Source organism: Loxodonta africana, chromosome 4, assembly GCF_030014295.1.
Source record: "Loxodonta africana isolate mLoxAfr1 chromosome 4, mLoxAfr1.hap2, whole genome shotgun sequence".
Lineage (NCBI taxonomy): Eukaryota > Metazoa > Chordata > Mammalia > Proboscidea > Elephantidae > Loxodonta > Loxodonta africana.
In genome coordinates, this window is record NC_087345.1 from 94,046,568 (window position 1) to 94,118,656 (window position 72,089).

Sequence of the window (72,089 nt, forward strand, 5' to 3'; positions counted from 1 at the left end):
AGGACAAATACTAATTTAGATGTTTCAACAAACGTATGCAGCTCCAGAAGTGCTCACTCATCTATGCCAAGAAATTTCGAAGACAGCTACCTGGCCAACCAACTGGAAGAAATTCATATTTGTACCCATTCCAAAGAAAGGTGATCCAACAGAAGGCGGAAATTATTGAACAATATTATTAACAATACACTCAAGTAAAATTTTGCTGAAGTAATTTAAAAATGGTGCAGCAGTACATCGACAGGGAATTGCCAGAAATTCTAGCCAGATTCAGAAGAGGACATGGAATAAGGGGTATCCTTGTTGATGTAAGATAGATCTTGGCTGAAAGCAGAGAATACCAGAAAGGTGTTTACATTGTTTTATCGACTACACAAAAGCATAGTCAGTGGACTATGTGGGTCACAACAAATTATGGATAACATTACAAGTAATAGGAATTCCAAAACATTTCATTGTGCTCATGGGAAACATGTACATAGACCAAGAGGCAGTTCGAACAGAACAAGGGAATACTGTGTGGTTCAAAATCAGGAAAGATACGTATCAGGGTTGTACCCTTTCACCATACTTATTCAATCTGTATGCTGAGCAAATAATTCAAGAAGGTGGACTGCATGAGGTTGGAAACTCTGGTGGCGTAGTGGTTAAGTGCTACAGCTGCTAACCAAAATGTTGGCAGTTCAAATCCACCAGGCGCTCCTTGGAAACTCTATGGGGCAGTTCTACTCTGTCCTGTACGGTGAGTCAGAATCGACTCGACGGCAGTGGGTTTGGTTTTTGGTTTGGACTGCATGAAGAAGAATGTGGCATCAGGATTGGTGAAAGACTCATTAACAATCTGTGATATGCAAATGACACAACCTTACTTGCTGAAAGCGAAGAGGTCTTGAAGCACTTACTGATGAAGATTAAAGACCGTATGGGTTACACCTCAACATATTTGAACAAAAACAAAACAAAAACCCTTAATAGCCATTCCCACACATATTCCCCAGAATTTTTGTTTGTATTTTGTTAGAAAAATAAAGCATTTCTTTGGAGTGTAGTGTACCTCCTCCTGGGTCACACTTTGTACTTTACCTCTTGGGGCTCACTGGAACTTAAGTGTAGCTATAGGTCTAGAAGTAAAATTGGCGGGGCGGGGGGGTCCTGGCGACATTCAGTAATGTCTTCTAAAGCATCTGTCTCAGGCAATGCCCCAGGCAATGCCCCAGGAGCCACCCCAGGCAATAACTCAAAGACTCTTCAAGCAAAGATGGGTTAATCTCATCATATGGAGTGGAAATGATAAAGATCTTACTGGGGAGGCTGGTTTAGCAGACAAACTTGGAGTAATCTGTTCAGATGGGAGTAAGAGAACTAGTTCTGTTGGCAGGAATGATTGGACAGAATTTAGAGGCTCAATGTCCCCAGCTTCCTGATTATCTGCCCATATATCCCCATCCCAAGTTTCAGGGTCCCGTTTCTTCCCAATCAATACCATCGCTTTAACTTCAGACACCATTTAAGGTTGGACATCCAATTGTATTGTAATTTAGCCACTCTTATCATAAAACTCTGGATTTCATTTTTGGCAATATCAGCTCTGCTACTACAAGAAATAAGGCTTCCTTTCAGGGCACAAGTGGCAACCTTCAGGTCTTGTATGTGGCATCTGTGTTTTGACCCTCAAGCCCTGGCCTCATCTCTTTCTTTCACCACTTTGTCTAGTGAAAGTATGACCAACCAGCTTTCTTATACTTTTCTTTCTGACAAAATTGTAGAAAAGTATCATATATGCACGACTTGTCTCTTAGTTTGTCATACTGTGGTATCTCATGTTGCTGTGATGCTAGATGATATGCCACTGGTATTTCAAATACCAGCAGAGTCATCCATGGTAGACAGGTTTCAGTAAATTTTCCAGACCAAGACAGACTAGGAAGAAGGACCTAGTGATCTACTTCTTTAAAAGACTGTCCATTGAAAACCTTATGAATAGCAGCAGAGCATGGGCTCAAATGTAGCAACGATTGTAAGTATGTCAAAGGACCAGGCAGTTTTTCATTCTGTTGTACATAGCTTTGGTGTAAGTCAAAACTGACTCTGTGACACCTAACAACAACAACAACTGTGCAATCGCCCAGAGCCTTGTTTCTCACAAATATTTGATCCATTGGTGGTAATCTTTTGTGTATTTCTATTTCCATTTCATGTTATGCCCTCACTACTACTGGAGGTAGAGTTTTCAGCACCTGTAAGACTACCCAGACTTGAGAACCAGTTGAAAAAAGTCATCCTGAAGACTTTGTTCCCCTAGAACCGCTTTTAGTACCATATGTCTTAGGTTGGGTTTTCTAGAGGAACAAAACTAGTGAAATGTATATGTATAAATGTATATAGAGAGATTTAATTCAATGAAATGGCTCACACAGTTGTGGAAGCTGGAAAGTCCCAAATCCGTGGGTCAGGCATCAAGCTAGAGGCTTCTCCTAACTCATGTGGTTGCAGGGTCTGAAAAATCCAAAATCATCAGGACAGATGGTAGGCTGCCAACTCACAGGGCTGCAGGAGCTGGTGAATCCCAAAATCTGCAGGTCAGGTGGCAAGCTGCTGGCTCACATCCCAAGAACCAGAGGTCAGATGATGACAGGTTGCATGCAGGATCCAGAGCAAGAGTGAGCCTTGCTGGAACATCCATTTGCATACTGGAGGCAGGCCACACCCCCAAGAAAACTCCCCTTTTGATAGATTGACTGCTTATAGCCAATCTCATTGTAGAGGTGATTACATTATATCAGATCTTATTGTGGAAGTGATTCAATTATATTACATTATGGAACAGCAATCTGTCCAATGTCTACCAAACCAGTAAGAATCATAGCCTAAGTAGACACATAGCATTAACCATCACAAATGGCAAAAAAAAAAATAGGAAGGAAGAATTGGAAATAAACTAAGTAAAGTATTTTAACGAAATGTGCAAAGACCTGGAGTTAGAAAACCAAAAGGGATGACACACTTTGCATTTTTCAAACTGAAAGAACTGAAGAGAAAATTCAAGCCTCAAGCTGCAATTTTGAAGAATTCTAAGGGAAAAAAATGAAAAAACCACGAAGCACCAAAAGAAGACGGAAGGAATACACAGTTCGTGTACCAAAAAGAATTGGTCGATGTTCAACCATTTCAGGGGGTAGCACATGATCAAGAACTGATGGTATCAAAGGAGGAAGTCCAAGCTGCACTGAAGGCATTGGTGAAAAATAAGGCTCCAGGAATTGACGGAATACCAGCTGAGATGTTTCAACAAACGGACGCAGCACTGGAGGTGCTCACTCTTATATGACAAGAAATTTGGAAGACAGCTACTTGTACCAACCAACTGGAAGACATCCATATTTGTATCCATTCCAAAGAAAGGTGATCAAACAGAAGGCAGAAATTATCAAACAATATCATTAACAATATACACAGGTAAAATTTTGCTGATGATTCAAAAACAGTTGCCATGGTACATTCATGTGGAACTGCCAGAAATTCTAGCCAGATTCAGAAGAGGTTGTGGAACCAGGGATATCGTTGCTGATGTCAGATGGATCCTGACTGAAAGCACAGGATACCAGAAAGAGGTTTACCTGTGTTTTATTGACTATGTAAAGGTATTCAACTGTGTGGATCATAACAAATCATGGATAACACTGTGAAGAATGGGAATTTCAGGACACTTAATTGTGCCCATGCAGAATCTGTACATAGACCAAGAGGCAGTCATTCGAACAGAATAAGGGGATACTCTGTGGGTTAAAATCAGGGAAGATGTGTGTCAGAGTTGTATCTTTTCACCATACTTATTCAGTTTGTATGCTAAGCAAATACTCTGAGAAGCTGGACTCTGTAAAGAAGAACAGGGTATTAGGATTTGCCAAAGACTCATTTACAACCTGCGATATGCAGATGACACAACCTTGCTTGCTGAAAGTGAAGAGGACTTGAAGCACTTACTGATGAAGACCCAAGACTACAGCCTTCAATATGGATTACACTTTAACGTAAAGAAAACAGAAATCCTCACAAATGGACCAATAAGCAACATCATGATAAATGGAGAAAATATTGACGTGAAGGGTTTCATTTTACTTGGATCCACAATCAACACTCATGGAAGCAGTAGTCAAAAAAGCAAATGACATATTGCATTGGACAAATCTGCTGCAAAACACCACCTTAAACACCTCTTTAAAGTGTTGATAAGCAAAGATGTCACTTTGAGGACTAAGGTACACCTGACTCATATGTGTGCAAAAACTGGACAATGAATAAGGAAGACCAAAGAAGAATTGAGACATTTGAATTATGGTGTTGGTGAAGAATATTAAATATGCCATGAACTGCCAGAAAAGTGAAAAAATCTATTTTGGAAGAAGTACAGCCAGAGTGCTCCATGGAAGCAAGAAGGGCAAGACCTCATCTCATGTACTTGGACATGTTATCAGGAGGGACCAGTCCCTGGAGAAGGACATCACACTTGGTATGGTAGAGTGTTAGCAAAAAAGAGGAAGACCCTCAATGAGATGGGTTGACACAGTGGCTGCAACAATGGGTTCAAACATAGGAATGGTTGTGAGGATGATGCAGGACTGGGAAATGTTTCCTTCTGTTGCACATAGTATCGCTATGAGTTGGATCCAACTCGACAGCACCTAACAACAACAGGTCCTTACAGTACATGTGAAGTAGCACTCAGATTATTTGAAAATGTGTATTGAGAATTCTAGGGTAACCACTAAAAAAAGCTTTAAAATGAGATGTAAGTTACAAGTCCAATTAAAGATATAAAGAAATCTTAAAAATACTCAATTAAACCAAGAGAAGAAAACAATAGAAGTACCCAAAAAGAGCTAACTAGATGGTAGATTATAATTCACTATATTAATAATCATTTTAAATGTAAATAGTCCAAACACGCTAGTTAAAACACAGGTGTTGTCCGATTGCATTAAAACGCAAGCACTCACTACATGCTATCTGCAAGAAACTAACACGACACAGGTCAAAGAAAAGTGGAGAAAGATATACCATGAAAGACTAACCACAGGAAACCTGGAGTAGCTATATTAATTTCAAAATACACTTCAGAACAAAAAGAATTGTCAGGGGAAAGAGGGACATTATATGGTGATAAAGAGGTGAAATCTTCAAAAAGACATGACTTCTTACATGTGTATTAATCTAAAATTAAAATTTCAAAAATACACAACACAAAACTGATAGATCTGAAAGTAGAAGTAGAAAAATCCACAATTATAGTTGAAGACTTAAACACTCCTTTACAGTAATCAATATGACAAGTAAACAGAAAATTAGTATATGGAGATACTCAATAACACTATCAACATGATCTAATGACATTTATAAAACACTGCACTGAACAACAGCAGAAAATATATTTTTCTCAAGTGCACATAAAGCATTCAACAAGATAGGCCATATTACAGGACATAAAGCAAGTATTATGCAATTTGAAGAAATAGGAACCATACAAATTATGTTCTTCAATGTAATGAAATTAAACTTCTGATCAATAACAAAAATTTTTCTGGAAAATTCCCAAATATTTTTAAATTAAGCAACAGACTTATAAGTGGCCCATGAGTAAAAGAGAAAGTGTCATAAAATATTAAATATTTCTTGAATTGAATGAAGAGGACAACACAGCATATAAGAACTTGGGATGCAGTTACCACAACTGTTATTTTTAGGTGCCATCAAGTTCTTTTCAACTGATAGTAAGCCTATGTATAACAGAACGAAATGTTGTCCAGTCCTCTGCCTTCCTCACAATAGTAGGTATGTTTGAGCCCGTTGTTGCAGCCATTCTGTTAAGTCATCTCGTTGAAGGTCTTCCTCTTTTTTGCTGATGCTCTTCTTTACCAAGCATGATGTCCTCCTCTGATAAAATGCCCAAAGCAAGTGAGATGAAGTCTTGCCATCCTCGCTTGTAAGGAACATTCTGGCTGTACTTCTTCAAGACAGATGTGTTCATTCTTCTGGCAGTTCATGGTATATTCAATATTCTTAGCAAATGCCATAATTCAAATGCATCAATTCTTCTTTGGTCTTTGTTTTTCATTGTCCAGTTTTCACATGCATATAATAAAAAATATACATATTTTTTAATGCATATAAGGCAATTGAAAAGATCATGGTTTGGATCAAGCACACTTTAGTCATCAGTGTGATGTCTTTACCTTTTAAGATTTTAACACAGATCTTAGAGGGAAATTAAATATATATATACATATTAGAAAAGAAAAAAAATATAAAATCAGTAACCTAACCTCATGCCTTAAGAAACTATACTAAATTAAATCTAAAGCAAGCAGAAGAGTAAAAAGTAATAAAGATTACAGCAAAAAAGAAAAAAAATCAATGAAATTGAAAACAAAATCAAATGAAACAAAAAGCTGATCCTTTGAAAAGTTTATCAATATGGATAAACCTTTAGCCAGAATGACCAAGAAGAAAAGAGTGAAGATTCAAATTATCAGAATCAGAAATGAAATAGGGGACATTATTACTGATTCCACAATCATCAAAATGATAAATAGAAAATACTACAAACAGCTCTATGCTCTTAAATTTTGATTACCTGAAAGAGCCAAACTACCAAAACTGGCTAAAGAAAAAACAGATAGCATAAATAGTCCTGTATATATTTTAAATTGAGGTAAAATTCACATAACATAAAATTAGCCATGTGAAAGTGTACCGTTCAGTGGCATTCAGTACATTCACAATGCTGGGCAACCACCATCTCTGTCAAGTTCCCAAACATGTTCATCACCTCCCCCTGCCAGAAAAAAAAAAAAACCCATTAAGCAGTTGTCCTCCAGTCCACCACTCCCCAGCCCCTGACAATCATAAATCTGCTTTCTGTCTCCATATATTTACCTATTCTGGATAGTTCATTAAATGAAATCGTACAATATGTGATATTTTGAGTATGTCTTCTTTCATTTATAATGCTTTTGAGGTTTATCTATGCTGTGGTATGTATCAGTACCTAATTACTTTCTATGGCTGAATATTATTCCATTATATAGGAGCCCTGGTAGCATGGTAGTTAAGAGTTATGGCTGCTAACAAAAAGGTCAGCAATTTGAATCCACCAGCCCTTCCTTGGAAACCCTGTGAGGCTCTGTCCTATAGAGTTGCTGTGAGTCCGAAGAGACTGGATGGCGATGGGTTTTTTATGTATATAAGCACATTTTGTTTATCTATGTGTCTGTTGATGAACATTTGAGTTTGTACATTTTGGCTATTGTGAGTAGTGCTGCTATGATTATTTGTGTTTAAGTATTTGAGTACACATTTTCAATTCTTTTTGGTATATACCTAGGACTGGAATTGGTGTGCCATATGGTAATTCTATGTTTGACTTATTGAGGAACTGCAAAACGGTTTACCTCAATGGCTGAACAATTTTACATTCCCACCAACAACATACAAGAGTTCCAATTTCTCCATATCCTCACCAATGCTTGTTATTTTCCATTATTTTGATTATAACTATCCTAGTGAGTGTGAAGTGGTATCTCTGTGGTTTTGATTTACATTTCCCTAATGACCAATGATGCAGAGTATCTTTTCATGAGCTTGTTGGTCATTTTTTGTTTTGTCCCTTGCTCATTTTTAAATTGGTTGTCTTTTTGTTATTGAGTTGTAAGATATATGCATATCTATACATACACTAGATGCTAGGTCTTTATCAGGGATATGATTTGCAACTTATTCATTTATTTTGCATTCTGTAGGTGCTCTTTTCGTCTTCTTGATAATGTTAGTTGATGCACAAAAGATTTTAATTATAATGAGGTCCAATTTATCTATTTTTTCTCTTGTTGCTTGTGCTTTTGGTGTCCCATGGTCACAAACATTTACACCTATGTTTTCTTCTAAGGGCTTTTATGGCTTTAGCTCTTGCATTTAGGTTATTGACCGATTTTGAATTAACCTTTTATATGGTGTTTGGTAGGGGTCCAAGTTTGTGCCTTTGCATGTGGATATTCAATTGTCCCGGTACCATTTGTTGGAGAGACTCTTATTTCCCCATTGAATGGTCTTAGCATTTTTGTCAAACATCAGTTAACCCTAGACGTACAAGTTTATTTCTTCATTATCGATTCTATTCCATTCTATTCTAATATATATATATGTTTGTACATATATTGCCATTGAGTATATATATGCCTATCCTTATGCCAGTACCAAACAGTTTTGATTACTGTAGCTTAGTACTAAGATTTGAAATTAGGAAGTGTGAGTCCTCCATCTTTGTTCTTCTTTGAGATTTTGTTTTACTATTCTGGGTCTCTCAAAATTTCATATGTATTTTAGGATCAGCTATTCCATTTCTGCAAAAAGGCCACTGACAATTTGACACAGGTTGCATTGAATATGTAGATTGCTTTGGGTAGCTTTGCCATCCTAACAATATTAAGTCTTCCAATCCACGAGCATGAGATACATTTCCTTTTATTTAGGTCTTCTTTAATTTCTTTCACTGTGAGTCGGAATTGACTCAATGGCAATGGGTTTTGGGGTTTTTAATTTCTTTCAACAATGTTTTGTAGTTTTCAGTGTATAAGTCTTAGATCTCCGTGGTTAAATTTATTTCTAGGTATTTTATTCTTTTGGATTCAGTTGTAAATGGAATTGTTTTCTTGATTTCTTTTTGGATTGTTCACTGCTAGTGTATAGGAATACAGTTGATTTTTGTGTGTTCATGTTGTACTCTGCAACTTTCCTGAATTCATTTATTACCTCTAATAGTTTCTTGGGAATTCTTAAGAATTTTTTATATATAAGAAGTAGGACTTCCTTTCCAAACTGGATGCATCTTATTTCTTTTTCTTATCTAATTGCTTAGGGTAGAACCTCCCGTACAATGTTGCATAGAAGTATAGAAAGTAGACATCCTTTTCTTGTTTAGCTTAGGAGGAAGACGTTGAGTTTTTCACCACTAAGTATGATATTAGCCATAAGCTTTCATAAATGCCCTTTAGCGTGTTGAGGAATTTCCCTTCTATTCCTAGTCTGTTAAGGTTTTTTTAGCATGAAAGGGTGTTGGATTACCCCATATCTATTGAATAAATTGAATTTGTAGTTAAAACCCTTACAAAATAGAAAACTCCAGGTCCAGAGTATTTCATGGTAAATTCTATCAGACATTTGAGGAAGAAGGGTCAGTCCTCCACATTCTCTTTCAGAAGATAGAAGAGAAAGATATACTTCCCAACTCTTTTTATGAGGCCAGCATAATCTTAACACCTAACATGGAAAAAGATATTACAAGACAATAAAACTACAGATTATGTTCAGACCTCATGAAAATGCCCTGAACAAAATATTAGCAAATAAAATACATAAATTTTTTTTTAAAAAAAAAGCATAATGCAGCCTGACCAAAATGGATTTATCCCAGAAATGCAGGGCTAGATAAATTTCAATCAATGTAATTCAGTATATTAACAGACTAAATAAGAAAAACCATACAATAATCTCAATAGATGCATAAAAAACATGCAACAAAATTAAACATCTGTTCATGATAAAAAGGTAGGGGATGTAGTGTCTAATGATGTGGCACAAAATTCACTTATGTGCTGTTTGATTTACAATTTCTTGTATAATAAAAAGTAATAATCCTCAACCCTGTTGTATTTACAAGCCTATTCATATACACATGCGGAAATGATGAAAAGGTAAACTCCAGGTCACTTCTCAGCTTCCATAGTAAATCCCAGAACATTCATCCACCTTGTATTTGGCCCATGGGAGATTCCTACACAGGGACCAAATTTCCTGCTCTCTCCTTATTTTCATCAGAATAGGAAGATTTCTCATTCAATAGTTCAAAGTTATTGCTTCAACCCAGGATTTCCAAAGATTATGTATAATAAAGTCCCATGTTACTCTAAGAAAAAGGTTCTTCTTTTTAGTTAATGAGTCCAAAGTCAAGCTTCTTTGTGTGACTCCAGGGACTACCTGGCATTGAGCCAGCTGCCTCTTAGACTCCTAAACTCAACCTGACAACCCATTGGCTACCTAAACTCAACTGCCTTCCTCTGGTTGGTTACACTCAAAAATTCTTTATTTGGCTAATGGTAACGGCAAAATATTAGTCACAGAGGAAATTACATGGACAAATGATTGTGTAACCAGGATTAAGAAACTGGTCAAAAACTTGAATTTTTCTAGATGATTCTTGGCAGAAATTAGAAAAACATTTTGAAGATTTATCTACAGAGACTTTTGGAGCCTGGGTAAACATACTTCTTTCTTCTCACCTAGTTTCCTATGATAGAAAACTATACCCATTCCCAGAGTTCAATAGTTGTGGTACATCCTCTTGATAGGAATCACCTGAGCCAAGATGTGTTCACCTGTTGACTCTGAGTTCTAGGATATTGTCCTCCCTAAATTATCTGATGTTTTTGTCACTTCTGACCAGTTCTTAGTCTACTTCTTTCTCCCCTTCTCTCCCTCTTTTACTGACTTTCTAAGACACTCACTTATCTCTCATCTCATCTCACCTCTCTTTTCCTGTACTAGAGCTCTCCTGCAGTCCAACCTCCTCCAGATTGACTAGTTTTTAATCTGGTCCCTAAAATGTCCTTATCAGCTTCTCAGGTGTACCTCTCTTCCTTTGTAATATTGAGCATTTAAAAATAAATAGTAAACTGAGTTTATTAAAGCTCTTAATTTACGTAAATTATGCAATTAAATTCTCACAACACTGCCAAGTAGGTATTGTTAGCCCACTATGTTGGTGGGAAACTTGAAATTAAAAGATGACTTTTTGTTTTCAAAGCTTGCATAGCTAGAAAGTAAAATATCTAGAGGATAAGACCTACTGGGGAAATATAATTAAAAACAAAATCTCCTGCCAACTCAGAAACCCTCTTCACAAAGGTAGAAGAGAAAGAAAACTTTTATTACTGAATAAAACATTAAACCAGAATGTAATGCTCATCACAGACAATACACTAAAGTGGTTGCAAAGACAGAAGGAAATCTGACCCTTTTGTATAGCCAAGCAGATGCAACCCATTTCATTCAGGTTCCTTCTCAAGACAAATGACAACTAACCCTCAAGAGGACTTAGCGGCACCATTTGTCACACATAGTTCATCCTAAATTTGCCTGGTAATTGGGTAGCCACTTGTGTTTGCTCATTGCCTTTATCCAGTAGAAAAATTAATTTCTCCTATCTTTATGACAGCAGGTAGTTTTGTTTGACTTAGAGCCAGGCGTCTGCTGCAGTTGGGCTCCTACCCGCCCAGAGAAGCTAGGAGACTGGGGTGCTGTCTTCCTTAATGATGACATTTCAAAGGGATGGCTCCAGACCCTTGAGAAAAAAATTCCTGGGTTATAAAACTGGCAAGAGGCTTGTCTAGCTTTTACAAAGATTTACATATATCTCAAAGAAGCAGAAAGAGAATTTACAATGACAAGTTTTCAGAAGTAAATGTTCTAAGGTGTGAGGGTGGAAAGGGAGTGGTTTCTTTCTTTCTTTTTTTTTTTTTTTTGCACCAGGGAGAACTATTTTTTTTTAAGTATTTTATTTACCCTTACAGATCTCACATATGTGTGTCTCCAAGGAGCTCTGCTACACCTCTACTGTTTTTCTGACCCTTTGGCATGCAGCCTCCATTTCTTCAGAAGCTAAGAAGGTTGGGGAAGGTGAGACTACCATCTGAGTGGTAAGAACATTAAGTGCAGAGTTCTAATCTTTTTATAAGTCAGACATTCCTCTATTTGATGAACTCTAGAGAGTTTTTTTTTTTTGTAACTAAAGTCAATAAATCACTAAGTTTGAGTAAGTTGTATAAGTTATAGACTTATTTTATGTAATTTTATGAGTTGGCAGTATTTTTTTTTAAACTTCAATATCAAATAATATCTTTAAGAAATGCATGCAGTGCAACAAGAAGTATATTGAAACTGGGCTTGTTTTTATAAGGGCAAATCTTACCGCCCTGTCTACATATGCATTTATAAAGCAAGAATGTAAATAAAATGAAAAATGAGTATATAGCATATAGTACATTTGCATTGAAAGATTTCGAATTCCATCACAACAGGAGTTGGAATCTTTGTCAGTATAAACATATCCATTGATGGCAACACGCACACCATGATTTCTGACGTCAGCTAACACAGTAAACAAAAGGGTACTTTTGCATCACAATACTGTAAAACTCCACTTCTAATCTATGTTTGTGGAACAAATGCACAATTATTTGCTTATATGTTTCTAGATCAACATTTGTTTTATTCCGTGAATCTGCAGCGAGTTATACTTAAAAATTAAATTATTTGAATTGAGTTAGTTTGGAGTGTGTGCATTGCTGGTGATGGAGAGTGAGTTTTAATCAAGCATAAAGTTTTATTATCAAGTGTCTTAGTCATGTAGTGCTGTTATAGCAGAAATACTACAAGTGAATGGCTTTAAGAAAGAGACATTTATTTTCTCACAGTCTGTTAGGCTAGAAGTCCAAATTCAGGGCATCAGCTCCAGGGGAAGGCTTTATTTCTCTGTCGGCTCTGGAGGGAGGTCCTTCTTGTCAATCTTCCCCTGGACTAGAAACTTGTTCATGCGGGAACCCCAGGTCCAACCTCTGCTCCCAGTTCTCCTTTCTTGGTGGTATGAGGTCTCCCTGTCCCTCTGCTCACTTCTGTCTTTGATATCTCAAGAAATTGCGTTAAGACACAATCCAATCTAGTAGATTGAGTCCTGCCTCACTAACACAACTGCCACCCATCCTTCCTCATTAACATCATAGAGGCAGGATTTACAACATGTAGGAAAGTCACAGAATAACAGGAATCATGGACCAGCCAAATTGATACACATATTTGGCGGGGGGTGGGGGGCCATAATTCAATCTATGATGTCAAGTTTGTATTGCAAACACTATGGTCTGTAGCCCATGGGGCAATACTTCATAAAAGAAAATCCACGGTAATTGTTATCTGTAACTTAACTGTGTTTTTAATAGTTTTAATGTCATTTTAGTTTGATCTTCCATAGTGGACAGTCTGTTATTTAAATAAAACTTACTGATTAAATTTGTGTTTAAATGGATGAGATTTGAAGCCTTTTTAAACATAGGTCTTTGTCCTCTAAGGTAGTGTCTCAGCTCTAAAGAACTCTTGTGGCATAATTCTTTTTGCACTGTACAATGCCTCATCATGTTTTCCTTGCTTCCAGGGCAAATTTGCCTGCTGTAGGATGCTGTGTATGTAAGGTAGAGTGCCTTGTTGTTCAGTGCACTTCCTGGAGAGCTGCAACTGGGACCTCTACAAGTGATCTCAGCTGTGTAGTGTTTACAGCATGTCCTTACTCATGTGGAGAAGTACTGTTCAAAATCTTGTCAATTGATTGTACAATGAAATCACTACGATTTATATAAACCCTAGAGAGATTTATGTAGTAATACTATTGATTTCCAGGCTTGTTTAGAAAAATTTTGCATTAAAAAACTCCCCAAATTTCCCTTACCCACCCAAAAACATATGAGGTATCTAATTGGGTAAGGAGGCAGAAGTTAGAGCACAATTAGGACACGTTTAGAAAATGGGTTATGACTATCTTTGGTGCCTCTCACTTTTTTCCCCTCATGCCAAGTGCCCTTTCTTAAATTCAGAAACTTCAAGCTAATATAGACTGTCCAGAAGTCCCCATCTTAGACACACAGATAGGTTTTTTTTTTTTTTTTTACTATCACATTCTGAGCAACTCCCTTTACCTATTTATTATGGTGCCCTTCGTCTGTCTGATTCTGAAATGAAAAGTTCACATAGTTCCTTTGGGCAGGAGTCAATTAATTTCTTCCGTATAACGGTGTTAATATCTAGAAACAAACCCATTATGTTATGTTCCCACGGCTCTTTATTTTAAATTTTGAAACATGTTATTGTGTCGGTAGGTGCCATTGAGTCAGTTCTGACTCATAGCGACCCTGTGTACAACAGAACGAAACACTGCCCAGCCCTGCACCACTCTCACAGTAGCTGTTATGCTTAAGACCATTGTTGCAGCCACTGTGTCAATCCATCTCATTGAGGGTCTTTCGCTTTTTCACAGACCCTCTATTTTACCAAGCGTCCTGTCTTTCTCCAGGGACTGGTCCCTCCTGATGTAGTCTCTCCATCTTTGCTTCTAAGGAACATTCCAGTTGTACTTCTAAGACAGATTTACTCATTCTTTTGGCAGTCCATAGTATATTCATATTCTTCTTCAACACTGCAATTCAAAGGTGTCAATTCTTCTTCAGTCTTCTTTATTCTTCGTCTAGTTTTCACATGCATAGGAGACAATTGAAAACACCATGGCTTGGGTTAGGTGCGCCTTAGTCTTCAAGGTGACATCTTTGCTTATCAAGACTTTAAAGAGGTCCTTTGCAGTCGATTTGCCCAATGCAATGTATCTTTTGATTTCTTGACTGCTGCTTCCATAGGTGTTGGTTGTGGATCCAAGTAAAATGAAATCCTTGACAACTTCAATCTTTTTTCCATTTACCATGATGCTGCTTATTAGTCCAGTTGTGAGGATTTTTGTTTTCTTTATGTTGTGTAATTCATACTGAAGGTCTTTGATCTTCATCAGCGAGTGCCTCAAGTCCTCTTCACTTTCAGCAAGCAAGGTTGTGTCATCTGCATAACGCAGGTTGTTAATGAGTCTTCCTCCAATCCTGATGCCCCATTCTTCTTCATATAGTCCAGCTTCTCGGATTATTTGCTCAGCATACGGATTGAATAAGTACTGTGAAAGGATACAACCCTGACGCACACCTTTTCTGACTTTAAACCAATCAGTACCCACTTGTTCTCTCCAAACAACTGCCTCTCGATCTATGTAAAGGTTCCTCATGAGCACAATTAAGTGTTCTGAAATTCCTGTTCTTTGCAACATTATCCATAATTTGTTATGATCCACACAGTCAAATGCCTTTGCATAGTCAATTAAACACAGATAAATATCTTTCTGATATTCTCTGCTTTCAGCCAGGATCCATCTGACATCAGCAGTGATATCCCTGGTTCTACATCCTCGTCTGAATCTAGCTTGAATTTCTGGCAGTTCCCTGTTGATATACTATTGCAGACACTTTTCCATGATCTTCAGCAAAATTTTGTTTGCATGTGGTATTAATGATGTTGTTTGATAATTTCTGCATTCAGTGGAATCACTTTTCTTGGGAATAGGCATAAATATAATCTCTTCCAATTGGTTGGCCAGGTAGCTGTCTTCCAAATTTCTTAACATAGATAAGTGTACTTCCAGCTCTGCATCTGTTTGTTGAAACATCTCGGTCAATGTTCCATCAATTCCTGGAGCCTTGTTTTTTGCCAGTACCTTCAGTGCAGCTTGGACTTCTTCCTTCAGTACCATTGGTTCCTGCTCATATGGTACCTCCTGAAATGGCTGAATGTCGACTAATTCTTTTTTGGTATAGTGACTCTGTGTATTCCTTTTCATCTTCTTTTGATTCTTTCTGAGTCATTTAATATTTTCCCCATAGACTCCAACATTGCAACTCGAGGCTTCATTTTTTTCTTCAGTTCTTTCAGCTTGAGAAATGCATAGTGCGCTTTTGGCTTTCTAACTCCTGGTCTTTGCACATGGCATTATAATACTTTACTTTGTCTTCTCAAGCCACCCTTGAAATCTTTTGTTCAACTCTTTTACCTCATCATTTCTTCCTTTCGCTTTAGCTATTGGACATTCAAGAGCAAGTTTCAGAGTCTATTCTCACATCCATTTTGGTCTTTTCTTTCTTTCCTGCCTTTTTAATGACGTCTTGCTTTCTTCTTGTATGATGTCCTCAATGTCATTCCACAACTTGTCTGGTCTTCAGTCATTAGTGTTCAATGCATCATATCTATTCTCGATGGTCTCTAAACTCAAGTGGGATATACTCAAGGTCATACTTTGGTTCTCGTCGACTTGTTCCAATTTTCTTTAGTTTCAACTTGAACTTGCATATGAGCAATAGGTGGTCTGTTCCACAGTTGGCCCCTAGTCTTGTTCTGACTGATGATATTGAGTTTTTCAATAGTCTTTTCCCACAGATGCAGTTGATTTGATTCTTGTGTATTCCACCTGGCAAGGTCCATGAGTATAGTCGCCATTTATGTTGGTGAAAAAAAGTTTCAGCTCAGCTTTCAGACTAGAAAGAAGGACTCAGCAGTCTATTTCTGAAAAGAATTAGCCAGTGAAAACCTTATGAATAGCAGCAGAACATTGTCTGATATAGTGCCGGAAGATGAGTCCCTCAGTTTGGAAGGCACTCAAAATACGACTAGGGAAGAGTTGCCTCCTCAGAGAGAGTCAACCTTAATGATGTGGATGGAGTCAAACTTTCAGGACCTTCATTTGCTGATGTGGCATGACTCAAAATAAGAAGAAACAGCTGCAAACATCCATTAATAATCAAAACTTAGAATGTATGAAGTAAGTATCTAGGAAAATCGGAAGTCATCAAAAATGAAATGGAATGCATAAACATTGATATCCTAGGCATTAGTGAGCTGAAATGGGCTGGTATTGGCCATTTTCAATCAGACAATCCTGTGGTCTACTATCCTGGGAATGACAACTTGAAGAGGAATGGCGTTGCATTCATTTCAAAGAGAACATTTCCAGATCTATCCTGAAGTACAAAGCTGTCAGTGATAGGATAATATCCATATGCCTACAGGGAAGACCAGTTAATATGACTATTATTTAAATTTATGCACCAACCATTAAGGCCAACGATGAATAAAATGAAGATTTTTACCAACTTCTGCAGTCTGAAATTGATCAAACATGCAATCAAAATGCATTGATAACTACTAGAGATTGGAATGTGAAAGTTGGAAACAAAAAAGGATCAGTAGTTGGAAAATATGGCTTTGGTGATAGAAACGATCGCATGATAGAATTTTGTAAGACCACTGACTTCTTCATTGCAAATACCTTTTTTCACCAACATAAACAGCGACTATACACATGGACCTTGCCAGATGGAACACACTGGAATCAATTTGACTACATCTGTGGGAAGATATGCTGGAAAAGCTCAATATCATTAGTCAGAACAAGGCCAGAGGCCAAAGATCATAAATTGCTCGTGGACAAGTTAAAGTTGAAATCGATTTTTTTGAAATATAGAATGAAATAATAAGTCAATAATCATTACATTTCAAGCATCACCCACAATAAAAATAGAAGTTTTAACTTTATTTTTGGAGTATTGTTTTGAGAATCTCTAAATAACCTTAAAGAAGAAACCTGCCCTGGAATGGAAGCAGCTAGCATTGACTTTTATTGCATTGGTAGTTTCTATGCAAGGTTTTGCCGTTTTCCAAGGTTGGAATTTTCTCCCCAGTTCATGGAATCTCTGGAGGTAGTAAATTAGGCTATATTTGGAAGTGGCCAAGAGGAAGGGGATTTTGTGTGTATGCTGGCCTTGAAATCATACAACACAGGCCTAACTACTGTGAACTTTCTGCCTGGGCTGAAAAAGTAATGATTTTCCCACTTCCAAGCTGCTTTTCTCTGAGGGTGATGAGGTGCTCTCAGGATGAACACTGGGGCCCCCCTTGCACAATGGCACTAGATATAAACTCAAGAGGGAAAGAGGAAGAATTTAAGCAATGATCTGCTCTATCTTCTCCCCCAAAATAACTGGAAATAAATACTCAGAAAATGTCCACAGTTTACTATTTTACATCAGTAATGTTGATGCATCATAAATGTTAACTTTCAACTTGATTTTTTTACCTCTCTCTTAAACCAGTATTCTCAACGTTGACTTTACAAACTGAGCAGTTTTGTCAGTTACTGGATCTGAATGTATTGTTGCCACAACCAAGAGTGTGCCACCAGTTGAGAATGCAGGTAATTGGATTTTGTCCTTCCCCAGGTCAGGGGGACTCAGCTGTCCAGTTAACTGACAATGGGCTCTTCAGTCTCCATGGATGAAGCAAATGGGCTAATGCTGAATTAGAACAGCAAAGGCCAGGACAGGCCTCCTGATTGTAAGGAATATTGAGGAGTTATTCTGAAACACGGGTAAAATCTAGAATATTGGGCCAGTGTGGGAAAACATGTACAAGTTATAAAGTGTAAAAAGGTAGTTCGGGTAAGCATGTGGAGTCTTTTAACCTGGCATGAGGGCTTGGACAGCAGGGGCAACTGCATATACTATTGGATGTATGAGTTTTAGGATGAGTATAGTGTATCTAACCAGGGCATTGTACTGTAATAGTAAATAGCTTCTCATGACCTATTGCAGGCATAGCACAGCCCACAGAAGTCTACCTAAATCTATGCAATCTAGGCTGCCAGTTTTTTTAAATTCATTATTATTATAGGACTGTATTTTACACTTAGATGTTAACATGATGCCACTAAATGAAATGGGGGAAATTTAAAACAAGAAAAATCCACAATAATCTAATTGTACACCCCAGGCTATGAATTCCTTGATGTTTTGTTGTCCCTTCTCCTCTAATGATTTCTTACAGTTCTCCTTGGCCCATGTTCCCATAAGTGTACACTTAATTTTATCATTATCAATAGATTTATAATTTCTCTTGCACACAGGCACAGTCACATACATACAGATGCGCAACCAATGCATTTATACTTTTTGAAGAAAAATGAAAGCAATCCGATGCAAAACCCCTTAACTCCTTGAACCTGATCCAACATTCCTGACCATCCATCCTAGAGAGACTAGACAAATTGTATTTACTCCTACCCAAGGTGTTTTGATCTAGATTTAATCCTTTCTCCATTTCTCAACTACTTCACTCCTGAAATACTCTGCTTGCTCTCTCTCACTCTGTCTTGATCTCTCTCGTTCTCTTTTTAATTGAATCACTCTTATCACTATAAACATACTCTAAAAAACCAAGCCAAACCCCTTGCCATCAAGTCTATTCCAATTCATATTCTAGTTTTTAAAAAATTATTTAGTTGGAGATATATATATATATATATATATATATATAGTTGATCATACAGTAATATAATTGACTTAGAATGTCTATGGTAACATGATGCTCAGGAAGTTAACTTTTAAATATCTGAATGTGAATTTTGGGACAGTATTGAAAAGATATTTATGGAGAATAAGATGTGGGTGCTGGGGTAACTGAGAGGCATTAAAAAAGTTTGGTGGATCTTCTTTCTTGTATTCCAGAGCGAACACTTCCCTATACAGCAATGAAAAACTTTAGTGCTATCAGTAAGTTCATTCTCCTTGGACTGCCTACTGACCGCCACATTCAGGCTATCCTATTTGTACTGTTCCTTCTCATTTACCTCCTCACTCTAACAGGGAACTTCTTGATGCTCCTAGTGATCAGGGCTGATTCTCACCTCCATACCCCCATGTACTTCTTTTTGAAACAACTGTCCTTCCTGGACCTCTGCCACTCTTCTGTCACAGTCCCCAAGATGTTACAGAATCTACTTTATGAAAGCAAAACCATCTTTGTACAGGGCTGCCTGGCTCAGGCCTTCTTTGTGTTTGCCACGGGGGGCACTGAGGCCTGTCTGCTGGCAGTGATGGCCTATGACCGCTATGTGGCCATCAGCTCCCCGCTGCTCTATGCTCAAGTGATGAGTAACCAACTGTGTGTCAGGCTGGTATGGGGCTCCTGGTGCCTGGCCTTTGTTGATGCTCTCATCAATATCCTTCTGGCTGCCAATTTAAACTTTTGTGAGGGCCAAACTATCCCCCACTTCAGCTGTGAGCTGTCTTCGCTCTTCCCTCTGTCTTGCTCTGATACCTCTGTCAACTTTATGCTGCTGCTCTGCTCCTCTGTCCTGCATTTCTTTGGAACCTTCATCATGATTGTTTCCTCCTATGCACGCATTGTCTCCACCATCATGAGCATCACCTCCACCTCCAGCAGAAGCAAGGCCTTCTCCACCTGCTCTTCCCACCTCGCTACTGTGATATTTTTCTATGGCTCAGGTTTTATCAGTTATCTCTTGCCAACCTCGGGCTCCCCGCTGGAGATAATCTTTTCATTGCAATATAGTGTAATCACACCCATGCTGAATCCCCTCATCTACAGCCTCCAGAACAAGGAGGTGAAGGCAGCTATGGAAAGAATGTTCAGAAAATATTTTCATCCTCTCATGTAGCAGACACAAATCATGATGAAAGAGAAACTGAGCTGTTCTAATACAAGATATCAGGTAACTTGTCTTTAAAGAGAATTCCTTGATTGTCCACGATGCCAGATGCCGTAGGGAACATAGTGGTATTTACTTCCTTGGAAATCCTTCTGAATAGGGCAGAAAACTCTTTTCCCAGGATGATTCAGAGTCAACTTATTCAGAGCAGGAGTAATGGACCTGATAATTATATTCCCTGGGGATCATTTTTTTAAATGTTAACTTATTATTCATATCTATGTGGACATGTGTTGCTATTAGTTGCCCACTATCCCTTCATTCTTCTTCTAATAATAACACCCTAAATTTTTAGTAAAAGTGATTCTCTCAGATTCTTGTGTTCATCAAAGAGGGTGATTACACAACCCAAGACAGGCTAACAACATTCTACCCCTTTCTCCTGACAGTGCACTGGAACAAGAATTGAAACCATGACCCAAGCTAGGTACATCAGGATCTGATCTTTCTCCAAGAGATTTGAATATTGAGCCAAAACAAACAAACAAAAAAGAAGGCATTTGGAACAGAGTCAATCTGACTGTAATAGCCTAATAGACTGTCTATGAAACCATGCTCCCCTGGCAATTGTCCTTTCTTAGGTCATATTTGTTTTAAGAATCTGTGGTGACACAATGGTTTAGTGTTCAGCTGCTAACCAAAAGGTTGGTGGTTCGAACCCATCCAGTGACTCTGCAGGAGAAAGACCTGGTGATCTGCTCACATAAAGATTATAGCCTAGAAAACACTATGGGGCAGTTCTACTCTGTCACGTGGGGTTGCAATGAGTCAAAAATCCACTCAATGACACCTAACAACAAAAACAGCAGGTCATATTTTTAATAAAAATAGTAATAATAGCAAATTTGTTACATTTCTTAACTCTTGCCAAGAACTGTGCGAACTATCCATGGTAGGCAGAATGGCATCCCAAAGATGTTCTCCTTCTAATCCCTGGAAACTTTTGAATATGTGCATATGCAGCTAAATTTATGAACCTTACGATAGGGAAATTATCATGAATTACCATGGTGGGCCAAATATAATGAATTCTTGAAAGCAGTGAACCTCCTCCCCTTGAAGGCAGGAAAGATGAGGCAGAAAGGGAGATCAGAAAGATTTTAACTGTGAGAATCTTAAAATCTAAGATTGCTGCAAAGTTTGTGGTAATTTTTATGACAGCAATAGAAAACTATATCGATTTTGGTGTCGGGAGTGGGGTGCTGCTATTAAAAAAAAAACTAAAAATGTGGATGTTGCTGTGGAATCAGGTGGTGGATGGTAGCTGGAAACATTTGTAGAAGATGATGGAAAAAGCCTAGATTGCCATGAACAGTTTGTTAGCAGAAATATGGACATTTGAGACCTTGGCAGGGAAGGTTCAGAAGGAAATTAGGAACATTGGAAACTGGAGGAAAGGAAATACTGGCAAGAAGCTTAAGAAAATTGTGTCCTGCAGTTATGTGGAAAGTAGGTATGTAGATGAGACTTCCCAGCGAAGTGTTGAAGATGTGGTCTGGTTTCTTCTCGCTGCTTATATTAAAATGCAAAAGGAAAGAAAAACTGAAGGAAGAACTGTTATACAAAAAGGAACCATACTTGATAATTTGTGAAATTCTCAGCTTATTCCCATGGAAAAAAACATTAAAATTAAGAGATTCAGTGTCAGGAAAAGTGCACTCTCGGAGAAAAAACTGAATTTGTGATTTTACAATCCTTTGCTGAAACCTTGAAACAATCAAAAATTTAGAGTATTCAGTCACAAGGAACTAAGGGTGTGACTCATAGATTCCCGCAATCAAACCAGAAGCCTCTAGGAAACTTTGTTTTGTAGGACTTTGTCCTGCAGCCATCTCAGCAGAACACAAATATAAGAAGGGATTATCTAATAAAATTTTGTGGACCTTGCTTCTGTATATCAGAGTGAGACCCTACTACATTCATGGAAGATTTAAAAAGTTCTTGATCCTTTAATTGGAAATATTGATTGGACTGAAAGAGACAGAGAATGCATGAAATGCAAGAAGGCTGTCAACTCCCCCATGTTCTTCTGGCAAGAAGGAGCTTATAAAAAACAGCTGCAAATCATGCTATCTTTCATAAATAGAGAACGATAACTCAGCTGGAAAAGACACCAACCCACAGGTCGGATCAAGAGCCACAGAAGATTATTCCCAGGTTTCAAAACCTAATAGATTTTGAAATTGCTTTGAGCTGATGACTCTTTTTGCCTTCAATTTTCTCATTTGTTGAACTGGAATGACTATATCTGTTACCCTAGGCCTGTCTCACCATTATATGTTAGGAGCAGAAAACTTGTCCTTTTAGTATCATAAATTCACAGATAGGGGAAAAATGTACCTCAGCATGGATTTATACCCAGAGTCCCATCTGTAACTAATTTAGATGATAAGATTTTGGACTTTTGAGCTGATAAGATTTACATAGGATTTTGGACTTTGAGTTGATGCTGTAGTGGAATAAGATCTTTGGGACCTTGAGATGGGGTGAATGTATTTTGTATGTGGGATGGACATGAATCTTTGGGGGTGAAAAGGCAGGCTGAAGTAGGCAGAATGCCTCCACAGAGATGTCCTCATCCTAATCTCTGGAACCTGTGAGTACCTTGTGTTATGTGAAAAAAAAAAAGGACAGGACAGATATAATTAAAATTATAGACTTTAAAATAATGAGATTATCCTAGATTATCTAAGGTGGGCAAAACCTACTCACACAATCCTTAAAAACAGAGAAACTACTCTGACTGTAGGCAGGAAAAATGATGTAGAAGGACAGATCAAAGATATTCTCAGCATGAGAATTACTGACTCTGAAGATAGAGGGGACATGAGCCATGGATTGTGGGTGGTCTTTAGAAGACTAGAATGATCCCCAGCCAACAGACAAGAAGCAAACAGGAGGGATCTCAGTCCTATATCCACACAGGAATTCTCCCAACAACCTGAATGTACTCTCCTGCAGATCCTGGATGTCAGGTTTGTGAGACCTGGAGCAGAGAAAGCAATTGACTTTACCCAGACTTCTGACCTAAAGTACTGTGAGATAATAGATATGTGTTGTTTTAAGCCACTAAATTTGTGGTAATTTCTTAAGACAGAAGTAAAAAACTCATTCAGTACAAATGTCGTTATTATCTTAATCATACCAACAGGTATGTAAGGTGAGTTTTATTGTTAGCTTCTCTTTGCTGATGAGGAAATTAGATATATGATGTTTGTGTTGTATGCCTGTCCAGTGATTCATAGCAAGGAAGTGCTGGAACTGGGATTTTAATCCAGGCAGTCTGAATCCAGAGTCTGTGATCTTTATCACTGAACTTCTTCTCTATTAACTCTAAAAGGTTACCACATCATTTTCGTAAGTATCTGCTACCAGATTCAGTTGCTTACAACGAAAGAATCGGTTTCATTGAAGCTTCCAGACTAAGATGGACTAGATTCAGGAGGTCTTACCCAAGAGGAGAACCGGGAATGTCATGGAAGGAGTCTTCACAGTTTCTGAGCAGGTTTAAAAATTGTGACCGCTATTGATGTATTGAAGAAATACACATAGTTTGCTGTGGGATACCCACATTCTGGATTTAATTGACTTTCTTCCTTGTTATTTAGCTTGTCCCCCTACGCTAAATTTTATCTTGAGAAAAGACTTGTGCCTTAAAACATACTTCATGAGTGGAGTTTTGCACTTCATGCTGCATTTCGCCTGGAGAAATATGATTTTTAGTTATCCCACTTGTTTTGATGACAAGATTGATCAGTCGGTTCAAGTGATAACAGTCTTATCCCTTCATTATAAAGCTCTCCATCCTTCTTTTACTTGAAGATTTTTACCATAAGCTGATGGGCATTGTCTGAAGCAGTATTTCATTTGAAGCTTCAAAATAGTAATTTTACAATATTTATTCCTTCTTTGTTTTCTGATTTCTTATCCACTATGGTTTCTTTGAAATATAGTTTATGCTAGAAGGCAAGATAAGTATGTAATTCCTTTGCTTTAATTATCAATTTTCAAAGCGATCTCCATTGATGTCCAGACAGCTTTTTTTTCTGTCCTTTCATTGCTGTTGATTAAGTGATTGATGGTATATTGTTATTCGAACATGCCTTTTTATATATTCAGTGTGTTTTAATCAATTTCAGTTATTATTTTTTTAAATAAAAATATCCCATCCTTGGCCTGTAGTCTGGCTCTTTGTCCTCTTGATGACTGTATTAGGTTTTAATGGCTTCCTTACTTTCTGGCGCACACACACATACACACACAAAGATCCCAGATATGTACACTTTATGCCCTAGGCCTGGAATCAGCCATTTTCCTAAGAAACCCTGGATCTTTTAATAGTGCAGATATCCCATGCCGTTTGAAAATTCACTTTACACCATTTCACTTTTATGAAAGGCCTACATTAGTACCTGTTTTCACTAACCAAAAGAAATTTGAAGATTTTCACTTTTACAAAAAAAAAAGGCAAAAAGCAGAAATAGCATTCAGAGCTTGTTTTGCAGTGAACCATTAAAGAGGCAGTGGTACCCTGAGCAGTGAGAGTGGCGTTCCAGCCTCTTTCCGCGGAACTACACTCAGCATGTTAGCAGAAACCTGCCATAGCTTTTAACTGTCTGTGAGCATCTGTGGTTTATTTTATGCATCCATTAACAAGGTGTGTCCTAAGGTATCAGAAAAGCCCAAGAGAACTTGGAAGGGTTTTGTGCATTATTTGGTATGATTTGGCAGGTATTTTTTGAACCTGGAATGCTCAAAAAATATTCCCTTTTAAATTAATAATTGCTTCTTCCCTCTACTCCATTTGGCTTACAAAAGGTTTCATGGGAATTCTCTACTTTTAGATAATGGGGGAAACCTATATTTGGAAACCAAAATTAGGGAGCCGTAGGTGAACATTACTATTTTATTATTACTTCTAGTCCTTTTTCATAGACAGAGCCTTTTTAAGTAGGGAAAAAAGTAACAACTTCATATATATTTCAAAGTCAAATTTAAGATTGCCAAAATTTTTACTTCTTTAATTTTGTATTTTGTCACTTTGTTGTTATGTTGAAATATAGAGTCCTACCAATATTAGCATTATATATTTTTTATGATTCAATTATTCACACCATAGTTTCAAAAAACAATGCTGGCTCCACCCATGAAAGATATCAGCAGAGAGAGAGCACGGGAAAGCAGCTTCACGAAGTTCCCAGCAGGAGACAGAACACCTGCTGGACCTGCCCTGGAGCACCATAGCTGAATGGCTGACTGGCTCTGCCCATTGGACAAGGAGGTGAAAAGTATTGTGACTACAGAAGAGCAAACAACAAAGAATGCACAGCCCCCGTGCTCAGACATAACCAAATAAAACAAAACAACACGATGAAACAAACAAATCTACAATCAAGAAATGAAGAAAATAACTACTGAATGCCCTGAAGACAGCAGACAATATCAAAATATAAAAAATAAAAAAGAGAGAGAGAGAGAGGATGCTCCCAGTAGGCATCAAAAATAAAATACCAGATGACTTTCCAGTAGAAGAAGGCACTAGAACTACCTGACAGGGAATTCAAATCTCTAATATTCAGAGCAATCCAAGAGTTGAAGCAAAAAGGAGGAAAAAATAGACAAATTTTTGGAAAAGGCAGATAAATTCATGGAAAATACAGACAAAAAAAGTGGAGCAATTCAGGAAAGTAATACAGGAACAAAATACCAAAATAAATTCACAACTAGAAATCATACAAAAACAACAATTAGAAATCCAAAAGATAAACAAGATTTCAGAAATGGACAGTGTCATAAAGGGCTGAGGAGCAGGTCTGAAACAATGGAAGACAGAATCAGAGAAATTGAAGACATGCACTTGAATACAACTCTATCTGAGGAAAAACCAGAAAAAAAAAGACAAAGAAAAATGAAGAAACCCTGAGAATTATGTGGGATAAAATCAAAAGCAAAAATTTGCCAGTGATTGAAGTTTCAGAACAGGGAGAGAAAATGGAAAACACAGGGAGGATCATTGAGGAATTGCTGTCAGAAAACTTCCCTAATATCATGAATGATGAAAAGCTGACCATCCAAGAAGCTCAATGAGCCCCATATAGGATAGGCCCCAAAAGAAATACACCAGGAAGTATCATAATCACACTTGCTAAAATCAAAGACAAAGGAAAAATCCTGTGAGGAGGTCGAGAAAAACAAAAGTCACATACGGAGGAGAAACAATAAGGCTAAGCTCTGATTATTCAACAGAAACCATGCAGTCAAGAAGGCAATGGGATGACATATACAAAACCTTGAGAGAAAAAAATTGCCAATCAAGAATAATATATCCTGTAAAACTTTTGTTCAAATACGATGGTGAAATTAGGACATTTCCAGATAAACAGAAATTAAGGGAATATGTAAAAACCAAAAAAATTTACAAGAATTACTAAAGGGAGTCCTTCGATCTGAGAATAAACAACATCAGACCACAACCTGAATGTGGAATGCAAGATTGTATCAGCCAGATACCAACCTAGGAAATTAATTCTCAAGGACTATCCAAAACCAAAACACTTGCCACAGGGAACCAGAGAGGCTAATCTGTAAATGACAACAATGTCAGAACAATAAAAGAGGGAATAAACGGTATAGGTATAGAACTTTCTAATGACGAGGAAGACAAAGCAATACTAAGTAATAATAGCCTGGGTCAAACCTAGAAAGATAAGGGTAAATTTCAAGGTAACCACAAAGAAAGTTAACAAACTTACTCATCAAAATAAAGAAGAAAAACATTAAGTCTCAATAAAAACAAAATCTCCAAAAACAAAAGAAATGAAAAAGAAATCCACGAGCAAAAGGAACTCAGCACAGGAGAGTAAGAGGAACAAAGAAAATGTTAGATGAATCTGTGAAGGATCTCATAACGTGGATGCATATGGAAGACATGCTGAGTGAAATAAGTCAATCGCAAAAGGACAAATACTGTATGAAACCACTACTGTAAAAACTCATAAAAAGGTTTACATACAAAAAGAAACAATCTTTGATGGTTATAAGGGAGGGGGAGGGTGGGAATGGAGAAACACTTAATAGGCAAAAGATGAGCAGTAACTTTGGTGAAGAGTAAGACAGTGCATAATACTGGGGAAGCCAGCATAACCTGTACAAGGAAAGGCCATTGTAGCTCCATAGACACATCCAAACTTCCTGAGGGACCAAACTGCTGGGCTGATGGCTGTGGGGACCATGGTCTCAGGGAACATCTAGCTCAATTGGCATAACAGAGTTTATAAAGGAAATTTTCTACATTCTACTTTGGTGAGTAGAGTCTGGGGTCTTAAAAGCCTGTGTGTGGCCATCTAGGATGCTCCACTGGTCTCACCCCTTTGGGAGTAAGGAAGAATAAAGAAAACTAAAGACACAAGGGAAAGATTGGTCCAAAGGACTAATGGACCACATCTACCACGGCCTCCACCAGACTGAGTCCAGTACAACTAGATGGTTCCCGGCTACCACCACTCACTGCTCTGACAGGGATCACCATAGAGGGTCCCTGACAGAGCTGGAGAAAAATGTAGAACAACATTCTAACTCAAAAAGAAAGACTAGACATGCTGGCCTGACAGAGACTGGAGAAAACCTGAGAGTATGGCCCCTGGACACCCCTTCAGCTCAGTAATGAGGCCACTGCTGAGGTTCACCCTTCAGCCAAAGATTGAACAGGTCCATGGAACAAAACAAGACTAACGGGGTACACCAGCCCTGGAGCAGGGACTGGAAGGCAGGAGGAAATAGGAAAGTTGGTAATAGGGAACCCAGGGTTGAGAAGAGAGGGTTGACATGTCGTGGGGCTGTTAACCAATGTCATTCAACAATACGTGTACTAACTGATGAGAAACTAGTTTGTTCTGTAAACCTTCATCTAAAGTTTAATAAAAAAGAAAGAAGAAAATACCCAATATTATTACTAACAATAAGACTACTGAATGAAGTGTCTCTCATTAAGGCAGCTCAGTCAAAATCCTATAATCTAAGATCAGTTGAAAAAATTATTTTCTGTGGTTATATCACCACCTTGGTATACAACTAGGTTCATTTGTTTTAGTTTTGTTTTTAATTTTAGGGTTTTAACTTAATTTTTCTGTTTTTATTTTATAAAACAGATAATTCAGAAGTGAATACTATATAACAGAGTACATTCAAATGGTGTCACTTTCATCCCTGGAGCTTCCGTCATGTTTGTGTTTTCCCTCCCTCTATAGGTAATCATTTTTATTAGTTTTATTTTATCCTTTGTTTCTTTTTTTTTTTAAAGATTGAACAATTTATATATATACTTGCTATGTAAAAGGTAGCATACTATGTAGACTGCTTTGCATTTTGCTTTTTTTACTTGACAATATATCCTGGATATTACTCCATAGCAGTAGTTAGAGATACTCCTCTTTGCTTTTTTCAGCTGAATAGTACTCCATCGTGTGGATATGCAATAGTATATTCAATTAGTCTTCTACTGATGAACATTTGGGTATTTTCCAGTCATCTACAATGGATCATCTTAACACAGATGTACACATGTAAATATCTTGAGCACTATACCCAAAGTGATATAAATGAGGATGTATTTTCAGGTAACTACATAGGAAAAGGAAATTATGAAAACATTTTGGAAACTACTGGATAACGACTCTTGAGGTGACAGTAACTCCTTGACTATCTAAAATGTCATTGCTGTCCCTATATTTCATCTAAGAATACAGTTGGCACCATCCTGAATGTTATAATGTTTCCCCAGTTACTAAGTATAGTTAGACCAAATAACTTCAACAACTAGAAAGTTATCCTCCACCGGCTCCCTGATCTATAAGGTAAGGAGTATAAAATAGGAAAGATCACATAGATGCTATCGAAACTTATGTTCTGCTTATATATTTTACCATGACAAAAAAAAATTTTTTATTGACTTATTTATGGGCAAAATATTGAAGATGCAGGAAGCATCAAAAGGAAGTGGAAGGAATACACAGCCACTGTACCAAAAAGAATTGGTTGACACTCAAGCATTTCATCAGGTAGCGTATGATCAAGAACCAATGGTATTGAAAGAAGAAGTCCAAGCTGCACTGAAGGCATTGGTGAAAAACAAGGCTCTAGGGATTGACAGAATACCAATTGAGATGTTTCAACTAAAAGATGCAATGCTGGAAGTGCTCACGAGTCTATGCCAAGAAATTTGGAAGACAGCTACCCAGCCAACCGACTAGAAGAGATTCATATTTGTGCCCATTCCAAAGAAAGGTGATCCAATAGAAAGCAGAAATTATCAAATAATATCATTAATATAATACGCAAGTAAAATTTTGCTGAAGATAATCCAAAAAAGTTTGCAGCAGTACATTGACAAGGAACTGCCAGAAATTCAAACCAGATTCAGAAGAGGATGTGAAATGAGGCATATCATTGCTGATATCAGATGGATCCTGGTTAAAAGCAGTGAATACCAGAAAGATGATCAGCTGTTTTTTATTGACTATGCAAAGGCATTCGACTGTGTGGATCATAACAAATTATGGATAACATTGGGAAGAATGAGAATTCCAGAACATTTAATTGTGCTCATGCAAAATCTGTGCATAGACCAGGAGGCAGAACCTGTACATAAACCAAACGACAGTCTTTGAAACAAAACAAAGGGATGCTGTGTGATTTAAAATCAGGAAAGATGTGTGTCATACTTATTCAATCTGAATGCTGAGCAAATAATCTGAGAAGCTGTACTATATGAAGAAGAATATGGCATCAGGAGTGGAGGAAGACTCATTAACAACCTCAATTATACAGATGACACAAGCTTGCTTGTTGACAGTGAAGAGGACTTGAAGCACTTACTGATGAAGATCAAAGACTACAGCCTTCAGTATGGATTGCACCTCAACATAATGAAAACAAAAATCTTCCACCAATAACCAACATCATGATAAATGGAGAAAATACTGAAGCTGTCAGGGATTTCATTTTACTTGGATCCATAATCAATGCTCATGGAAACAGCAGTCAAGAAATCAAAGGGCAAATCCGCTGCAAAAGACCTCTTGAAAGTGTGGAAAAATTGATGGTATTTTCAATCACATTATATGCATATGAAAGCTGGACAATGAATAAGGAAGACCAAAGAAAAATTGATGCATTTGAATTATGGTGCTGACAGAGAATATTGAATATACCATGGACTGCCGCAAGAACGAACAAATCTGGAAGGCATGCAGCCAGAATGCTCCTTAGGTGAGAGGATGGTGAAACTGCATCTCAAGTACTTTGGACAAGCTATGAGGAGAGACCAGTCCCTGGAGAAGGACATCGTGCTTGGTAAAGCAGAGGGTCAGCAACAATAGGACGACCCTCAATGAGATGGATTGACACAGTGGCTTCTACAATGGGCTCAAACAGCAATGATTATGAGGATGACGCAGGATCAGCCAGTGTTATGTTTTGTTGTACATAGGGCTGCTATGAGTTGGAACTGACTTGAGGGCACCTAACAACATTGACTTATTGTATAATAAAATACTAATTTATTTTTAATTTTTTCTTTATTTGATTATCGTAATATTAAACCCATTTACATTTATAAACCCATCTCATACACATGAGAAAATGATCTAGAAGTTAACTGTAAATCTCATTTCACACCCCATGAGAATTCTCTGAGGGTCTATATGGCCTATATGTTCCCAAGAGAAAATTCTGGCTTCCTTCATAGGTTCCAAATTGCCTTCTCCTACTCTGCCTCTCTCTAGCTCCTGGAAGACTAGCAAGAAAGCTCATCTAGGAGTTTAAGTTGATTGTTTCAAATCACAAGTTGCAAAGGTCACACAGAGAAAACCCTCTGTGGCTCTTTAAAATTTCAGATTTCTCAGTAAATGTTTAAAATTCTGCTTCAGGCTATAACTCCAGGGAATACAGAGTATTGAGCCAGTCCCCTGGGCTCCTTAGTTCAGCCTAAGACAACTGCCCTTTTGATTGGCTACTCATCAGAATCCTTCGTTCAAATCATCCTGTAATAAAAGTATTTAAAGGCACAGATGAAATTGTGAGGACCACTGATTGTGTGTTCATCTATAGACTCAGATCAAGCTTGAGACAATATGACAGAAATTGCTCAAAAGTGACCTGTCGAGAACTTGAAAATTTCAAGATACTTCCTTTCTCTTTCCTTCAAAGTCATGATGGGGTAAGAGCACAAATAAGATTCTGTAGACTTTCTCTGCAGGTAAAGTGCTTTTTAGAGCCTAGGCTAATGTATTTTTTTCCCCTCTCATCCAGCCTCTCAGAGAGAAAACTACATCTATTCCCAGAGTTCGGAAGTTGTGGTACAGCCACTTTTAATGAAAATCACCGGATTCCTGATGTAGTCACCTGTCAACCTAAAGCTCCAGGATATTGTCTTCACCAATAAGCTTGATAAACTCCTCTGGAGTTCTCTGAAGATTCTGTCCCCTGTTAACATGCTCTTTGAGGTGCTTTCTTCTTCCCTTCAGTCCCTTACTCTCTCCCTGGCTCTCTAAAGATTTAGTTTCCTTCTGAAGTCTCTCATTTATCTCCCAGGTTTTGAGACAGATCTGCAAAACAGCCCCGTGTTATCTCTTCCCTAACGTGCTCTATTCTGCTCTTCCAAAACACTTCTCTTCTTCTCCTGGGGAAGACTTAGCAATTACAATAGATCAGAAATCTTGTTTCCAGCTCTCCAAAATTTGTAAGAAATATATTATTTCCCCTAACTTTATTCAATTTACAGAAGGGGAAATTTTAATTATGAGGTCACACGATATTACAAACATCAAACAGCTAGTAAGTGATGTAATTGGATATACCACACCTGTCTCTAAATTGTAGGATGTCGGCTACATTTGGCTGCAGTTCTTGAACCTCAAGTATAAAGTCTGTAATTTATCTTGGAGAAGCTGAGTCCATCATCTGATAGCAGCACAGATGGAAATACAGTAGGCTGAGGACATGAGGGGTAGATTTCTCACTCTTCATGCCTTACTATCTCTCCTCATCAACCACACTTTATAAGTTTCAAAGAGTTGCTTTATCTGCCCTAAGGCATGTGGAACAGGATCAAGGTATAATCTGGGAAAAGTTATATAGTAGATGATGCTCGTCACCAGTGCCCTCATATCTCTGGCATTAGTATTTCTTTTTATTCATACTAGATGCCTCTTCATAAAACCAGGGCTTTAAACTCCCTTGTGATCAAGCTTATCTCCCCAAATCAATAAAACTCTTGACAACTTTCTCCTTCTGATTCCCACTCATTCATACACTTATTCACGTTCTTTGATAATACTTTCTGATCAACGTTATGAAACAAAGTCATATTTCATTCTGTCATGACTGGTCGTTAGCTGCTTTTCCTTTGGACAGAATGCAATTAACCATTCCACCTAATGATGTAAATATCTGGCAACAAACCTACTGCTTTAAGCTTCCTGAAAGTGGTGTCATTTATGCTTAGAAACAACAGGAGAAAGAAATCACTCATGGTGACACTTTAGGCACCGGTCATGAAAAAAAGGTAGGTTTTTACTTATTTTACTTATTTACATTGAGGGAATCCTTCTGGCACTTTACAAATACCCTAAAAAGAAATCCAGTTTTCCACTTCTATAGAAGTCAAGTCCCTGGCCAGCAACTTTTCCTAATGCTGTAATTTTTGTGTACAGATACACTATGCAGGCTTATCTCATCTTTCTCTTAGTTGCAAGGATGTAGTTCTTTCCACAAGTCATAGAAACTTGGAGTTAACAAGTAGGAATATATTTGGAGGTGGGAGGTAGCAAAGAGGCTTTTCTTTGTACTATCCTGAAATCATATGACAAAGGCACCACAGCCCCTTCTACACCCATTGGTAATGTGGACCTTCTGCCCGACATAAAGGATTTCACAATTTAATCCCCTCCTTGCCACTTCTTTCATACTCTCTGGAGAAAATACAGTGATCTCAGTGCCAGGAGCCCAAGTGGACACTATGGCCTGACCTAAATCAAGGAATGAAGTGGGAAAATTTTAGCAATTATTTTCATAATCCATTCCTTAAATAATTGGAAATAAATATGCAGACATTTGAAAAAATATATACACAATTCATTATTTCTTATTGGTAGCATATAATTCACTGTGGTATTAATTTTCAATAGATCTCTTCCCAATTCTGCTCAAATATAGGGTTCTCAACACTAGCTGCACAAGCTGAATAATTTTCCCTGGATGTGAATAATTTGTCACTGGATCTGAAAGCATTGTTGCTACAGCCTGGTGCTGCTGGTTATTCAGACAGGTAACTGGACTTAGTCACCCCAATGCTTGGTTAATAGTCAGAGAAGAGAAACTCTAGTTTCCTTTTATCAACTGAACATACTTATCTTGTGTCAGAATAGGAAAGGCCAGAATGGACTAGACTTGGACAAATTATAGAATAGTTGCATTAGTCTAGGGTTGAGGCTGCAAGTCATCGGTTTCAGAACAAAGTAGGAAAACATGGATGAGTTTTGGGGTGAGAATGTAGCTCCAGTTGGCATGTGGACTTCCAAAGCTGACTGAGACGTTGATGGGCGATTACTCTGGTTATAAAACTATTAGAAGGGATTTAAGCTGGGCATGGAATAGGTGTCCAGATATTGCCCTGTTGCAGATATTTTTCTGGAACAGCTTTTATGGTCAAATGTACGTAGGTGTTTCTTGTGACAATATACCTGGGTTATCACTCTACCGATCAGTTTGGATTAATTTTTTTTCATTTAATTTCACTTGAAATTTAAAACTAATAAATCTCCATTTAAGGAAATGGAATAAAACTACCAAAAAAAAAAAAAAAACAATACTCACCACCCTAACTCAAACTCTAGGTCTTTTATCCTCCAGTGTTCCAGTGTCTGAATCTTCCAAGCTACCTTAGCCTTCTACTTCCACAGTATCACCCATCACTTTGTGATCCTCAGTACTTATAACACACCTACAGTATCTGAATTTCAAGCATCCCTCTATCAAACCACTATCTCCTAAATTTATGACTTGCTTACCTTAGCATCTCTACAGATGCAATTCTTCAAACCCAAACCAGTGACTTTGCCAGTTGTTCCCTATCTTCTGCATGTCCCAGTTTAATTACTTGCACATCCTTGTTTCTGCAATTCATTCACTCTGCAAGCATGCTTTACTTGTTGATTTCTTTTTTCTTTGTCACTCCATATGCCTGGCAAAAACCCAAGCCAGTTAAAACCAAGTATCTGTCTGCCTCACACATGTGCTTAAGCATCTGAATGTTACCACAGATAATCACCTACTTGTTTAAACTAGTCCTAAAATCTAAAATGAGCAGTTAATCCTACTGCATTTCTTTTGTAAATTTATCTTCTACTTGCTCTATTTTGTCTCCTTGAGTCATCAAAATCTCTCACCTGACCTTACTGAAAGCACGCACTGTATACACAGGGAGATGTTGTTGTTTTTAGTTGCTGCTGAGTTGATTCTGACTCTTGGTGACCCTATGCAATGCAGAGTAGAACTGTTCCATAAGGTTTTTATTGGCTATGATCTTTAGGGAAGCAGATAGCCAGGCCTTTCTTAAGTGAAGCCACTGGGTGGGTTCGAATAGCCAACCTATCAGTTAACAGCAAATCATACAGCTCTTGTTCTACCCAGGGATCTTACACACAGAGAGATAGAGATCGAGATAGAGCTGTATATGGAGAGGGAAACAGAAGGAGAATCTGTTCATGATCTCACTACACACTTGATCAAAAACTTTGCAAAAATCAGTTGGAAAATCTTGCATATTCCAGCCATAAAATCTGTGGGGCTGACTCTGTCCCCACTCTCTTTATCTTCCCCCTATTTATAATCAATAAAGGGGCCTTCCTCTTATCTAAGGACAAAATTCCACTTGTGCTCTGGATCCCACCCATTTTCTGTCTCTTAAGGATTTCACTTCTGTTATTAGATCCTTTCTCTGCTGCATCAAAAATATTCTCTCTATTCCCATCAAGCATGCAAAATGTTCTTGAATTAATATCCATCTTAAAAATAAAAGACAGAAACTCCTAAAGGCATAACAGGATGATCCAGGAAATTGCATAAGGGGTTGATAAAGGGGAGGTGGACTGTCCTCCGAGATTATCAACATTATCATGATGATTATGAAGTTAGCTTAGAAATATCTGAGCATGGTTTTCAGCATAATCATAAAAATAATGTACTTGGGCAAGAGGGCTAAGGTACTAGGGTAAACTGGGAGGCCCAAAGGGAGTGTTGATGTCTTCTCTTTCTTGGATTCCTAGGATAAATGTTCTTTTTATCACTATGGGAAACCACAGTGTATTCAGTGAATTTATCCTCCTTGGGCTATCTTCCGATCCTCAGACCCAGGCTCTTCTCTTCTTGCTCTTCCTGGTGATTTACCTCCTGACCTTGATGGGAAACCTGGTGATGCTGCTGGTGATCAGGGCTGATTCCCATCTCCACACACCCATGTACTTCTTTTTGGGACAACTGTCCTTCCTGGACCTCTGCCACTCTTCTGTCACCGTACCCAAGATGCTGGAGAATCTGCTTTCTGAAAGCAAAACCATCTTTGTACAGGGCTGCCTGGCTCAGGCCTTCTTTGTGTTTGCCACAGGAGGCACCGAGGCCTTTTTGCTGGCAGTGATGGCCTATGACCGCTATGTGGCCATCAGCTCCCCGCTGCTCTATGGTCAGGTGATGAGTAACCAGCTGTGTGTCGGGTTGGTATGGGGCTCCTGGGGCCTGGCCTTTGTTGATGCTCTCATCAATATCCTTCTGGCTGTCAATTTAGATTTTTGTGAGGGCCAGACTATCCCCCATTTCAGCTGTGAGCTGTCTTCTCTCTTCCCTCTGTCTTGCTCTGATACCTCCATCAACTTCACGCTCCTGCTCTGCTCCTCCGTCTTGCATTTCTTTGGAACCTTTGTCTTGATTTTCTTCTCCTACACTCGTATTGTCTCCACCATTATGAACATCAGCTCCACCTCCAGCAGAAGCAAGGCCTTCTCTACCTGTTCCTCCCACCTCACTACTGTGATCTTCTTCTATGGCTCAGGTTTCCTCAGCTATCTGTTACCAACCTCAGGTTCCCCCCTAGAGATGATCTTCCCTTTGCAGTACAGTGTGGTCACTCCCATGCTAAATCCCCTCATCTACAGCCTCCAGAACAAGGAGGTGAAGGCAGCTATGAGAAGAATGTTCAGAAAATACATAAACTCTTTCACATAGTGGGCCAGAGAAGCAGAGCCATGGAGAAGCTAAATTGTCCTGCCACAAGATATCTGGTAACTGGAAATGAAGGAGAATTTCCTGATTGTCCATCATGCCAGCTGTCATCATCCTAATACATGTGTAAGAAGAGAGCAGCCTGCTCTATTCTTAGAGCAACTCATATTCATCCTTATTCAGAGGAAGAGAAATGGGTCAGATAACATTTTTCAAGGTATTGTTTTGCAAAAATAATAAGTATTTATGTTGTAGAGGACATCTGTTCTTTTTGCCTGCCCAGCATTTTCCACCCTTCCTCTAGTAACTGCACATATCATTGTAATACCTTACTTTGTCTTCTCGAGCTGCCCTTGAAATCTCCTATTCAGCTCTTTTGCTTCATCATTCCTTCCTTTCACTTTAGCTACTCCACATTCAAGAGCAAGTTTCAGAGTCTCTCCTGACATCCATTAAGTAAAGTATTATAATGAAATGTGCAAAAACCTGGAATTAGGAAAGGAAAAGGGAAGAACACACTTACATTTCTGAAGCTGAAAGAAATGAAGAAAAAATTCAAGCCTTGAGTTGTAATACTGAAAGATTCTACAGAGAAAATATTAGACAATACAGGAAGCATCAAAAGAAGATGAAAGGAATACACAGAGTCACTATACCAAAAAGAACTGGTCAATGTTCAATCATTTCAGGAGGTAGCATATGATAAGGAACCAATGGTACTGAAGGAAGAAGTCCAAGCTGTGCTGAAGTCATTGGAGAAAAACAAGGCTCCATGAGTTGACAGAATACCAATGGAAATGTTTCAACAAACAGATGCAGCACTGGAAGTGCTTACTCATCTATGCCAAGAAATTTGAAAGACAGATATCTGGCCAACTGACTGAAAAAGATCCATATTTATGTCTATTCCAAAGAAAAGGGATCCAATCGAATGTGGAAATTATCAAACAATATCATTAATATAGCACACAAAATTTTCTGAAGATCATTCAAAAGCAGCTAGCAGCAGTGTATCAACAGGGAACTGCTCGAAATTCAAGCCAGATTTAGAAGAGAATGTGGAAAAAGAGATATCATTGTTGATGCCAGATGGATCCTGGCTAAAAGTAGAGAATACCAGAAAGATGTTTATCTGTGTTTTATTGACTATGCAAAGGCATTTGACTGTGTGGATCATAATAAATTATGGATAACATTGACAAGAATGGGAATTCCAGAACACTTAGTTGTGCTCATGAAGAACCTGTACGTAGGTTAAGAGCCAGTCATTCCGACAGAACAAGGGGATATGGTGTGGTTTAAAGTCAGGAAAGGTATGCGTAAAGGTTATATCCTTTCACCATATTTATTCAATCTGTATGCTGAGCAAATAATCCGAGAAGCTGGACTATATGAAGAAGAACTAGGCATCAGGATTGGAGGAAGACTCATTAACAACCTGCATTATGCAGATGGCACAACCTTGCTCGCTGAAAGTGAAGTCTTGAAGCACTTACTGATGAATATCAAAGACCACAGCCTTCAGTGTGAATTACACCTCAATATAAAAAATATATATAAAATATAAAAATAATCCTCACAACTGGACCACTAGGCAAATCATGATAAACGGAGAAAAGGTTGAAGTTGTCAAGGATTTCATCTTACTTGGATCCACAGTCAACACCCATGGAAGCAGCGGGCAAGAAATAAAAGGACTCATTGTATCAGGCAAATCTGCTGCAAAAGACCTCTTTAAAGTGTTGAAAAGCAAAGATGTCACCTTGAAGACTAAGGTGCTCCTGACCCAAATCATGGTGTTTTTCAAGTCATGGTGTTTTCAATTGCCCCATATGCATGCAAAAACTGGACAATGAATAGGAAGACCGACGAAGAATTGACGACTTTTAATTGTGGAGTTGGCAAAGAATATTGAATATACCATGGACTGCCAAAAGAACAAACAAATCTGTCTTGGAAGAAATACAAGAATGCTCCTTAGAAGCAAGGATGCAGAGACTACATCTCATGTTCTTTGGACATGTTATCAGGAGGAATCAGTCCCTGGAGAAGTACATCATGCTTGGTAAAGTAAAAGGTCAGTGAAAAAGAGGAAGACCCTCAACAAGATAGATTGACACAGTGGCTGCAACAATGGGCTCAAGCATAACAACGATTGTGAGGATGGCACAGAACCAGGTAGTGTTTCGTTTTATGGTACGTAGGATTGCTATGAGTTGGAATCGACCCAAGGACATCTAACAATAGCAACCAGTAACTGCACACCACTCTCGCTTAAGGAAACTAACACTTCCCCATTCTCTGTGACCCAGTGGGACTCTGATCTGTGATCCCAAGCCTCCCCTTACCATGAGAAGACAGTGTGAGCCACAAAGGCGGTCATTCTACCCCTGCCTCCTAACAAAAGACTGCTCATGCCACCCTGCTACTGTAATTGCTACTAAAAAGTGAGTTATAGCAGATAGGCCCCCTGTTATGGATTTTTTCATTGATTAACATACTCAGAGTTGCAAAAAAGAGCAAGCCTTCCACTTATATCTCTGATGGAAACCATGGGACACCATGGTATTCAATGGAAAAACTTACCTGCGATCACCTGAAATCATTCATCCACTGAAAATTAAGTTACAAAGATTGAGAAGCTGCTGCTTTCATCCACTATGATGGAGATAATAAGATTAAGACCCAAGGATTGTTTTAAGCAAAACAACAATTTCAAATCTGGAAATTCTGTCCTTACTGCTATGACTCAGAGATGACCTAAAGGCAAACTCAGAGACTGATTCCCTGGCTAGCTAAATTACTATATTATTTGATTCACTATAACATTGAACTGCTTATGTGAAATTTGGAAACCCTGGTAGCATAGTAATTAAGAGCCACAGCAGCTTGAATTTCCCACACACTCCTTGGAAACTCTATGGGGCAGTTCTACTCTGTCCTATAGGGTCACTATGATTGGAATAGACTTGACAGCAACAGCTTTTTTTAATGTGAAATTTGGAGACTTGTCAGGAGTTGAACAGTGATACCTGGGATGATTTGAGGACTCAGAAAGTATCAAACCTCCAAACCACTCTAAAACACTTCCACTGCACATTCCTCATCTGAGAATGCTCTCTCTTCCTTGATAGTCAAAGATTATAATTCTCATTCCCACCCCATATTATTGCTCTGTTAGTTTCCAGGATTCAGAATCAACGTGATCTGAGAGTGAAAAAAAGAATTAGAAAAAAGAATGGGACATTTATGTTTAAAATAAATAACCATAATCCATTAATTTCTATTTAAAAAATATGGAGATTATTTGTGGAAAAGGATTTTGAGTATATTTGACAAGGGTGTGAACTGTACTTTTTAAAATAATTTTTAAATCTTTATACACATAATTTTAGGAGAGTGCACGAACAGGAACATATCAGGAATGTTCTTCGTGGTGGTACAGTCTTTTTTTTTTTTTCTTTCTTTTTAATTTAGCTCTTCTTTCCCCATTGCCATTCTCCTTCCAATCATATCACCACCCTCTCCAAGAACCCATGTTAACTGAATATATATATTTTTATAATGCTCTTCATGCTCATATAAGCATGTATGAATGTTGCTATAAATGTATACAGATAAATGTATTAACTTTTACATATACATGACAATTTTGTTATTTTTTAATGCTCTAAATACTTATTTTTTTTAATCTTGCTTCTCACTCAACGATACCACAGGCATATTGATCTAAATCTAATAGTTTATCTCTAATTTATTCTTTTAAATTTTAGCTTAATATTTCGTGGTAAGGATGTGCCTTATCTGTACAACCTTCCCTTATATGGGAATTACTGACTTTCTGACACAATGAATAACATTTCAATAAATACACTTATATAAAAATTCTTAACTTTGGTTGCTTTTTTTTCTTTTGGGAGTGATTCTCAAGAATGGGGTTCCAAAATCTAAGTGTATATGTACTTTTAATTTGTATATATGTTGCTAGATTGCTTTCTGGAAAGTTGAAACACTTCCCAATTCCTAAGTAATGAATAAATGTAGTTTTCTCCTATATGCCCCCAAGAAGTAGGTGTTACAGATCTTTGAAAACTTTTTGCCATTCTGATGGGTATAAAGTGATGTCTCAGTTTAGCTTATTCTGCAACTTTCTAACCATTAGAGAATTTTACTATCTATTTATTCATGTGTTAGCCATTTGGATTTGCTTTTGTGTAAGCTGCTTGTTCCTATCTTTTGCCCGTTTCTCTTTTGTGTTTGTCTTTGTCTTGTCCAGTTGTAAGATTTTGTTCACTAGTGCTATTAACAGTAGCCTGTACTCTATATTGGAAAAATTAACCCAGATCTATTATTTGTCTATTAGTTTTGTTTTTATTTTGCCATGCAAAAGTTTAAACATTTATATAGTCAGAAATGTCTGTCTTTTCCTCGATAACATGTAGATGTCTTGTTTTGATAAATTCTTTTGCTGCTGAACTGTGCGTATTGTCTCTTAATTTTCCTTAATTCGTATTATCTTTTATATTTAACTATTTAATAATTTGAAATTTATTTCTACTTATGGTATAAGATTGATATCTAAATGTATTATTTTATGGATGTATAGCCTCTTGGAAAAAAATATCTGTTAAATATTACCGTATTTCCCACTGAAGAGAAATATTATTCCATACATTAAATTCTAGGCTCTGTATCTGAGGTTTCTATTCTGAATCAATTACCTATTTGTGTATGTCTATTATAAGAGCTTGGCTGCTAACCAAAAGTTCGGCAGTTCGAATCCGCCAGGTGCTCCTTGGAAACCCTACAGGACAGTTCTACTCTGTCCTATAGGATCTCTATGAGTGGAAATCGACTCAAGGGCAATGGGTTTGGTTTTTTTATTATAATTATTACAATTCTGCAGTGATTCTTCTGAAATATCATAAGGCAAGGCTCTTCAATATACCCATCATTTATTATTTTTAGAATGGCTTAATTGAGGCCTAACTTATATACCATAACATTCGTTCATTTTAAGCGTAAAGTCAAGAATTTTTAGTAAATTTACACTATAGCACAAAGGACAGAAAGGGGAAAAAGGAAGTATAGTATTGTGTGGCTCCAACACTGTATGTGAAGTTGAATAATACTATTTGAAAGTAGTCCGTGATAAGTTAAAGATGTACGCTGCACTGCTCATGCGAAGGGGCATGAGAAAACTTTCTGAAGTGAGGGAAATGTTCTACATATTGATTGTAATGGTGGTTACATGATTTTGCCAAAACTCAACAAAGTCTACCCTTAAAATGGTTGAATTTTATTATATATAAATTAACCTTGTGATGGTTAATGCTCTGTGTCAACTTGATTGGGTTGTAATTCTCAGTGGTTTGGCAAACATTGGACTCGTGACTGTTCTGTAAGTAATACAATGTAATCACCTCCATGATGTTATCAGTCAATTAGCTGTAAGGGTAGTTTCCTCAGGGGTGTGGCCTGTATCCAATATATATGGACGGTCTGGCAAAACTCACTGGCTTTTGCTCTCAATTCTGCATCTGGCTCATCATTAGGTGACCTCCTGTTCTTGGAACATGAGCCGGGGGCTGCCACTTCACCTGCAGATTTTGGGATTAGCCAGCCTGACCTGCCGATTTTGGTTTGTCAATCCCTGAAACCACAGGAGTTGGGAGAAGCCTCCAATCTAACACCCTTCCCATGGTTTGGGGACTTGCCAGCCTCCACAACTGTGTGAGCCATTTCTTTGAGATAAATATCTCCTTCTCCTTCTCCCTCTCTCTCTCTCTTACCCCATATATATATATATAAACACACTTCACTGGTTTTGCTTCTCTAGAGAACCCACCTAAGACATTTGGTACCAAGAGTGGTTCTAGAGAAACAAAATCGTAAGAATGAGTTTTCTAAATTGGTTCTCAAGTCTGGCTAGTCTTAAAGGCACTGATGACTCTGCCTCCAGTAGTAAAGAGGCCACTGCTAATCTATGGTGTAAGATGGCATTATAAATACGCAAAATATCACCACCAATATATAAATATTCATGAGAAACGAGGCTCTGGGTGATCACATATTTGATTGCTATTGTTGTTAACTTAGATTCTGTCAAGTCAGTTCTGACTCATAGCGACCCTATGTACAACAAAACAAAACACTGCCTGGTCCTGAGCCACCCTTACAATCATTGCTATGTTTGACCCAATCGATACAGTAACTATGTCAGTCAATCTCATTGAAGGTCTTCCTATTTCCACCGACCCCCCACTTTATTAAGCATGATGTCCTTCTCCATGGACTGGTCCAGACTTATAACATGTCCAAAGTATGTGAGATGAGGTCTTGCCATCCTCGCTTCTAAGGAGCATTCCAGCTGTACTTCTTCCAAGACAGATTTGTTTGTTCTTCTAGCAGTTCATAGTACATTCAATATTCTTCACTGAAACCATAATTCAAAGGCATCAATTCTTGTTTGGTCTTATGCATTGTCCAGCTTTCATATGCATGTGAGGTAATTGAAAAAACCATGGCTTGGGTAGGCACATCTTAGTCATGAAAGTGACAGCTTTACATTTTTAACACTTTAAAGAGGCCTTTTGCAGCAGATTTGCCCAGTACAATATGTCTTTTGATTTCTTGACTGCTGCTTCCATGGGCCTTGATTGTGGATTCAAGTAAAATAAAATCCTGACAACATCAATCTTTTCTCCATTTATCATGATGTTGCTTATTGGTCTGTTTGTGAGAATTTTTGTTTCCTTTATGTTGAAATGTAATCCATACTGAAGGCTATAGTCTTTGATCTTCATCAGTTAGTGCATCAAGCCCTCTTCACTTTCAGCAAGCAAGGTTGTGTCATCTGCATATCACAGGTTGTTTACGACTTTTCCCTTAATCCTGATACCACGTTTCTTCATATAGTCCAGCTTCTCAGATTATATGCTCAGCATACAGATAGGATAAGTATAGTGAAAGGATACAACCCTGACACACACCTTTCCTGATTTTAAATAATGCAGTATCCCCTTGTTCTAACGACAACCTCTTGGTGAACGTACAGGTTCTGCATGAGCACAATTAAATGTTCTGAAATTCCCGTTCTTTGCAATGTGATCCATAATTTGTTACGAACCACACAGCTGAATTCCTTTGCATAGTCAATAAAACACAGGTAAACATCTTTCTGGTGTTCTCTGCTTTCAGCCATCATCCATCTGACATCAGCAGTGATATCTCTTGTTCCACATCCTCTTCTGAATCCAATTTGAAATCTGGCAGTTCCCTGCCACTGTACTGCTGCAAACATTTTCTAATTATCTTCAGCAAAATCACACTTGCATGTGATGCTAATGATATTGTGATAATTTCACATTCTATTGGATAACCTTTCTTGGAATGGGCACAAATATGGATCTCTTCAAGTCAGTAGGCCAGAGAGCTGTCTTCCAGATTTCTTGGCATAGTGAGTGAGCTCTTCCAGCCTTGCTTCTGTTAGTTGAAACATCGCAGTTGGTATTCCATCAATTCCTGGAGCCTTGTTTTTTGCCAATATCTTCAGTGCAGCTTGGAATTCTTCAACACCATTTGTTCTTGAGCATATGTCACCTCCTGTAATGTTTCATTGTCAACCAATTCTTTTCTATACAGTGACTCTGTGCATTCCTTCCAGCTTTTTTTTTTTTTTTTTTTTGAAGCTTCCTGCGTCATTCAAAATTTTGCCCATAGAATCTTCAACATTGTAGCTCAGGGCTTGAATTATTTCTTCTTTCTTTCAGCTTGAGAAATGTAGAATGTGTTCTTTCCTTTTGGTTTTCTAACTTCAGGGCTTTGCACATTTCATTATAATACTTTACTTTGTCTTCTCAAGCTTCCCTTTGAAACTTTTGACATCTGTTTTTGTCTTTTCTTTCTTTCCTGTCTTCTTAATGACCTTTGCTTTCTTCATGTATGTCATCCCATATCCTACCTGGTCTTCAGTCATTAGGGTTCAATGCAACATATCTGTTCTTTAGATGATCTCTAAATTTAGGCAGGATATACTTAAGGTTGTACTCTGGCTCTTGTGGACTTGTTTTAATTTTCTTCAGCTTCACCTTGTATTTTATTTTGATGTGTAGGATAGTTTGTCTCCTTTGTGGTTACCTAATTATTTATCCCTATTTTTCTAAATTTAAACCTAACTTTGTCTTCCTCTCCGTATGGAAGATCTATGACTACATTTCTTCTTTATTGTTTTAATGTTGTCTTCTTTTACATCATAACATTGCTGTTTCCCTGTTTTGAGTGTTTTTTGTCTTCATTTATTTGTGTGATTTCCCTGTCTTGGCCGACTTCTGATTGCTCTGCCCAGTGTTCTATTCTTGGGTCGATACTTGATAGTATTGATTTTCTAACCAAAGAGCTCCCTTTAGTATTTCTTGTAGTTTTGGTTTGGCTTTTATGAATTCCCTAAACTTCTGTTTATGTGGAAATGTCTTGATTTCACCTTCATATTTGAGAGACGGTTTTGCTGAATATAAGATTCTTGGCTGGCAATTTTTTCCTTCAATTTTTTATATAAGTCATCCCATTGTCTTCTTGCCTGCATGGTTTCTGCTGAGTAGTCCGCGCTTATTCTTACTGACTCTCTTTTGAGGTGACATTTCTTTTATCCCTAGCTGCTCTTAAAATTCTCTTTATCTTTGGTTTTGGCAAGTTCGATTATAATATGTCATGGTGACTTTCTTTTAAAATATGCCTTATGTGGAGTTCAATGGGCATCTTGGATAGATATCGTCTCATCTTTCACGATATCAGGGAAGTTTTCTGCCAACAAATCTTCAACAATTCTCTCTGTAATTTCTGGTATCCCTCCCTATTCTGGTACTCCAATCACTCGTAGGTTATTTCTCTTGATAGAGTCTCACATGATTCTTAAGGTTTCTTCATTTTTTTTTAATTCTTTTATCTGATTTTTCTTCAAATATGTTAGTGCCAAGTGATTTGTCTTCAAGTTCAGAAATTCTGCCTTCCACTTGCTCAGTTCTACTTCTCTGACTTTCTATTGAGTTGTCTACTTCTGTAATTTTATTGTTAGTCTTCTAAATGTCTGATTGCTGTCTGTCTATGGATTTTTCCAGCTTATTAAATTTTTTATTATGTTCCTGAATAATCTTTTTAATTTCTTCAATTGCTTAATCTGTGTTCCTTGGCTTGTTCTGCATATTGCCTCATTTCCTTCCTGATGTCTTGAAGGGTTCTATATATTAATCTTTTGTATTCTGCCTCTGGTCATTCCAGGAAGGCACTTTCATATAGAAAACGCTTGGGTTCTTTGTTTTGAGAGCTCGTTGAGGTGACCATGCTGTTTCCCTATGTGACTTGATATTGACTGTTGTCTCCGAGCCATCTACAAGTTATTGTATTAGTTTATTTTATGTTTGCTTACTGTGTTGTAGCTTCTTGCTTTGTTTTGTTTTGATATGCTCAAATTGGTTGTTTGAGTGAGCTAGCTTGATTATATTCACCTTTGAAGCTCTGATGCCCTGTCCCCAGATGGCTAAGGTGTTATCAGGTATATCAGTCTAAGCGTCCATTCACTTTTCTTGTATGACTTCAGCTCAGGTGTCCAGGTAGCTGATCATCAAGTGTGTGGTACAGGCTCTGTACTACAGTCTTAGAGGAGCAGGGATGATTGGTGTAAGTACCAGCATCTGGTTGCAGCAGGGGGTCACACTCTGAACAAGGCAGGGGGCAGAGAATCATCCTCCTCGTGTCTCTGAGTAAAGCATGTTCCTGTTCCCTAGAGCGTACAGGTGGGTGAGTTCTGCAGATGGACCATGGGCACCCAATGTTTTTGGTTGTTAGGGCTGGGAGGTACCAGTTATCCTTGGACCCTTGTCGCAGGTGGCTAGGTGACCTGAGTGGAGCCACCAGTCCTTAGGCCCCTGACATGGGTAGGTGAGGATTCTGTTTAATAGGCAAAGCAATGTCAAACATCAAACACCCACCTCTCCTCCACATGGCTGAAATGGTTGGAGTCTGCCAACAAGTGCTTATTCTCCTGAAATAGGCCCACACAGGTCCATGCAGAGGGGAAAGATACTGAAAGTCCACTGACTGTTTATGCCTGGACAGGAGCCGCTTCTGTCCTGAGCTCCCCTCGTTAGTGGAGCTGGCAAATTATCTTTTCCCCCAGCTTCAAATTTATTCCTTCTCCAAGGCTGGGAGGATGCCTGTAGGCGCCCAACAGGGCCTATCTCAGGCCCAGGGAAATCAGCCGCTGAAACCAGCTTGTGAGTTGGGGGGGTGGGGAGTGGTGCAGTAAAATATATGCAAGTACTTAGCTTTTGCCAAGAGTGCCATTCTTCTCTGGTTCTGGAGGTGTGTGCAGGCTGTGTGGCTGGCTGCTTCTCCCTGAGGAAATTGCAGCTGAATGCTATTACCAGCCCGCTGCCGCCACTCCTGGGAGTAGTGCCTGAGGGCTCCCCAGGATTCAGGTTCGGTAACTCCTCTCCACTTCTGAACTGTCTCTTCCTCCCCCGGCCCTCGGTTCATTTTCTAAGCTAGCCTTTGATGTTCAGGCCTCCTAGCTTGTCACAAATATACTCATTTCACTTGTTTTCTGGGGCCTTTGTTTAAGAGGGTTCACCAAAAGTGTCTGTCTATTCCACCACCTTGGCTCCCCAGGTCTTCAGCTTCATCTTGAACTTGCATATGAATCAATTCTTGGTCAGCGTCCACAGTCAGTTCCTGGCCTTGTTCTGAATGATGATATTGAGCTTCTCCATCATCTCTTTCCACAAATGTAGTCGATTTGATTGCTGTGTATTCTATTGGCCAGGCTCATGTGTATAGTTACCATTTATGTTGATGAAAAAGGTATTTCCAATGAATAGTTTCTTGGATCCTGCAAAATTCTATCTTGCCATCTCCAGCATCATTTCTATCACCAAGGCCATATTTTCCAACTACTGGTCCTTCTTTGTTTTCAACATTTGCATTCTAATCACCAGTAATTATCAATTCATCTTGATTTCATGTTTGATCAATTTTAGACTATAGAAGTTGGAAAAAATCTTCAATTTCTTCATCTTTGGCCTTAGTGGTTGGTGCATAAAGTTGAATAATAGTAGTACTAACTGGTTTTCCTTGTAGATATTAGCCTATCACTGACAGCATTGTACTTCAGGATAGATGTCAAAATGTATTTTTGACAATGAATGCAATGCCATTCCTCTTCAAGTTATCATTCCTGGCATAGTAGACCATATGGTTGTCCAATTCAAAATGGCCAACAGCAGTCCATTTCAGCTCACTGGTGCCTAGGGTATCTATCTTCAAGCTTTCCACTTCATTTTTTGCCGTTTCTACTTTTCCTAGATTCACATTTCATACATTCCACCTTCCAATTATTGATGGATGTTTGCAGCTGTTTCTTCTCATTTTCAGTCATGCACATCAGCAAATCAAGATCCCAAAAGCTTTACTCCATCCACATCATTAAGGTCAAACTCTACTTTGAAGAGGCAGCTCTTTCTCAGTCATATTTTGAGGCCCTTCCAACCTGAGGGGTTCATCTTCTGGCACTATATGCACTACTATTCATAAGGTTTTTACTGGACAATCTTTTAAGAAGCTGTCTTAGTTATCTAAAAAAAAAAAAAAAAATCTAGCACTGTTATAATAGAATACCACAAGTAGATGGCTTTAACAAACAGAAATTTATTCTCACAGTCTAGTAGGCTAGAAGTGCAAATTCGGGGTGTCAGCTCCAGGGGAAGGTTTTCTTTCTCTGTTGGCTCTAGAAAGGGGAAGTCCTTCTCATCAATCTTCCCCTGGACTAGGAGCTTTTCTGTGCAGGAGCCCTGGGTCCAAAGTACATGCTCTGCTCCCAGCGCTGCTTTCTTGGTGGTAAAATGTCCCCATTTCTCTGCTTGCTTCTCTCTTTTATATCTCATAAGAGATTAGCTGAAGACAAAATACAATTTTGTAGATTGAGTCCTTCCTCATTAACCTAACTGCCACCTATTCCACCTCATTAACATCATAGAGGTAGGGTTTACAACACATACGAAAGTAACATCAGATGACAAAATGGTGGACAGTCACACAAAACTGGGACTCATGGCCCAGCCAAATTGATACACATATTTTTGGGGGACACAATTCAACCCATGAAGAAGTAGATCTCCATGTCCTTCTTCCTAGTCTGTCTTAGTCTGGAAGTTCCACTGAAACCTGTCCACCATGGGTGATGCTGCTGGTATTTAAAATACCAGTGGCATAGTTTCCAGCACCACAGCAACATGCAAGGCACCACAGTACAACAAACTGACAGATGATTTTGTCAGAATGAAAAGTATAAGGAAGCTAATTGGTTGGTCCTACTTTTACTGGACAAACTGTTGAAAAAAAAGAGATGAGCTCAGGGATTCAGAGTCACAGCTCAAGCACAACATACAGGACCTGAAAGTTACCACATATGCCCTGAGAGAAAGCCTTAAGAAATAAGCAGCAAAGCTGATATTGCTGAAAAACAAACCCATAGACTTATTGTAAGAGTGGCTGAATTACAACGCCAATTGAATTCTCAGCCTCAAATAGTGTCTTAAGTTAAAGTGAAGGCATTGATTGGGAAGAAATGGGATACTAAAATTTGGGATGGGGACATATGGCAGATAATCAGGAAACTGGAGACATTGAGCACCTAAATTCCATTGAATCACTCTTGCCAACAGAACCAACCTCTTACTCCATCTGGAGAGGTTATCTTTGTGTGCTTCCACCACTATCTGAAGAGAATAACCCAACTGTGCCTGCAGAGTCTGAGATATTGCCTGGGCTATGCCTGCGGCATCACCTGAGGCAGATGCTTTACTACACATTGCTGACTGTTCCGAGGACCCACCCACACTATCAATTTTTGCTTCTAGACCTATACCTAGATTAAGTAGCAAGCCAAAATAGGTGAAGTACAAAATGTGACCCAGGAGGAGGCTCACTATGCTTCAAAAGAACTTCTTAATTTTTCTAATATATATAAGCTTTTATACAAGCAGAAACCTGGAGAAATTGTGCAGGAATGGCTATTAAGTGTATGAGATAACGGTTCAAGGAACATCAAGTTGGATCAGTCTGTGTTTATTGATATGGGCTCACTAACCACAATTCTTCATTCAATGTTTCAGTTCAAGAGATTAGAAAAGGATTTAATAGTTTATTTGGTTGTTTCACTGAAACGTGGAATAAGTGGTGGTCTACACTAAATCAAGTTGAAGTGCCAGACTTGCCTTTCCATACTGTAGAAGAAGGTATCCAGAGGCTTAGGGAAATTGGCATGTTAGAGTAGATTTATCAGGTTGCACCCACAGACCCACCCATGGAGTGCCCAGAGGACACATCTGTTACCACAACAGTGAGGAACAAATTTGTGAAGGGAGCCCCAGCATCCTTGAAGACTACTGTGATTGCTAATTTATGTAAGTCCAGTTTGACAGTGGAAGCTGTCCTAACTGAATTAAGACACCTAGCTACAATGGGGTTGATTGGACCCTATGGTGGTAGAGGCCAAGTAGCAGCACTTACTCGACAAAGGAAAGGTTGATGTGGTTACCATAATAGACAGCAGAGTCAAAGCATTAATCAGAATAATCCGACTCATATGGACTTATGGCGTTGGCTACTTAGCCATGGTGCTCCTAGGAGTGAAACAGATGGGAAATCTACTAAATATTTACTTGAGCTGTACAAGCTAAAATATTCTAGGGCAAATGATTAGGAATTTGAGTTGAATCACAAGAGTCAAATGTCATGGCCCTTCAATCATTCCCAGCCTCGAGCAAGTTTACAGACCCACAACCCCTTGAATGTTAATCTTTCTCCCAGCCTTCCCCAAGGGATGTATGACCTTTTTTGAGTGTTCCCCATCATCCGGAAGCAGCTGGCTTGATAGAACAATGGAATGGCCTTCTAGAGACACAATTATGGTGCCAGCTAGGTGGCAATACTTTACACATTTGACCTGTTGCTCTGAAGTTGATTCTGACTCATAGTGACCCTATAGGACAGAGTAGAGCTGCTCCATAGGGTTTCCAAGGAGTGGGTGGTGGATTTCAACTGCCAACCTTTTGGTTAGCAGCTGAGCTCTTAACCTCTGTGCCACCAAGGCTCCTTTGTTCTCTAGGAAGCTGTATATGTTCTAAACAAGCATACACTATATGGTATTGTTTCTCCATAGCCAGGTTCATGGGTCTAGGAATCAGAGGTTAAAATGTGAGTGGTACCACTAACTATTATCCCTAGTGACCCACTTGAAAAATTTTTGCTTCCTGTCCCATGACCCTATGCTCTGTGGGTCTAGTGGTCTTAGTTCCAAAAGAAGGAACGCTGTCACCTAGAGACACAACACTGATTCCATTGAACTGAAAATTAAGAATGTCAGCCAGTGGCTTTGAGCTCCTTGTACCTCAGAATCAACAGGTAAAGAAGAAAATTGCCGTATTGGCTGATGTGATTGATAATAATTACCAACGGGAAGTTGGATTGATATTACAAAATGGAGGTAAAGAAGGGTATGTGTGGAATACAAGAAACCCCTTAGGGCATCTTTTGATACCACCATGCCATCTGATTAAAGTTGGAAAACTACAGCAACCCAATGCTGACATGACTTCTAATTGACCAGACCCTTCAGGAACAAAGGTTTGGGTCACCTCACCAGGCAAAGAACCAGGACCAGCTAATGTGCTTGCTGAGAGCAAAGGGAATATGGAATGGGTGGTGGAAGAAGGTAGGTCTAAATACTAGCTACAGCTATGTAACCAGTTGGAGAAATGAGGGTCGTAACTGTTGAGTGTATTTCTTTTTCATTTTATTATACGTGTATGTGTGCATATTCATGGGAGCTTCCAGAATAGACAGACTAGGAAGAAGGACCTGGTGATCTACTTCTAAAAATATTGGCCAGTGAAATCCTTATTAATCATAGTGGAACATTGACTGACACAGTGCAAGATCAGCCCTTCAGGTTGGAAGGAACTCAAGATACTACTGGGGAAGAACTGTCTCCTCAAAGTAAAGTTGACCTTAATGACATGGATGGAATCAAGCTTTTTGGCCTTCATTTTCTGATGTGGCATGACTCAAAACGAGAAGAAACAGCTGCAAATATCCATTAATGATCAAAACGTGGAATTCTCAAAATACAAAATAGAAAAACGAAGTTGTCAAAAATTAGATGGAGCACATAAACATCAATATCATAGGCATTAGTGAGCTGAAAAGGGCTAGTATTGACCATTTTGAATCAGACAATCATATGGTCAGCAATGCCAGGAATGACAAACTAAAGAGGAAAGGCAGCTCATTCACCATCAAAAAGAACATTTCAAGACCTATCCTGAGGTATAACGTTGTCAGTGATAGGATAATATCCATTCGCCTACAAGGAAGACAGGTTCACATGATTATTATTCAAATGCACACACCAACCACCAACACCAAAGAGAAAGAAATTGAAGATTTTTACCCACTTTTGTGGTCTAAAATTGATCAAACACTCAATCAAGATGCTTTCATAATTACCGGTGATTGGAATGCAGAAGTTGGAAAACAGAGGAAAAGGATTGGTAGTTGGAATATATGGCCTTGGTGGTACAAATAATGTCAGAGAACACACTAGAGAATTTTCCAAAATTAATGACTTATTCATTGGAAATACCTTTTTTCCACAACATAAACAGCAACTGTACACATAGACTGTGCAGAATGGAACACACAGGAATCACATTGACTACATCTGCGGAAAGAACAGTGGAGAAGCTCAATATCATCAGTAAGAACAAGGCTAGAAGCTGACTTTAGAACAATTTATTGCTCATGTGCAAGTTAAAGTTGAAGCTGAAGAAAATTACAACAAGTCCACGGGAGCCAAAGTACCACCTTGAGTATATCCCACCTGAATTTAGAGACCATCTAAAGAATAAATTTGACACATTGACCACTAATGACCTAACACCAGAGGAGTTGTGGGATGTCATTACGGACCTCATACATGAAGAAAGCAAAAGGTCTTTAAGAAGACAGGAAAGAAAGAAAAGACCAAAATGGAAGTCAGAAGAGACTCTGAAATTTGCTTCTGAATGTAGAGTTGCTAAAGTGAACAAAAGGGATATCATGTAAAAGAGCTGAACAGAAGATTTCAAAGGACAGCTGAAGAAGACAGAGTAAAGTATTATAGTGAAATGTGCAAGGACCTAGAATTAGAAAACCAAAATGGAAAAACATTCTCAGCATTTCTCAAGGTTAAAGAACTGAAGAAAAATTCAAGTCTCAAGTTGCAATATTGAAGGATTCTACGCACAAAATATTGAACGATACAGGAAGCACCATAGAAGATGGAAGGAATACACAGAGTTACAGTACCAGAAAGAACTGGTTGACATTCAACCATTTCAGGAGGTGGCATATGATCAAGAACCAATGGTATTGAAGGAAGAAGCCCAGGCTTCACTTAATGCATTGGTGAAAAACAAGGCTCCAGGAATTGACAGAATACCAACTGAGATTTTCAACAAACGGATGCAACAATGTAAGTGCTCACTCATCTATGCCAGGAAATTTGGAAGCCAGCTACCTGTCCAATCAACTGGAAGAGATCCGTATTTGTGCCCATTCCAAAGACAGGTGATCCAGCAGAGTGTGGAAATTACCCAACGACACCATTAATATCAATTTTGCTATATAATTAATTATAATTACTTATTATAGTATATAGTTAATATATATTAATATATCATTTACTGAAGATAATTCAAAAACATTTGCAGCAGAACATTGACAGAGGACAGCCAGAAATTCAAGCCAGGTTCAGAAGAGGATGTGAATGAGGGATATCATTGCTGATGTCAGATGAATCTTGGCTGAAAGCAGAGAATACCAGGAAGATGTTTACCTGTGTTCTATTGACTATGCAAAGGAATTCAACTGTGTGGTTCATAACAAATTATGGATAACGTTTTTAAGAATGGGAATTCCAGGACACTTAATTGTGCTCATGTAGAACCTGTACATAGACCAAGAGGCAGTCGTTCAAACAGAACAAAGGAATACTGCATAGTTTAAAAGGTGTGTGTCAAGGTTGTATCTTTTCACCATACTCATTCTATCTGTATGTCGAACAAATAATCTGAGAAGCTGGGCTATATAAAGAAGAATGTGGGCTCAGGATTGGAGGAAGACTCATTAACAATCTGTGATATGCAGATGACGCAACCTTGCTTGCTGAAAGTGAAGAGGCCTTGAAGCACTTACTGATCAAGATCAAAGACCACAGCTTTCAGTATGGATTACACCTCAACATAAAAAAAGCAAAAATCCTCACAAACAGACCAATAAGCAGCATCATGATAAATGGAGAAAAGACTGAAATTGTCAAGGATTTCATTTTTCTTGAATCCACAATAAACACCCATGGAAACAGCAGTCAAGAAATTAAACATTTTATATTGGTAAAATTTGCTCCAAAAGACCTCTTTAAAGTGTTAAAAAGTAAAGATGTCACTTTGAGGGCTAAGGTGCACTCAGCCCAAGCCATAATATTTTCAACCGCCTCATATGCATGCAGAAGCTGGACAATGAATAGGGAAGACAGAAGAATTGGTGCATTTGAATAATGGTGTTAACAAAGAATATTGTATACCATGGACTGCAAGAAGAATAAATCAATCCATCTGGGAAGAAGTACAGCCAGAATGCTCATTAGAAGTAAGGATAATGTGACTTTGCCTTTTGTACTTTGGACATATTATCAGGAGGGGCTGGTTCCTGGAGAAGGACACCATGCTTGGTAAAGAAGAGGATCAGCAAAAGAGAGGGAGACCCTCAGTGAGATGGATTGACACAATGTCTGCAACATTCAGCTCAAATACAGCAACGATTGTGAGGATGGTGCAGGACCGGGCAATATTTTTTTCTGTTGTACATAAGGTCCCTACGAGTCACAACCAACTTGACAACACCTAACACAACAACAACAAAAGAAGAAACTTGAGATAACTGCAGTTAAGATGTGTGGTGATTAAGCCTTTAAAGTCTGATAGTATATGAAAATGTTGGGCATTTTTCCTCAAGCAATGCTATTTTCTTGGGTTGATTCGAGTTTAATTCTGCTCAGAGACAAAGCATTGAATTGGCATTTTCGTGAGATTATTTTATAACATGTTGATTTATCAGCAGAGATGGGGGAACAGAGATGCCAAGCCACCTGAAGATTGCCCAGGAGCAAAAGCTCAGAAGAGACAGGGACCTTCCTTCAAAGCCAACAGAGAAAGCCTTCCCCTAGAGCTGACACTCTGAATTCAGACTTCTAGCCTCCTCAACTGTGAGAAAGTAAATTTCTATTTGCTAAAATCACCCATTTGTGGTTTCTGTTGTAGCAACACTAGATAATTAAAAGAGAATTTGGTACCGAGAAGTGGTGGTGCTGCTTTAACAAATACCTACAATGTGGAAGTGGTTTTGAATTGGATAACAGGTGGAGGCGGAAAGGGCTTTAAGGTGCCTAATAGTAAAAGCTTAGATTGCCTTGGAGAGACTGCTGGTAGAATTATGGACATCAAAGGCAGTTCTGGAGAGAACAGGCCCATTGCCCAGATGATCTCAGAGAACAGAGGATTATTTTCAAGCCTTGAGAGCTAATGTAATTCGTTTTGCTGGATTTTTTTACTTGCTTTGTGCCTGTTATTCCTTCTTTCCCTCCAATTTCTCCTATTTGTAATGGAAATGTTTACCTTGTGCCTGTTCTGCCATTGTACTTTGGAAGCAAATAATTTGTATTCTAGATTTCACAGGTTCACAGACGAAGAGGAATTTTGCCCCAAGATGGAATATACCTAAAGTCTCACCCATATTTGATTTAGATAGTTCAGAAGATGAGATTTTAGACTTGGAGTTGATTTAAGACTTTTAGTATAATATGATGGGGTGAATGTGTTTTGTATGTGTCAAGGACATGAATTTGGGGAGGCAAAGGTGAAATGTTACGTATTAAATTATATCCCCCCAAAGTCTATACTGTAAATCCTAACCTCTATGTTTGTGGTTATGATCCTATTTGGGAATGAGTTATCTCTGTTATGTTAATGGGGCAGAATTAGTGTAGGGTGTGTCTTGAGTCAATCTCTTTTGAGATATAAAAGAGATTAAACAAGCAAGCAGAAGCAGAGATGGGCAAAGAGAGATGCCATGTCACACGAAAACAGCCCAGGAGCAGAAGCTCAAAAGAGACAAGGACCTTCTTCCAGAGCAAAAAGAGAGAAAGGCTTTCCCTAGAGCCAGTATCCTGAATTTGGACTTCTAGCCTCCTAAACTGTGAGAAAATAAATTTCCACCCACTTGTGGTATTTCTGTTATGGCAGCACTAGATAACTAAGACAATTATTTAAAAAAAAAAAACAAAAACCTATTTCTCTACCTTCCCTGGTATCCACACTCTGCAAAGTGACATTGTTGCTCTTCCCATTAGGAAGTAGGGTCTATTTCCCCACCCATTGAATCTTGGATAACCTTGTGACTGGCACTGACCAATAGAATTCTAGTTCTGAGCCTCAGGTGGGCTTGCCCACTTTTCCTCTCTCTCAGACTCCTGTTTCTGTCATGAGAACAAGCTGAAACTGTCCTGGAGGAAGACGACAGACTGACCTACAGCCACCTGACCCCCAAATATGTTTTAAAAAATCCAGTGAAGCTTAGCAGAGCTGCCTATTCCACCCACAGCTGACTGAAGTAGCATGAGTAAGCCCAGCTAAGATGAGCAGAGCCACCAGACAATCTATAGATTCATGAATAACAATTAATACTTACTGATTTAAATCTCTGAGTTTTGGGTTTGTTTGTTATGCAGCATCATGGTAGCAATAGATAAGTGATACAATACAAAGTATGAGTCCATACTTTGTATGACCCAGACTAGGGCCAATCAGAATTTTCCTCCGAGAAATTTGCATATTGAGCAGTGACAAACAGATTAGGTAAATAGAACTGAGACAATCTGAAGATGGTACCCCAATGGGACTGTCCATGAACCCAAGTTACTGAGATCACAAGAACTACCCTGGTTATTTTCTTTCCTAAGGCCAAGTTTTTTGATGATAAAACAACAATAACAAACATTTGTTAATTCTTATGCCAAGAACTCTGCTAAGTTTTTCTCATACATTATCCCATTGCCAGACTCAACAAACCTAAGAGGTCTTAATTTTTAAGATGAGGAAATTGAGACACTGAGAGGCATTCAACTTGTCCAAAGTCATGAAAGCAAATAAATGGTGGACTCAAGATTTTAAATCAGGAAATCCTAATCTAGAAGAGCTATGGCTGCTAAACATGAGGCCGGCAGCTCGAATCTACCAGGTGCTCCTTGGAAACTCTATGGGACATTTCTACTCTGTATTCTGTCCTATAGGGTCGCTATGAGTCGGAATCAACTCGATGGCAATGGGACGGACTGACGGAACCACCACATTTGTTGTGCATAGGGTTGCTATGAATTGGAACTGAGTCAACGGCACCTAACAATAACAACAACAACCATATTATGTTGCCCCCTTTTCTTAGTCTATTAGTTGCCCGCTATCCTTTCCACAAATTTCCATTATTTCCTTATCAGAACCAATTTAGATTCTCTCAATGGCATAAAAATTCAAACTAATCCTGAAATTGTTTGCAGTGGCTGCCTTAACACATTATCTCTTCCTTCATTGCATTGTTTCCCACTTCTTGCATCCTTTTCTTATTTTCTTAATTTTACTTAAGTAAGTCAAAGGCAATTTCTATTGCTCACAACAATGATAACATTATAGTTTTGAAGTTGGTAGTAGAGAACACGTTAAGTTTATGACTTCATGGAAGTATGAGGGTAATTATAATTTGTTATTGTGCCAGAATAAAATAAAAAAGAATGATACTTCCAATTATATTCTCTAATGAGAAAATAGCATCCTCACATATGGAATAGGAAAACATATCCTTATTTTATGACCTTTGAGCACCTAAGGTAAGGGGCACACTAAGAATGAAAATCTGGTGACAGGGAAATTACTATTGTTGGTCAGTTTGTGGGTGACACCAAATAACACAAGCCAAGTTCTGCTCAGTGAGCAGAAAAAACATTATGATTTTTATTTTCCATGATGAAAATTTATCTTGTAGCTATAGGACTAAAGGTTGTTTCCAAATTTAGGATATTACGAATAAAATTGCATGAAAATATATGAGTAGAAGTCTTTATGAAGACATATATGATCATTCATTCGGGTAAATATGTAGGAGTACAATTGCTGTGTCACATAACAAGTATACATTTATCTTCATAAGAAACTGCCTAGCTCTTCTCCAAAGTGTTTTTACTATTTTGTATTTCCATGAGCAATGTGTGAGGATTCCAGTGACTCTCCATATCCTTTCCAACATTTACTGTTGAAAATCTTTTTAATTCTAATTATTCTAGTGGCCATACAAAAATTGGATTGGTAATTAAAAATATTTTCAGGAAGAAAACTCCAGGACCAAATGGCATCGATGATAAGTATTACGAAACATTTCTAGAAAGAAATAATACTAATTTGTGATAAAATCTTCCAAAACATAGGAGAGGAGGAATACTTTCCAACTTACTATATGATATCAGCACTACCCTGATGCCATAAGCAGACAAAGATATAACAAGGAAAGAAAACTCAAGGAAAATATTACTTATGAAGATAGATGAAAAATTCTTAACAAAACTATATCAAGTGGAATCCAGCTATATATATATATATACACACACACACATATGTAATACTTAATGACCAGGTTTGGTTTACTTCAAGAATGCCAGATTGCTTTAACATTCAAAAATCACTCAGTGTAACTCACTGCATTATTACCAACTGCCGCATTTCCAGGGAACGGCTAGTGGATTCCAACCGCTGACCTTTTGCTTAGCAGCCGTAGTTCTTAACCACTGCGCCACCAGGGCTCCTACCATGTACTATTAGACCACAAAAAAAAACCTTATGAGCGTCTCAACAGATGCAGAAAAAGCATTTGACAAAGTGCTTCCATTCATTAAAAAAAAAAAAAAAACTCAGCATAGTAGAAATTTAAGAGAATTTCTTTAACTTGTAAGAGGCCATACACAAAAAAACTAGACCTACCATCACATTTAAAGGAAAGGTGGACCGAATGCTTTCCGTCTTAGATGGAGAACAAGGCAACAATGTCTGTCTATTTTCACAACTTCTATTCAAGGCTGCAGGGGTAGTGCTACCATACACTGGGTTCCATTGTTTTTGTTTTATGTCTTGGGGGAGGGAATCCAGATGGGTACAAGGCAAATTCTTGATGTTGTAATCATTTTTGTTTCTCCAACTACTAGTATATTTTTTGCACATTCCCATTTTTTGTGAACTATTTGCAGTTGTATTCCTGTGATTTACCTATCCACATCTTTTGCCTATTTTTCGTTTTTGAGTGTATGTGTTTTTTTAATCCATATGTAAGTGTTCTTAGAATGTTAAATGTTACCTATTTCCTGTGTTATTTGTTGAAAATTTTTTTCCAGATAAACTTTGGTTATGGAATTTCTGCCATTCAAAATTTTAATTTTATATAGTCAAATATGTATACAATTTTTATTATAGCATTTAAATGTCCCGTCTTGGCTAAGAAGATCTCCCTCTCCTCACAATTGTATACAGTCCACAAGGTCTCTTCTAATATCTTTTTAATATAAAACTAAAATACCTTAAAATTTATTGGTGTACAGTATGTGAGATAGATGTGAACCAGTTCTATTACGGCTACATAGCCACCTCAGGAAGACACATTTACCAAATAAGTTATTCCTTTTTCAGAGAAGAGAAATAATATCTTTGGACATGTTTTGGGAACTCTTATTAGGTTTCCTATTTTACATAAATTTACCTTTTTCTTTACAAAATGTATTAATTGTTCTAATACCAGTAAAGGAAGTTGCTCACCCTCTTTATTCATTCTTTTCATCTTTTTCTAGTCTATTCTCAAGAATTTATTCTTCTATTTGAACATCAAGATCTTTTTACCAAATTATGTAAAAAAAAAAAAATCGTTAGGATTCTAGTTGAGCTTTTATCTATTGTGGATACCTATTTGAGGAAAATTTATATTTTCATTCTAAGTCTTTCCAACAATGAACAGAAATTGTCTCTCAATTTCTTCAGATATTGTTTTATGTCCTTCAATGAAATATTACTTTTTTTCTTTAAAAACTTACCTCTAAGAATTTCAGAGGTTTGTTGCCATTTAGAATGAGTATGTTATCTTATTTCTATTCTATGAGAACCAGTTTCTGGTACAGAAACAGCTATTGAGATTTGTGTACCCATCTTGTACTCAGTGTAGCAGATACCAGATTGAGTTATTCAAAATTCATTATAACACCCTTCTAGAGTTCAAAGTCTAGAAAGCTAAAATGCATGGTCCTCTGACCTGATTTAGGGCTTTTTTAATCAGATATATTTTTCTGGGGGCTCCATTTTTTCTTATGTAAATCCTGAGGGAGAGAAATGATTCTTTAGTAGCAATTGTAGAAACTGCAACCTAATTTAACGTTTAGCTTCTAGATTGAGCAGGTGCTGGTATAATGGAGACTGATTTCTAAGAGTCCTGCACTCAGCAGCAGCAGCTTACTTATTCATCACATTGCTGCAATGTTGTTATTAACTTTTCCAGTGGAGACAGAGGCAAAGCTACTCTCAGTACAAGGATTTTTAACGTAGAATCTGAGAACATAGCCACCTCTTTTAACCCTTCTCCTAATTATTTCTTAATATAACATTTACTATTTTAAAATCCATTTTTTCCTTAGAGCAGAAATCTATTTCTGAAGTGAACATTAAGGAACATATCCGTCCACATTACAAAATTCTCTTTTTAATTCTTATTAATTCTCATAATTTTGTTTTTAAGGGCTCTTTGATTTTCTAAGCTAATAATCATACAAATGCCAAGTATATATATATATAATTTACTCTTGTTTTTTAGTGTTCATATAATAATTTCATTTTTTGTTTTTTAAAAAGCACAACCATTTAAAACAACAATGCATATAAGCAACAGGGTAAGAATTAAACACATTAGAAGATGTGCTTTGGGGAGTAGAGAAATGAGAGTGGATTATGGGTTTGAAATGAAATCAGTCAACCAAGAATGGAGCTTTTCAGTGAGCAATAATGGTAGGGTGCTATGAACTGAGAAATATGTTTAACTCAACCTCTGCGCAAGAGTTAAATACGTACAGACATACAAGGAAATTTCTAAGTTAATGAGGTAAAATTTTAGCTTCTAGCTGGGAGCCAAGGAACGCATTATGGCACTGACCAGCCTGGGAAGGGTAGAAAAAGGGACATCAAGAAGGTGTTTTGAATCCCCTGTGGTTCAATAGGTGCCCCGGTGACACAGTGGTTAAGAGCTTGGCTGCTAACCAAAAGGTTGGCAGTTCAGATCCACCAGCTGCTCCTTGGAAACCCTATGGTACAGTTCTACTCTGTCCTATCGGGTTGCTATGAGTCAGAATCGACTCAATGGCAATGGGTGGGGTCAGATCAGGTCCTCGGCTCAATAAATAATCTCAACCAACACCCCATTCCTATGGATTCCAGAGCATTGATTTTTTTCTGCTCTTATAATAATCTCCAATTCTGTCCACATATCAGGACTTTAGGTTAGAGAAAATGGAAAGGATACAGGAGTCAAGCATATTCTGGGGAAAATTCCATAGTAGGTGAACTTTGTCTCCAATGCCTTCCTATCCTTGCCTTTGGTTCTCTTATTCTGACTAGTACATCCCCACAAACTCAGGGGTTTCATATTAATGTAAAGTCCTGATTTACTCATTCTGATCAACCTAATCAAGTGTGCCTTCCAAGGACAGAGAAACTCTTTTCTCTTCCACGTGATCCAGGTTCTTCAATTCTCTGTGCTAAATACTTCTTCTGTGTCTCATTCTACAAGGAACTGTTCTCAAGTTGACTCCCTTTAGACAGGTTCCAATAAACCCAGTCATCTTAGTCATCTAGTGCTACTCTAACAAAAATACCACAAGTGGGTGGCTTTAACAAAGAGAAGTTTATTTCCTCACAGTAAAGTAGGCTAAAAGTCCAAATTCATGGGCATCAGCTCCAGGGGAAGGCTTTCTCTCTCTGTCGGCTCTGGAGAAAGATCCTTGTGATGCATCAGTCTTCCCTTGGTCTGGGAGCATCTCCACACAGGAACCTCAGGTCCAAATGATGCACTCTGCTCCCGGCACTGTTTTCTTGGTGGTATGAGGTCCCCAAGTCCCTCTGCTTGCCTCTCTCTTTTTTATCTCAAAAGAAATTGGCTTAAGACACTATCTGATCTTTTAGATCTCATCAATATAACTGCCACTAATCCATCTCGTTACATCATAGTGATAGGATTTACAACATGTAGGAAAATCACATCAGATGACAAAATGGTAGATAATCATATAATACCAGAAATCCTGACCTAGCCAAGTTGACAGATACTTTGGGGGGACACAATTCAATCCACAATAAGTACTTAATCACTAACTGAACATGTGTAGGCTCAAGAAATAGGAATACAGCAGACTTTTTTGTTTCAATACTCTTTCTCAACCCCAGCCCTCCTGTAGTTTTAGTTGTGGCTGTCGTGAACAATTTCTATGTATAATAAAGGCATCACATCTCAGCAACCAGTTGTGTCTCAAAGGATCTTACTCAGCCCTGGGACAGGGAAGCTTAGAATTGGGAGAAAGTCAATAGTCTCCAGGGTACCCTTCGACTGATCAATAAGGGACAGAAATAAGTGGATAAATATCTCATCCCCAGTCTTTTGGAGGGATAATTCTTTAGCACATTCTACGTGGTTCCTCAGACAGTCCCCAGTAAGACTGAGTCCCAGTGCATACAACAGTAACCAGCTCAATAATATACACTTTTTGGGGGTAGGGGGGTGGGGAGGTTTTTTATCTTTCCTTTCTCACTTTTATTTTACTATCACTCTGACTTCCAGGGATTGTCTGTCAAATAAACTACCTACACTCAAGCACTTTGGGGAAAACCTAAACTAAAAAAAAAAGGACAAATGGACAGCTAGGTGGATGGTAACATTGATCACAGAGGTAAGAAGTATAGGAAGGAGAGAAGGAAATTAGGTGGAGTTAGTGGTGGCGGAATAAGAGTACTACCAAAGATGATGATGAACTCGGTGCTTAACATGTTGTTTATGAGACAGCCGAGTAGAGAGGAGGCATCAGATTGCAGTGGATAAGACAATCAGTCCTCTCTGGGACACTCACTGCTTGTGCATGGCTCCTGGATATGCCACTGACTAGCTGTGTGGCTTTGGGTGAGTTGCTTAACTTCTCTGTGCCTCCATTTCTTCACAAATGGAGATATCAATAGCTATTTTTTCATAGTTATTATGAAGATTAAATGAGTTAGTATTTGCAAGTCACATAGAACAATACCTGGCATATGGTAAGTGCCCAATAACTGTTAGTAAGTAAGGTTTTTGAATCTGATTTGGAGCTCAACAGAGAAGTTTTGTATGGAAATTAATATTTTGGAATTTGGAATATGAATCATGACTTTGATAGAATGGGTGCGATTATCAGGAAGAGTGTTTTGCATGAGAAAATAAGGACAAAAAGAACTCAGCTAAGCCCAGCGTTCAAGGGGAAGAAAGTCAAAAAAGGCTGTTTAAAGATGATAGTCAACAGTTTGTATTGAGGCTGTCCACATAAATGCAAACCATCACTAATAAACCCTTGTTTGTTATCAAAAGAATGTGTATTCTGTTGTCTTTGGGTGGAGTGTTCTACATATGTTTGCTAGGTCTAGCTGGTTTATGGTAATGTTTAAGCCCTCTATTTTCTTATTGATCTTCTGTCTAGGTGTTCTTTCTATTCATTATCAAAAGCGGTCTATTGAAGTCTCAAACTGTTATTGTAAAACTATCCCTTTCTTCCTTCAGTTCTGCCAGATTGCTTCATATATTTCGGAGCTCTGTTGTCAGATGTGTATGTACTTATAATTGTTATATCTTCCCGTTGAATTGGCCTTTATATCAATATAATGGTCTTTGTCTGTTACAGTTCTTAACTTAAAATTTACTTTTTCTGATATCAATATAACTACTCCAGCTCTCCTTTGGTTACTATTTACATGGAATATTTTTTCTCATCCTTTCACTTTCAGCCTATTTGTGTCTTTGTATCAAAAATGAGTCTCTTGTAGACCATATATAGTGGATCTTCTTTTATATCCATTCTACCATTCTCTGTCTTTTAATTGGATAGTTTAATCCATTTGCATTAAAATAATTACTGATAAGGACTTCTGACATTTTGCTCTTTCTTCTCTGTTTTATACATTTTTGCCCCTCATTTCCTCCATTAGTGTCTTTTTTTGGGTCTAGTCGATTTTGTGTAGTGAATCATTTTGTTTCCCTTCTCATTTCGTTTTGCTTTTTTTTTTTTTTTTGGTACTTTGGGTTATTATGGGGATTACATTTAAAATTCTAATTTTATAATAATTAAGTTTTAATTGATACCCACTTAACTTCAATAGCATACAAAACTGTTCCTATGCAGTCCTGTTCCTTCTTTATGCTTTTGTTGTCACAAATCACATTTTTCATTGCGTGCCCAGTAACATAGATTTATAATCATTTTTAATGCATTTTTCTTTAAATCATGTAGGACATAACAAGTATATTTACAAACCAAAAATACAATACTACTGGCTTTTATATTTACTCATGTAATTATCTTTAGTAGTGATCTTTATTTCTACATACAAATTCAAATTACTGTTTAATGTCTTCTCATCTTGAAATAATCCCTTTAGTATTTTTATGTAGGACATGTCTAGTAGTAGTAATGGACTCCCTCAGCTTTTGTTTATATATGAGAATACCTTAATTTTGTCCTCATTTTTAAAGGATAATTTTGCTGGATGTCTTAGTCATCTGTTGTTGTTGTTGTTAGGTGCCATTGAGTTGGTTCCAACTCATAGCAACCCTATGCACAACAGAACGAAACATGGCCTGGTACCGTGCCATCCTTACACTTGTTATGCTTGAGCTCACCGTTGCAGCCACTGTGTCAATCCACCTCACTAAGGGTCTTCCTCTTTTCCGCTGACCCTGTACTCTGCCAAGCATGATGTCTTTCTCCAGGGACTGATCCCTCCTGACAACATGTCCAAAGTATGTAAGACACAGTCTCGCCATATTTGCTTCTAAGGAACACTCTGGCTGCACTTCTTCCAAGGCAGATTTGTTCGTTCTTTTGGCAGTCCATGGTATATTCAATATTCTTCACCAACACCACAATTCAAAGGCGACAACTCTTCTTTGGTCTTCCTTATTCATTGTCCAGCTTTCACATGCATACGATGCAATTGAAAATACCATGGCTTGGGTCAGGCACACCTTAGTCTTCAGGGTGACATCTTTGCTCTTCCACACTTTGAAGAGGTCCTTTGCAGCAGATTTGCCCAATGCAATGCATCTTTTGATTTCTTGACTGCTGCTTCCATGGCTGTTGATTATGGATCCAAGTAAAATGAAATCCTTGACAACTTCAATCTTTTCTCCATTTATCATGATGTTGCTCATTGGTCCAGTTGTGAGGATTTTTGTTTTCTTTATGTTGAGGTGCAATCCATACTGAAGGCTGTGGTCTTTGATCTTCATCAGTAAGTGCTTCAAGCCCTCTTCACTTTCAGCAAGCAAGGTTGTGTCATCTGCATAACACAGGTTGTTAATGAGTCTTCCTCCAATCCTGATGCCCCGTTCTTCTTCATATAGTCCAGCTTCTTGTATTATTTGTTCAGCATACAGATTAAATAGGTATGGTGAAAGAATACAACCCTGACGCACACTTTCCTGACTTTAAACCAATCAGTGTCCCCTTGTTCTGTCTGAATGACTGCCTCTTGATCTATGTAAAGGTTCCTCATGACAACAATTAAGTGTTCTGGAATTCCCATTCACAGTGTTATCCATAGTTTGTTATGATCCATGCAGTAGAATGCCTTTGCATAGTCAATAAAACACAGGTAAATATCCTTCTGGTATTCTCTGCTTTCAGCCAGGATCCATCTGACATCAGCAGTGATATCCCTGGTTCCACAACCTCTTCTGAAACCGGCCTGAATTTCTAGCGGTTCCCCCACGTGTCTGTCAGTTTGTCGTACTGTGGGGGCTTGTGTGTTGCTGTGATGCTGGAAGCTATGACACCGGTGTTCAGATACCAGCAGGGTCATCCATGGAGGACAGGTTTCAGCTGAGCTTCCAGACTAAGACAGACTAGGAAGAAGGACCCGGCAGTCTACTTCTGAAAAGCATTAGCCAGTGAAAACCTTATGAATAGCAGTGGAACATTGTCTGATATAGTGCTGGAAGATGAGCCCCTCCAGGTTGGAAGGCACTCAAAAGATGACTGGGGAAGAGCTGCCTCCTCAAAGTAGAGTCAACCTTAATGACATGGATGGAGTAAAGCTTTCGGGACCTTCATTTGCTGATGTGCCACGACTCCAAATGAGAAGAAACAGCTGCAAACATCCATTAATAATCAGAACCTGGAATGTATAAAGTATGAATCTGGGAAAATCGGAAATCATCAAAAATGAAATGGAACACGTAAAGATCGATATCCTAGGCATTAGTGAGCTGAAATGGACTGGTATTGGCCATTTTGAATCGGCCAATCATATAGTCTACTATGCTGGGAATGACAACTTGAAGAGGAATGGTGTTGCATTCATCGTCAAAAAGAACATTTCAAGATCTATCCTGAAGTACAACACTGTCAGTGATAGGATAATATCCATACGCCTACAAGGAAGACCAGTTAATACGACTGTTATTCAAATTACACAAAAACCACTAGGGCCAAAGATGAAGAAATAGAAGATTTTTATCAGCTGCTGTAGCCTGCAATCAAGATGCGTTGATAATTACTGGCAGTTGGAAACAAAGAAGAAGGATCAGTAGTTGGAAAATATGGCCTTGGTGATAGAAACAATGCCAGAGATCAAATGATACAATTTTGCAAGACCAATGACTTCTTCATTGCAAATACCTTCTTTCACCCACATAAACGGCGACTATACACATGGACCTCGCCAGATGGAACACACAGAAATCAAATTGACTACATCTGTGGAAAGAGACGATGGAAATGCTCAATATCGTCAGTCAGAACAAGGCCAGGGGCCGACTGTGGAACAGACCATCAATTGCTCATATGGAAGTTCAAGCTGAAACTGAAGAAAATCAGAGCAAGTCCACGAGAGCCAAAATATGACCTTGAGTATATCCCACCTGAATTTAGAGACCATCTCAAGAATAGATTTGAAACATTGAACACTAGTGACTGAAGACCAGACGAGTTGTGTAATGACATCAAGGACATCATCCATGAAGAAAGCAAGAGGTCACTGAAAAGACAGGAAAGAAAGAAAAGACCAAGATGGATGTCAGAGGAGACTCTGAAACTTGCTCTTGAGCATCAAACAGCTAAAGCAAAAGGAAGAATTGATGAAGTAAAAGAACTGAACGGAAGATTTCAAAGGGCCTCTCGAGAAGACAAATTAAAGTATTATAATGACATGTGTGAAAAGCTGGAGTTGGAAAACCAAAAGGGAAGAACACGCTCGGTGTTTCTCAAGCTGAAAGAACTGAAGAAAAAATTCAAGCCTCGAGTTGCAATACTGGAGGATTCCATGGGGAAAATATTGAACGACACAGGAAGCATCAAAAGAAGATGGAAGGAATACACAGAGTCATTATACCAAAAAGAATTAGTCGATATTCAACCATTTCAAGAGGTGGCATGTGATCAGGAACCGATGGTACTGAAGGAAGAAGTCCAAGCTTTTCTGAAGGCATTGGTGAAAAATAAGGCTCCAGGAATTGATGGAATATCAACTGAGATGTTTCAACAAATGGATGCAGTGCTGGAGGTGCTCACTTGTCTATGCCAAGAAATATGGAAGACAGCTTCCTGGCCAACTGACTGGAAGAGATCCATATTTATGCCTATTCTCAAGAAAGGTGATCCAACCGAATGTCGAAATTATACAACAATATCATTAATATCACATGGAAGCAAAATTTTGCTGAAGATCATTCAAAAACGGCTGTAGCAGTATACTTAGTCATCTAGTGCTGCTATAACAGAAAAACCACAAGTGGATGACTTTAACAATGAGAAATTTATTCTCTCATAGGCTAGGAGGCTGTAAGTCCGAATTCAGGCCACCAGCTCCAGGAGAAGTCTTTCTCTCTCTGTTGGCTTTGGGGGAAGGTCCTTGTCATCAATCTTCCCTGGTCAAGGAGCTTCTCAACACAGGGACCCCACGCTGTAAGGATGCGTTCTGTTCCCATCACTTCTTTCTTGGTGGTACGAGATCCCTCTCTTCTCTGCTGGCTTCTCTCTTTTATACCTAGAAAGAGATTGACTTAAGACACAACCTAATCTTCTAGATTGAGTCCTGCCTCATTAACATAACTACCTCTAATCCTGCCTCGTTAACATCATAGAGGCAGGATTTACAACACATAGGGAAATCACATTAGATGACAAAATAGTGGACAATGGCACAATGCTGGGAATCATGGCCTAGCCAAGTTGACAGATATTTTCAGGCGACACGATTCAATCCATGACCCTGGATATAGAATTCTTGGCTAACAGATTTTTTTTTCTTTCAACACTTTATATATGTCATCCCAATTGCATTTTGGCCTCCACGGTTTCTCATGAGAAATCAGCTGTTAATCTTATTGAGCATCCCTTGTGCATGATGAGTTTCTACTCTCTTGATGCTGTCAAAATTCTTTGTCTTTAGACAGTCTGATGATAATGTATCTCAGTGTGGATCTCTATGAATTTATCCTAGTTGGAGTTTGTTGGATTTCTTGAATATGCAGAGTCACGTCTTTCATCAAATTTGGGAAGTTCGGGGCCATTATTTCTTCATTTATTCTTTCTACCTCTTTTTTTTTCTCTGTTCCTCTTCTGGGACTCCCATAATGCATATGCTGGTCTACTTAATGGATGTTAGGTTCAGTTCACTTTTCTTCATTCTTTTTTCTTTCTACTCAACAGACTCAATAATTTCCATTTTTCTATCTTCACATTTGCTAATTCTTCTTCTACTGCTCAAATCTGCTTTTGAATTCTTCTAGTTGAATTTTTCGTTTATGCTATTGTACTTTTGAGCTCCATAATTTCTGTTTGGTTCCTTTCTATAACATCTGTATCTTTATTGATGTTTATATTTGTTCATAGTTTTCCTGATTCCTTTAGTTCTTTCTCCATGTTTTTCTTTAGCTCTTTGAGTATATACGATAGAGTTGTTTTAACATCTTTGTATAGTATGTCCAATATCTGTGCTTCCTCAGGGATGGTTTCTATCACTTTATTTCATTCCTTTGAGTGGGCCATACTTTCTGTTTCTCTGTATACCTTGTGATTTTTTGTTGAAAATGAGATGATTGAATTATAATGTACTAACTCTGGAAATCAGATATCCCCCTTTCCTCAAGGTTTACTGTTTTGTGTTTTGTTGTTGTTGTTGAAGACTGTGGTGGTTCTTTGGGTTAGTGACTTTTCCAAACTTTTTTTTTTTTGCAAAGACTGTATTGTTTGATGTATAGAGTCACAAAGTCTCTGTTCTTTTAAATTTTTTATTGAGATAGTGTCTTCACAGAGATTTCCGTGTATACCAAGAGTTCAGAAAGTGAAAGAGAGAGAGAACGAACAAAAGCAATTTTAAAAAAAGCTGTAGGATTTTCTGAAACCATAAAATTCTGAGAAGAAAATGCAAGGCCAAGGCTGATGGATCTAACTTTTAACAACGGGTCATCTAATATTGGAAACCCTGGTGATGTAGTGGTTAAGAGTTTTGTCTGCTAATCAAAAGGTTGGAAGTTCAAATCCACCAGGCACTCCTTGGAAACTCTATGAGGCAGTTATACTCTGTCCTATAGGGTTGCTATGAGTTGGAATCAACTTGATAGCAATGGGTTTTTTTTTTTTTTTTGATGGAGTGGTATCTAATATTAAAACAAAAGCACGAATGAAAAAAGACAACATAAATAAGTGAATAAATGGTACTTCAGAAAAATTAAATACTTTTGTTCATCAATTGGAGAAATGGGACAGTGGGTTTATGGGATCTGTAGTCAAGGGGGTTTTTTGTTTTGTTTTTAAGATGAAAAATATTAATGCTTGTTTAGATGTTTATGGAATGGTCACATAGGTAATATATCAGAGTTTTAGGCAAAATGGAGGTAAACAAGCTTTTAAATCACTTCCACAAGTAGCTGATGAAAGGGAGTCCCTGAATAAGTTCAGAGGCTGGAAGGACACTTGCAAGAGAGACTGCACGGAATACATGCAGCAGGTTAGAGACTGAAGAAAAATGATCCAAAGAATCCTGTAATTCTAGCAGTAAGGCTTGTCTATTTGTATGTATGTGAGAGAGTGTGTGTGAAAGTGTGCGTACATGCAAGTGTACAGTTGAAGATCAAGCTCTGCCAAACCTGAGAAAGCCTCAGACTGGTCTCTAGCTAGCAGAGGAGTTTGGAAACCCTTATTGCCTGCCCTACAAACTCTGGTTTCCCCAAACCACCATATTGGCAAAGTGGATGCATATCTCAGGGGCCCAGGTAACTGGCTGCTGCTACTTCACCCATGAGTAAGGATTAGACTCCAGTCCCTGGGCCCCTCATTACTCACTATCTCTCTCAAAGTTCCAGCTGGACACATGATTATCAAGAAGAAGAATATTAGGAAAAATTATAAAAGTCAGACAAGCTAGCCAGAAGCCCTTCTAAGAACCAAAGAAGGTAAAGGATGAAGGAGAAGGAAGAAAAAGAAGAAGGAGCCAAAGCTCCTTCACAGGTACTGACTCAAACCAGAATCCATGCATGTCAACACTATAGCCTTTATCCAACTAAGCACACAGTGACTTTTGCTTAGCTGCATTAAACACCCAGTTTTCAAATAGTTAGAAAAGAAAACTGGCTTTTGCTGAGACCTAAGTTAGGTCTTTGAGCATCCCACATCATTTGTCTCTCAAAGTGAAGCAGAAGTAGCCTGACGCAAGGGTCCAAGGAAGAACTGGATCCTGGCAGTGCTTTTCAGTCCTCCTGATCTTATAGATGCAAGGAATCTTAATAGGCAACTGTTCCAAACCTTTCATTGCATAGCAGAGGGAACTGAGTTCAGGAAGGGGAAGGAGAAAGTCCCTTGCCAAATTCACAAAATTATGTCATGACAGAGATGAAATATTTTAGGAGGTTGAGCAGTTTGTCACTTTATTAATCTGTAATCTGTTTGTTCTTTTCCTTCTTTTATCAGATTCTGGACTCCACAGCGCCCAAAACCTACCCACTTAGCACCTGCATGCTTACTAAATATTTGGTGAATAAATAAATGGGTATTAAGAAAGGCTTCAGGAAGGCAGGACTTCGGAATGCTGTATTTCCCCAGAGTTGAAGTAGTGATGAGGGTGTTACGTTTGGCCCAGAGGAAAACTCCTTGGCATCATAATTTTTTATTTATACCTTTAAGCTAGAAGTCATATTTTCCATAGCAGAGACAGTCCTGTTCTTCTGGGATGACTCAACAGCATTATATTTCCTTTTAGGGCCAGATTCTCTAATCTTGAAAAATCTCACCATCCTTACTGTTTGTCCTCTTGGGATTGTCCAGAGATCCCTAGATCTAGATCATTCTTTTTATACTGTTCCTGGTGATTTATCCTCCTGATCCTAATGGGGAACCTGATGATGATCTTAGAGAAAAGGATTGATTCTCATCTTAAAACACCCATGTGCTTCTTCCCAGGTCACCTTTCATTCCTGGATCTTTGCCTCTCTTCTGTCACCATGCCCAAGATGCTGCAGAAATTTATTAACTCAAAGGAAAACCACCTCTACATGGGGCTGCATCACCTAGAGTTTCTTTCTCCTATTCTCTAGGAGGACAGAGGCCTGCCTACTCTCTGCCATAGTCTGTGATCACTCTGCGGCCATCTGCCACCCTATGCTCTGTGGTGTGGTTATGTACAGGCCTCTTTGTGTTGGAACAGTGATTGCAGCATGGGCGGTTGAGCTCCTAAACTCCTGACCAAAGAATGCATATTTTAATTAACAACTTACACTTCTGTGGTCCCACCGTTATCCCTCACTTCAGCTGTGAGCTGCCTTCACTCTTCCCTCTGTCTTGCACTAATCCTGTAACTGAAGGAGGGTTCATCTCAGGTCTTATTAGCCAATAGAAGTAAGAAAGGCTCCACACCACCATTTGCAAGGGAAACAGAAAGTGGAAATTTACTGTTGGCAGCAAGCAAGGAGCAACGTGGGGCCTAAAGACCCTGCACTCCCAGTCCCAGGGGAGCTTGGAGCTTTTATGCCCTCCAGTCCCTAAGGGGCGGGATTGGTGCCCAAAATCCAACACCTGGATCCCTCCCATGTCTATATTTGGAGATCCAGGTGCTGAGTC

General features: G+C 38.3%; 1 protein-coding gene and 1 pseudogene across 3 annotated transcripts; both read left to right on the plus strand.

Moving 5' to 3' along the window:
* Positions 1-11,629: 11,629 nt before the first annotated feature.
* LOC100658643 (olfactory receptor 8S1-like) lies at positions 11,630-39,983 on the plus strand. Of its 3 annotated transcripts, none has more exons than XM_064284315.1 (3): positions 11,630-11,747; positions 28,396-28,494; positions 31,556-39,983. In XM_064284315.1, the coding sequence occupies exon 3, from the start codon at positions 35,546-35,548 to the stop codon at positions 36,521-36,523; it is 978 nt and encodes a 325-aa protein (XP_064140385.1). In that variant the 5' UTR covers positions 11,630-11,747; positions 28,396-28,494; positions 31,556-35,545; the 3' UTR covers positions 36,524-39,983. The 3 variants fall into 3 exon arrangements, 2 of the variants coding, with proteins under 2 accessions (XP_064140385.1, XP_064140386.1); XR_010321861.1 differs by lacking the exon at positions 11,630-11,747 and adding an exon at positions 15,096-17,935 and having other exon boundaries at positions 19,245-28,494; positions 31,556-35,534; XM_064284316.1 differs by lacking the exon at positions 11,630-11,747 and having other exon boundaries at positions 20,257-28,494.
* Positions 39,984-68,456: 28,473 nt separating this feature from the next.
* The window catches only part of LOC100658363 (olfactory receptor 8S1-like), a 4,196-nt pseudogene continuing 563 nt past the window's right edge, over positions 68,457-72,089 (plus strand).

Coding starts and splice junctions, on each gene's coding strand:
- LOC100658643 (XM_064284315.1), top strand. CDS start 35,546: ATGTCTTCTCTTTCTTGGATTCCTAGGATAAATGTTCTTTTTATCACT.